The sequence below is a fragment of the Tauraco erythrolophus genome, chromosome 18, assembly GCF_009769465.1.
Source record: "Tauraco erythrolophus isolate bTauEry1 chromosome 18, bTauEry1.pri, whole genome shotgun sequence".
Lineage (NCBI taxonomy): Eukaryota > Metazoa > Chordata > Aves > Musophagiformes > Musophagidae > Tauraco > Tauraco erythrolophus.
The window spans coordinates 10,305,930-10,378,018 of NC_141482.1; the positions used below are offsets into that span (position 1 = coordinate 10,305,930).

A 72,089-nucleotide genomic window follows, 5' to 3' on the forward strand; every position below is an offset into this window, starting at 1 on the left:
AGCCACCCTTCCACTTTGTGCTGGGTTTGCGTAACGGGGTTCTGGTGGTTCTACGCGCTGAAGTAGTTCATTAGCAAATACACTTACGAGACAGTGCCTTGGATCCTGCAACACTGCCTTTTTATTTTAAGTGATTTTTTTTTTTTTTTAAAGGAATATATTGCACACATTTCAAGAAACCCCTCTAGGGTAAAATAAAAAATATATATAGATGGCTAAAATAACAAATGAATCATAAAACTTAGAGATGGAAAAGGACTATTAGATCATCCAATTTATCTTGCTGTCTGCCAATACAGGTTTGCTCCCCGCAGACCGCTCCCCAGGGCTTTGTCTAGCCTTTCTGACTTAACTCCAGCACGCAGGGTCCTCTGCCACTTTCCTGGGAAGAATAGTTAATGGTTTAGGCATGTTTTATAGGTACAGGGCCAAATCCTGGCCTGGAGGGAGTCTCACCTGCAAGGCGCACAGGCGTTGACCCCGAATAGTTTCGTGACTCCACGGAGCAGCAGTACCTGTGCCCCTTGAGCGTGTTTTCACCTCGTGCCCTCGCACGCGACGGAGGGCCCACGCCAACCCTAAGGCTGCGGGGCCAGGTGCCCGGGCTGCAGGGAGCTGTGTCTGTCTGTCCCAGCTGTCCCGGCTGTCCCGGAGCCCTGGGTCCTGCTGGCTGGGCAGGATGAGGCGCCTGCCCGTGCTGCAGCCTTCCCGTAGTGATGGAGACAGCCAAAGCAGCTGTAGGCAGCTCTCAGCAGGCTTAAGAGACTGCTCTAATTTATTCCAAGGGTTTGAACTTGCATCTTTTTTTTTTTTTTTTTTAATTATTGGTGATACACTCCAACAGAAGAACAAACAAACAAACAAAATCAACCCTTCAGCTTCTCAGATGGATGTTTTGGCTACAGGGCAACTTTGAAAGCTGGTTCAATTGTTTTTGCTTTCATTTTTTGCTGCTCCTTAAAACTGTCTTGATTTAATAAAAGTTAAATGTTTTCATAGGAAAATCAGGCTGGGTGGTTTGTGATTCTTTTATGTACAACACGAATATTACATTATTCAACAATTCAGGAATAAATTTATTTCTGTCTACCTTTGGTGAATGTTTTACAATTTAAATAGCTGGTCTGACAGTGAAGTCTGGGTACTAAGGAGAGATCGACCAGCTCCAGAAGGGCACCAGGGTCATGGTACAAAGGCGTTCAGGTGGGACATCACCAGGTCTGTGGAAGGCAGGAGAGGAGACCCTGGGACCGAGGGCTGGGCTTTGCCATGAGATTATCTGACTCACCTTCCTGAGACACCACAAAACGTGAAGGACTCGCAGTTTGCTCCAAAATTTAACAGCACAATAGCGCCACCTGAGCTGGCCACTGGTCACAGACAGCCCCCTTCATCACCCCGATCCCCTCCATGGGCAAGGGGGTGCCCGGCCTGGGTCCCTCTCCGCGTGGGGCCATCGCTCACGCCCGGGCACGGCCTGAGCGTTCCCAGGCATGTGAGCACAGTGGATGCCCCGTTCCCAAGCGAGCCCGGGGCATGGCTGCTGAGCACACCACACCGCACAGCGGCTCGAGAGCTTCGTGTACTCAGGGCCATTTAATAGGAAGATTTATGGTCAGGAAAACAAAAGTTTAGAGGAACAAAAGGCAACCCTCCATATCCTCAGCATCTGTTCCTGGCTCACACTGATTCCTCAGTTCCAGCTCAGAGGCAATTCTGGAGCAAACTGAGCTTTTAACTGGGCTCCAGACCTCAGGCTGTCCTCATGGAAAGAGAGGTACCAAATATTACAAGAAAGAAACAACCAAAACCAGAATATAAAAGTTCAGGCTGTATTAAGTTGCTCCCCACTACTGGGAACATCTTTCTTTGTTCATGAGAAGGCATCAAGGCCTTGAGGATGATGATGGAGACCCTCCCAGGATGCAGCACACACAGATACCACAGCAGCTGGCGCTTACCCAAGCCAGGGCAATGAGCTGGGAGGTGTCTCCTCCTCCATCCACCAGTTCACAGGGGAGCAAGAGCGCACCGGCGTTGGCAGTCGCGCACAGGGCTGGGCTTTCATCCCTGCGAGTGGAAACAACCAGCCACACCAAATAACGGCCAGATTCAGGCTACGTGCACATGAGAATTGAGCTGGGCCCTCCTCAGATGACATCTCCTCATCTGCCCTGTTTTTGATGGTCAGCGTCACTTGGCACCAGTCAATACAGGATATGGGGAAGGGTAAAGGTGGCACAAAATGGGGTGAGATGTCTGGGTGGGTACCCAGCTCCCCGCTGCCCTGGGAGTGTGTGGTACCTTAAACATCAGCAGCATGGCCTAAAGGAGCTCTTACCTGAGCTGTGCTTTGGAGAAACACAGTTCAAATATTGCCTTTATTTCGTCTCAGCATATCAGATCACTGCAGTTTTGCGGAACAAGGTCAGGACCACTTTATTTTGCAAAATTTAGGACTTTCACAGAGTTTTCTGCAGCCCAAACAGTGATCTGGGCTGAGCCCTTTGTTGCCTCCTCTCGTTGTCCTGAAAAGGTCCCTAAAATACTAAGCACATCGCATGTCTAAAGGGCCCTAGTGAGGGAGGAGGAGGCTTCTTACAGAGCCAATCAGATAAATCTCAACATTAACAAGAGTATTTGGGAAACCAAGACTGGCTACACACTGAAAACATTTAGCAACGGTACTGTCCCTTAAAAGGTATTTACAAAATTTTTAATACAGAAAAGACATGCATTTGCTGGTGAAGTGGTGCTTTATGGCTGTAACGTATTTAGGGACTTTGTACGTATGTGGCGATGAACGCTGCCTTTGAAACATCACTGGTTCTTCCTACAGTGACCAGACAGAACAGGGCACCAATGCTGAGGCTCGGCATTTCAGGTGCTTCCACAAAGGAAACATTAAATTACATAAAAGGTATACTTCCCAGAGAATTATACCTTAAACATGAAGTTTCTTTTTTCAGAAATGGATGCCAGCTTCACATTAATTTCAACTTTAATTTATAATGATGCAAGTATGGCTACAGTTCCTCAGTTACCAGAGCTGGCTCTTCACCAAAAAAATCCTTTTTGCTGGTAGACTATCACTGATGTTTATTTTTAAAGCATTCAAAACCAAATTCACTGAATCTGGCTTTTCGAGTGCACAGATCAGTGGCGTGATGCAATTCAGGTGTGATTAAGGTGTCCCAAAATCAGGCTTTATATTTCCAGTGCCAAAAATCACTGATAGATAATAAAACCAAGAAGCCAGAACCAAAAACCAAATCCAAAACATTTATGGTACTAGGACATTCAAGTATTCCCATTAGTCAGCAAGAACCGCACAGCATCACAAGTGTTTGTGGATTTTGTTTGCTTGTTTTTCTGAAGTAACTGATGAAACATCAATAGCTCTGGATAAACTCATCCCAGAACACACTCTGCTTAAATTAACAAAATGAGGAGCCCCTGCGCCTCAGAAAACAGCAATAATGCTAAGTTAGAGAATGGGGGAAATCACATTTTTTATATGAAAAGTCCATCTGCAAGCAATTGTGCTAATGCTTTAAAGATGATCAGCTCAGGCTTTTGGAGTCAAACAGGAAAACAACCAAAAGTCTTACTGAGAAAGAAATTTTTCAACCCGAAAACAGATTCTGTCAAAATGTCAAAGGCCCACATTTAGTTCTGCTAAAAGAGACTTTTACAAGACCCAATTTGAATAGAAATGTTGAGTTCAATTACCTTTTAACCTCAAGCAACAGTCGCAGAGGGAGGGAGACAAGAAATACAAACCCAAACACAACGCCGAAGGTAAATCAAAAAGAAACAGAAATGAAGTGACAAATCTCATCCTCATCCGACTGCGCGGAATGCACAGAGTGAACGCACAACGCCAACATTGAGAAGTGCAGTGGGAAGGTGCTTCAGTTAAGGTGTTACGTGCACTAAAGTTTACCAAAAAAATTGAGTCTGGAAAATATGTTGCCTGGGCAATGAAGAGAACTGAAGGGCAGGGTCATTTCACCTCGTTTAACTGAGATCAGAATCCTGTAAGCAAAGGTATGACCCACCTTGTCTGCTGGCTGAAAAGCTGAGGAGTTTCTGGAGGTTTCGGTGAGAGGCAGTTGGAAGAACACAGGAGGAAAAAATGCAAGTTTGGTGAAAATGTATTACTGAATTAATTCTAACTTCACTCAGTTGTTCTGACTTTCTCTTTCCCGAGCTATTTATGCTTAACTTTGACATTAAAAGTTTCATTCGGTTTGCTTAGAATTACTTTATTTAGCAATGTTTAATTAGATTTTTGAGAACATATATATATATATATGTATAAGACATTCAGAAGTACCCTAAACTGAAATAACATTTCATGACAAAATGTGAACTTTTTGGGTTTTTAATTGAAAAGGGGGATGTTTTTGGTTCTGAGTGAAAAGTATTTCCTGATTTTCCAGAATTATCAGAAAACCAAGAAGTCTGTTATTTCCTTGGCTGACACAGGTAACGCCGGCTCCTCCTGTTCACTCCTTCCCACTTGTTCCAACAAACTGCACCAAAAATGGAGGGATGAAATCACGGAAAGGTTCTTTGCAAGCAATTATTCAACAAGACGAAAAATCAGTAATTAGGTCAGGACTTTCACAGAGGATTAATGAAAACTTTTTATATGTGCAAAATGAGTTTTAAATGCCAAAGTATTCCATAATTATTTATTAGACCAGATTCGCTCATGCAAATAGTTTTGTACCTAAGATTTACTCAGAGAAACGTCTGTCTCGTAGCAATGTGTACCAGACTATAAAATGCATCATTTAATTAATGATAAAATCTTGAGCAGTCAAAAATAATAGTAGCCAGCAGCTAAACTGCACACTAAGTCTGCTCAGCAGCATCTCAGTAAATATTGATAGGGTGAGAAGAGAAAATCAGAGATAACATTTCTGTATCTACAGATTTCCTTTGGTTCGTCTCACTTGTCAGTGAAGTTTTCTGGTTATACTGTGATTTCTGCTACACAAATTATTTAAATAGGTCAACATCTTTCTGCATGTATGGCCTATTCTGGGGCAGCGCTGTGTTTGTTTTACTTTCATCTACTTCTATGCAATCGCTAATTAATTTAGGAATCTAAAGTAAACTCGGCCTTGAGATACATCGCACCTTCCGCACAGCGAGCTGCTGGCTGACGGCTCCTCTCTGCCTCTGGCTTCTTGGCGGTGGCTCCTCTTTGCTGACACTGCCATCTAATGCCCAAACACGCTCCAAGCTCTCACTAGGAAGAGGAAACACGATGCTGTGATGGCCTTTTCCACATCACCTTTTGATCCCAACGCTGCTGAGAGCCACCCCTTTGTCCACCCTAGAGCTTCCACCATGAGTAAGAGTGAGTGGAGCAATGACTCTTTTCAAGAGCGCTCTACCCACAGACTGGGGATAACAACCTTCCCCGTCTTATAGAACATGAGAAGTTTGGGAAGTGTTAAACAGGAGTTAGGAGCTCCTGGAGGCTGTGGAGCCCAGCTTGGCCCAGAAGCCGACAGCGATGGTATTTTGCTTGTAGGGAGCTAGGGATAACCTCAGCGGAAACAAAGGGAGGAAACTTCTCACGGGGAGTGTTATCACAAAAATCCAGAGCTCCCCAGTCCCAAGCTTCGTCATCCTGCAGAAAGGTCCAGCTTTGTCCAGAGCTAAGTATGTTACTTTGCTTTCATACAAACACATACAGAAGGAACATAAAGCTGCTGTATCTGCCACAGGCAGAGCAGGCTCAGCTCAACTACAGCCAACAATAAAGTTAAGAGCAGATGATCTGGGAAGATACCACAGCTTCACATGTACCTCTTTACAGAAAGAGATGGCAGGTCTGTGGTCAGAACAGAGGCCAACATGGCACTCAGAACTCTCTAACAAGACAGAATCTCCTGGTTTTTGCAGGCTGCTGAACCCAGCAGCGTTGCTGTCTCTGGAATCGTACTCCGACGGCTCCTAACAGCTACTGAGTTCTGCAATATTCCATAAACGACCTGGTACTGGACTCAGTATCTATCAATAATTAACTCCAAACTAAATAAAACTGCCTATCATACAACAAACCCCTGTTACAGATAACAATACATGTCAAAATGGGCACTCTTGTAATTAGCATGTAGTTACTCAATCTGCATAATTACACGTGGTAATCATGCTCTAGCATGTCTGGAAAGGCCGGATCTCATTTTTCCCAGTAATCCTAAGTCATATGAATATCTTCTGTAGGAACTACTACTTTAGATGTTATGAATTAATATTAAGATGGAATTGAATTAAATGTACTGATTTTAATGTCATGAATCCACTCATAACTATTTTTTCCCCTGAGAACCATCTGCAATTTAGAGACTTGCTAATCCTAATTAAATGCACTTTTCTTAAGTGTGTGCAAATGAACAGAGAAATCTGCTCAGTAAGGCACTTGCATATTTTCCTCTTTCACAAAGGGGAAGAAGAAACTGTTTTGTAATGTAATATTAGATCTCCCTCAGAAGACAAAATGACTGTTGCTTGTTCACAATTTCAAGACATACAGTAGTCTGACTACGCCTCTTAACTGTAACTCACTCAAAGCCCAGCAAGATCCCCCAAACCAGTGTTTATAATGCTGATCTGACGTTACACTCACTGCAGACAAACACTGTATTTCAGTTGTGCCTTCCAGCGTTTCAGATAGTGCTTGAAGTCCTCTGATAGCCTGCTTGGAGGCAACGAAGAGAGCCTGGCACTATACTAACTAACTGGGTTACTATGCAAACCAGTTATCACCAGGCTTCGTTGGCATCAGGGGAGTAGAAACCACAGCAGACCACTGAGTCGAGAGAACAACACACCAACCCCTCAACTAGAGCAGCTTTACAACACCAACAGAGAAAAGACAGACGAGCTTGATTCACTGGCTCCACTTCATTTTAGCCTTCCCCCAAAGAGAGTCTCAGTCTTTCAATTAACTCAACTTAGGCCGGGAATAACAAAAGAATGCCAGGGAAAAATGTTTTAGCAGTATTAACATAGCTCACAGCCGAGAAATGAATTATTTGATAACACTGACATGGCAACACTGAAAAAAACTCCTCCAAAATCCCATACTGCTTGAAGACGCGAGAGACTTGAAGCAAAAAAGGCTTCTCAACCTTCAGCTGAATAGTCTCATACTAGTTCCATACCTTTAACCCCTTCCTCTCAGTCACTTAGAAAGATTTGCTCTTTAATCTGACAACTGGCATCACTCACAAATTGGTATGGCAATGTAGGCATCTAAATGGTATATCTAATGTCATTGGAACACACACCTATTGTCTCCAAGTCAGTACATCTTATCTATTGCTGAAAAGGACCCTTCGAACTTCCAGGAGCACTAAAGGAAAACCATGACTTATAGTAAAGATGATTTACAAAGCTCGTACTTATTTCTTGCATCCTGTCTATCGCATTGTCATTCAGTGCTGCACAGAAACTTCCTGACAGTCAAGTTACCCTAAGCCCAGCAGAACATCTTCAGCAGCAACACTCCGAGACCCCTCGTTTGTGCGCCACAGGTACTGCAAGGACTTGCTGTTTCCAGAGCAAGTGACAGCTCCACAAATCACATCATTTTGTTCCTAAGCTCCCACTTCAAAAGCAGTGCTGGTAGGGAGGATAAAAGCTTCACTTAAGAAATGAGTTCAACCTACTTCTACAAACCTTATCATGACAACAAGTGTCAGCCTAGCACAGGAATCAAAAGCTTAACCTGTGATGTCAACGAGGCTGTGGTCACTCATATAAGTGCCCTTAAATGCAGGTGATTTATGTTGGGGATCTCATCTGGTGGGCTCCCTTTCTCTCAAGGATGAGTTGCCTTTGACAAGTCTAACTCTTCCAAGTTCATAGTCTAGTTTTGAGGTATGGCCAGCGGTGTTGGTGAGGTCTGACACCTCGGTCAAGGTCCAAGAACAAATCAGACCTAGAAATTTTTCAGAACCTGTTTAACCCCATACAAATTCTGAGCCTCACCAAAAAGAAAACCCAAAACAAAACACCAAAAAAACAACCCCATGCTCTCCTCAATTTCTTATTACCAGAAAGAATGCATACAGTAACTCAACTTCCTTCCTTGAAGGAAAATAACTGGGGGGAGGGGGGGGGGAAGATTTCTTCATTATTTTAAGAGTTTTCCTCTTATGTCTCACAGATGGATTTTCTGGGAAGTGACTCAGTATTTTCATATAAGTGAGTGAACAGGGCGTGAATTTGGTTTTGGTTATTGCCAGGTTCTCCTTCTCCTCCTCCCCCTGCAGTGCAAGTAAGACAAAAGTTCAAGTGAATACAAAATTTCAGGCAACTCATTTCAGGCTCTAAAAGCAAGACACAGAAACCAGTTTTGCAAAACACCATGTCTATATTTACATCCATATGTAATAATATACTCAACTAAAGTGAAATACATCATAAATTAAATGAGTAATGTGTGCCTACTGCTTGACGACTTCTGGTTTCAACAATTAAAATAAAACAAAATGGAATGAAATAAATACATAAACAACAAAAAAAAAAATCAACAATTTGTACCTCTATATATGCACTGTTATTCCCAAAGAAACATACAAAACCAGTAGTATCCCAATAGTTAATACTGATGGGCAAAGTGTATTCTGAAGTACAGGGCTATGCTGCCGTGAAATAGAGTCTTCATGTCCATTTTTCCATTCCAACCCCAAGATACCTACCAAAAAAAGCCTTGAGGGAAACTGTACCAGCATAAAGGAGATTAAAAACAAGTCTTAGGTCTATTTGCTGAAATATCTTAAAAACCAGCCCTGTACATTTTAATCACAGAACCCCGTAAGGTACACAGATGACAGTTACAGCATGCATTCTATAAGACTCATTGAAAGATCACACAAAAAAATAGATTAACCATTTTCCAAGTGAATTCATCTTCAAAAAATAGGCTATAAAAGTGCAAAACTAGGAAAACAAAAAATCTAGATTATGTACATATGGCTCAGCTTATGAACAGGAAAAAAGGTAAATAGTGTACAATTTCCTGATACACAGCACTTCATTACATCGCCAGTTTACAGAGACGTTAAAAATAGGTCCCATATACAGGAACTAAGACATACAACTGGAACATCTCAAGTTGCATAAGGAAAAAACAAGAGTTTCTAGGTTTCGCTATTTTACATTTGCCGTATGAGGGAAGAGAGCAAAACGAACAGTGCAAAATTTTTCATTTTTTGTTTTACTAAAATATATGGAAGTCAAAGCCAGGTACAGAAGAAATTAACTGTTAACTACAGGCTTTATGAGAAACTACTCGGAATGCAAGTCCCAATAAGCAACAGTTCTGCTTTACTGGCTGGTAACTGGCCATCTTCCCTTTACAAAAATTAAACTGCATGTGCATTAGAAAAAACTCTTGTTGTCTTCACAAAAAAATAAAAGGAGACAGTCTCCTACTAACAGGTTATTTCTCACTTATTTTAAACACCCAGTAGATGCTAAAACTTGACATCAAGAAGCTTTCAAGCACAGTCAAGCAGGCTACACCATAGCCACATCCCTTTTGAAGTCTGTAGATCCCATTTCATATTGCAAGTCTGTTTGTTCGTGACTTTACAGTTTGGACAAAGGTGCAAAGTAGTTTTCCTCTAAATGAAACTCTGTATTGAGTTTAGTACAAAACTAAACGTTTGAAACATTTAGATTAGTATCGTTTCTCATGCAAGTCCCAGGTATTCTCTGCCGTAAAAGTTTGTATGTTGGTAGAGATGTTTAAGAGGCTTCTCTGAAGAACAGCAACCAATGTCAAGAGAAGAATCCAACCGTATTTCAGGAATGCCATACTGAAATCCAAATGTCAAGTATTGCCTCATCTTTGCACTTAAAAATGTGTTGGAAACAACCTCAGGAAACAGATCCCTCCAACACATTATGGTCCTAACATATACAAGGCAAATCAGCATAATGTCAGCACCGTTGCTTTGATATTCACAACATGTATAAACTGGACAGTTTCAGACAGTTTATTTGGAAGTTGTTTTAAAAAAACTAACATAGTTCAACAGAAAAAACAGATGAGAAACTTTCACTTTTATGAATAAGGAGCATGAAGCCAACAGGATTTCAACTTCGGTATTTACAGTTTACCTGAGGTGCAATGTTTATATATTTTTTCAAAGAGAAACTCTTCAGCAGCGCTCCAGTATGTAAAAATATAATTCCTATGTAATATTTGGTCAATTAATTCTAATGAAAAATACTCAAAAGTCAATGTCAAGATATACATTCTCCACACACCTTCATAACTCAATTGTTCAGACTACTTCTTATGGCTATTTGGTACAAAACGTCAACAGAACCAGTATTATAAAACTGTAGTGTTTCTATACACAGTACAATCACAGCTTAGTTCAGTAGCTTTCACTATTTTTCTCAAGGGATGAACTGCAGGTATAACTCCATGGAACATGCACTTGTGTCTTTAGACCTAGGGAAAAAAAAAGAAAAAAGAAAAGGTTTTGTAGTATACAACTATAAAATAGTACAACACTTTTTTTTGTTGTGAGGAGTATCTTTAAAATATATAAAGTGAATTTCTTCCACGCACTTGCATAAGTGTATGTAGAAACTGATATTGCCATATAAGGTCCGTGTCTTCTATTTGCCAAATAAAAGCTGGCAATCAAGTCTACTTTTGAAGATACTCAAGCCCCAAGTAAAAATACAGACAGGAAATTGAGTTAGCTTGAAAAAACAGAACTAGACAAAAATATGCTCAGTAGGGGGACAATAAAAGCAGTAAGATTAGAAGAATATCAAGAAATAAAGCAAAGTATTTTAAAAGCTGTCTGTCAACTAGATGTGAGATAGCTCTGCTCCCCTAGATACGTGAAATCTTTCCATAAAATACTGCATGCTGGTCCAGGTACTATAGCATTCAAGACTGTCTCCTTACATTTGAATAAGGAAGATTATCTGTAGCTCTGGGTTTGAAAAAAGCATGCAGACGTATTTATTTATCGTCTTACGGAGTAGTTATCTCCTTAGCAGCTAAGAATGTTGCAAACACAATGGGACTGTTAAGTTCTGAGATACAGCTACAGAACTGAAGAGATGAAGCACAGGAATTCAGAACACCAGGCTAATTCTTTTCACTTGACCTGTTTTTCCCCGAGAGGCTACACCCATCCCTCAGTCAAACAATGGAAAAACTATTTGGAACAACCCCTCCAGTACACAAAGATAAACTGTCAAGGAGGTATCAAGAAGCCCTTACTTCCCTATGAAATAATCCACCAAAGAGAATCTTGTTGTTGGAGGCAAACCTCGCAACCTTCAGAAGTTGTAAAATGAGTAATGTCTACGTTTTCAGGAAGGACTAACCAACATAACCTCTCACAGGATTCAAGAGCTGTCATAACAGGCACTTCCTCTCATTTCTAGTTCTCCACACTGTTTCCCCACTACCATGTACTGACTTAAGGGGAAAGCCCTTTTGTTGAATACTTCCCACTAGTATTTTAATTAATTAATATATTTACCTATTGTTAGCCCTTCCATTTCTTTTAAAAAGGAGCATCTCTGTACTTTTTATGCAAGCCACTAACACTATTCAAAATACCTAATGCTGCTACACCAACATCTGGTTCACTTTGCAAGAGAGGAGGAGTTTGTACAGTCGCTCTGGTTCAGACTTTCATAACCTCTCAAACATGCAATGCAGCAACCTTTGATATTACAAGTACATAATGAAACATTTAAGTAACAATTAGTCCAAAAGGTTTGTTTACCGTTTCTTGAAGTAAATGATCAGTTCTTCTTCTCACTTGGCCGAAAGTGTGCACTAGCGATGAAGCTTTCATAACTTCGCTTTTGTAGCACACTGCTAGATAAGTGTTGGTATGACACTGATTTCTTTCCTGACAAAAAAAAAAAATTAGAGGAGTTAGAATTATTTCCTCCTAATCTAATTGGTCAGACATTCAATGTGAGCAGGTCTATGTTAGTACCCAGAACCCCACAGATGCTACCACAAATCATGTCACAAGCAAGGCCCGAGACAAGACATCCCAGGTCCTATTAAAAGATTATATGAAATTCCATGTTCAGAATAAACACAAGAGCAATGACAAATATTAATTTAAAAACCTTGTTCTAAGCTGTGTACACATGACGTTCCTCTCTCCAGATTTTGCTAATTTTCTTTGGAAGAGAGAAATATCTTTGCTTAACTCATGATACAGCAGGCTTGGTTTTAAGAAGGTTTAACTGCTGCAGTACATTCTCTAGCATGATGCCTATGTATTCAGTTTCTGTGTTTTAAAATTGAATTTTTGAATATATTTGAGAGGAAAAACAGGTATACTACCTTACTGCCATCAGAGATTATATGGTAATTGTGACACTTTAAAGAGTGTTAATATACATTTACTTGAATACCTTTGTTATGTAATTTTCAGTCTAGTATACAGGTAATTTCATGTTTATCTGAGACCATTAATTCAGATTTATAGATGTGAAATCAATGCCTGTTCCATATTAAGTCTTATTAGCTTAAGCAAGCAGTCAAAAACACTTCATAAAATTAAGGAAAAAAGTCAAGAATCATTACTCCCACAGGATACAAACAGCCCAACTGCCATCCGTATTCCATGAAAGCTTTAAATGCAGCATTGAAAAAACCTAGCAAGCTTTAATTAAATTAAAATGGCAAAGCCAAATTAATATTTCAACAGAATCTACGAAGCCATTGGAGTGTGTCATGAGCAATTGTCTTTAATTTGCAGCCTCTGCCAGATCAATCAGCCAACAGGTTATCCTTGATAGCACGTTGCCATTGCGAAGGCAACTAATTTGAAAATAACACAAACTGAGTGGTTTCAGAATGTTTCTGTCTCTTCAGGGCAACACAGAATGGCAGAGCTTACAAGCAGTAAGGGAAGGCATCATGCTTTAATCAAGTTTGCCAAGTGGAACATATTCTCCTGACAACTTGATCCAGCATTTAACATGCTACTAACATGTTCATAGGACCTAAATAACGTTGCCACAAGGCACACGGGCCCTTAAAAAAGGTTTTAACATCATGTTTTATAATATCACCAGAGTTCAATAAAAAGACTAAAAACCTGCAGGTCTACACCTGCAGTATTTTGCATATCTTGCAAAATACATTTCTGAGGGGTTGCAACTCAGACAAACAGTTGTACTTCAGCTTTTTAACAAAAAAAAAAGTTTACAGAAACTTTCATCTTCACTGTCTCTACCCACATTAAAACTCTAATACTGAGAAGTTGGCCTGTCTGCTACCTTCCACCTTCTCAAACAACCATCAAGGTTCGGGCTGGGTATGTCTGAGCAGAATAGCTGGAAAACTAGGAAATTAGCCTTAAAAGCCTCCGTTTTATTGCCCAGGGCTGTTACTGAAGTTGCTAAGAAAACCCACAGAGAGGGGTCTTGTTTCAAAGTCTTTAATGTAGGTAACAGCCACCAGAAGTTGCTTTTCTTGCCCCAAGACAGCACTGTGTAACCAACAATGGAATATTTATTTCCATGACAACAATACCATCAAATTAGTTGCAGCCATAGTTTTGAGAGCTCTAAATAACAAGAAACAGTAGAAAGTTCTTGTCTACAGGCTACTGTCTCCAGGCTCCTACCACAGAGGAAGAAAAGCCTACCACAGATTTTTCTGGCAGACAGGTGGAGCTTTCAAAAGAAGAACCAGGTGGATTCCAATGAAGTCATTGTTTAAAAATAGTATTGCATCAACTGCTACTTCAACAGGCTAACCTCACTAAGACTCCTGGCAAAATAAGAGAAATTCCCTAACCCCACTGTACAGTAATGCTGGAAAGGAGCAAGACACTGCCCACCATCTAGTCACTGGGGTACAGACTCATTTACTCTTGTGTAGCTGGTTGAAGCTGCAAGGCTTTTTTTCACTTACCCCTTCCTGTTTTCATGAAAATAAATAAGGTTTTATACAACATTGAGAGCACTCTCTCAAAATCCTGAATGTTCTACCTGTTCAACGGATAGCAATGTCATGAAGCACAAGTCCGCAGCTGGTGCAAATTAACATAGTTTAGGCCTTAAGGACAGCCATGTCCTCAACCAAACATTGAGATCACATATTAAGCTCTTAGCTGCTACCAACCATTAGTTGAAAACAAAAACAACAAAAAAAACACACACAAAAAAGTTTTGCAAAGTGCAGTAAATTCCAGAACTGCATGAATTACTTCTGTTCTCAGAAAAAACCCTGCGTGTGTATTTCATTCTCTCAGATCACAAGGAATCAAAAGATGGCAGCATTTGTCCTTCTGCCCGTCCCTCTGCATTCTGTGCATAACCTAGTGCCTATTTTGCATTCCTCATAGCAATTCATGGTCCAGTTCATGGTACACAGACAACCTTCTTCATGCAACTAGGAATTAACTCCATTTCACAACCACTTCAGCTGTGATGCTCGCTTTTCCTTTATCCACTCTCTACTCAGACTCAAATCAGAACTTCAACACTTTGCCTTCATTCTTCCAAAATCCACTAGGCAAGCCTGAATACTTATGAAGCCCACAGCCTTCAAACAAGCAAAGAAAAACTAGAACAGAGTTAGTGAAGACATTTTATGCCACATAACTAAATGCAGATTTAGTATTTTGCAGTTCGCTCTGACCCAAGGTAACACACCCTTGCTTGGGATGAACCCAGACTACTTCTGAACAATCTTTCTTCCTTCAGAGAATAGAATCATTCACAGAGTTTAAGAACTGAGCAGAGACTTTAAGACTACACAGCACACACACTATTCATTTTTATAATAGGATCATGATTTCAAAATTCGAAGTCCTATATTTGTAGCTAAGTCCATACTGACCTCAGCTCAAAGTCATAAATACCATCTTATACAAATAGACAACTGATTAAATATCACCTAGCACCTTTTAATCTTGGCCTCCTGCTAAGTTTTGAAAATGTTGACTAGGAATAAAACACAAAAGCATGTGTTTTATGAAAGTACCAAAGTCTTCACAAATATATCACAAAACATTTATCTCTGCTAGGCCCAGAATTTTCCACAAAGCATTACTACTTAGTGCAATGAGACACCATAATTAGAACAGCAGAAATATGTTGTCTGATTTAACAAAGTATTCCGTTCCCACTAAAAACTAAACATTATAAAAACTCATTGAAGAACAGAGGTAGAAGATGTAAATCATGGTTTTATGATTTGTAACACATCCTTTTCTGCAACTGAAGGGAACAACTGCACATGACAGCTTTTTTTTTTGTAAGAGGTTTTACTAATATTCCAAATGGTTCAAGACTTCTTGGATATTAAGCAGAAAGGCTCATTCCATATCCTGGATTAGTTAGCATGTCTGGAATGCTCTGATGAGCAAACAATACATGTTCGCTATCAGAGACCCATGGCGGGGGCAGGGGGGGGAGGAGGGAATTTGAGGAACTTTAAATCCCTCTTTAAAATTCAGACCTTCCACGCCTAGTTCCCCAAGCCAGGAGTTTGCTGAACTTGGATTTTAAATTTAAAAATCAAAGCATTGACTGGACTTGGTGAAATGTTAAGTACAGCTTAGTTTTCTGTGTTTCAAGGTGGGTACACACTTATTTGTATTTAATTCACCTTCCTTTGTAAGGGTGTAAGACATTTAACTTGGAAGGAGATACAGTACCTTCTACTGTAGAGCTGGTTACTTGGCCATTGCTAGATCCACAAGAACTGTAAAGTGATCCAGAGCTATATGGCTCGTAAGGCTTGAGAACAGTCAATACATTGGGAGGATCAACATCATCTGAAGTCAGAAGCCCTTGTTTGTTTGGCAAAACAGAGGATGCAGGTTTGGTGCGAGAACATTCCTGAGGTAGCAGATTTGCATATCTGTTTGCAACACGAAATCTGCTCATTTCGTATCTTCTGTAATTAGCCATTGGAGAGTCCATATGTTCAACAGCTAACAGATTAGGTTTCATTCGTTTAGAAGACGTTTCACCATAGTCTAGATTTACGTTGCTCACAGGTTTAGTACAATGATAGTCTCTTCCTCGATGAGCAGACCAGGCAGGTTCATTTAGGTGAGAGTCGAAAGCCCCATCCATATTACTGATCACTAGACCAGACTGAGGCACTGGGACATTTAGAGCTTTTACTTTAGATTCAGATCTTTTTACTTTGTCCAGTACTGGAGAGATACTCGGAATGGAGTGCATTTCTTGCTGAGGTTGTCTATAGTTATTTGCCTGAGCTCCAATATTATTTTGCTGTTTATGAAACTTGAGGTTACTCGGGGCTGTGCTGCTTGAGTCAGTCACTGAAAAGAGAGGGACTTTGTTCTGTGGAGGGTGACATTGTTTACCTTTCCCCGTTTGCAACAGTTTTTGCTGTGTAGATGGGGAAGGCTTAATTTTAATAGAATTAAAAGACACAGGAGGCACATCTTTACCAAGCAGAGCTGGAGGGCATGCAGTGCGTCTGCCCTTAGCTAGAACCTTGCTTCTACAGCCATTTTTGTTAACAGTCTCAGGATTGTATTTGTGCATCAGCCTCTGGTGCATCATTAGAACCTCTGGGTGAAGTGTTCTGTAAGTACAAAACGGACAGGTGCTGGGTGCTGGTACGTCTCCAGTTGAAACCACTGAAAGTTTTTGTGAAGTCCGAATAGATAAGTCCAAGGGCTGTTCTTGACAGCCCACCGCAGGTTTGCATTTGTAGTTTTCAGTGCACTCTCGCACATCATTCACCTTTTTTCCATCCTTTAAAGCACAAACGTACTGGACGTCATCTCCCTCTGATGCCGCAGAAGACTTTCTCTCTCTTTTATAAGGAACATTGGGCTGAGCTTCCTTCGTTTCCTTCTCAGCTTTTCGTTTTTCCGGGTAAGGAGTGGACACATTCTTGTGTATTTTATTTGAACTGTTACAAACAGAACCTTTGTTCAATTCCCTAGAATTATTTTTCGTTTTTAAAAGGACTGTGCTGCCTATTGCATTGTTCATGGGCAAAACTTGCTTTTGCTGCTTGGTAGGTGGGCAGCACTCAGCATCTTTGGCACAATCAAAAAGTCTCTTCAAATTTTTGGTTTCTTGAGCACCATCAGCAGCCAGCAAGAGCCCCGTCTCCTGACTCTGTAATGAAGCTTTGCTGTCACTTTTCACATCTGCTGCACTATCAGCTTGCTTATCCTTGTGATGCCTCTCTAAATGATACCTCAGTGAAGTTTTCTGTGCTGCTGCATACTCACAGAATTCACATTTGTACGGTTTTTCACCTGAAACACAGTTTTATCAGTAAATAAGTTTGATACGATTTGAAGTCTTGAATACCATTAAAGATAAGGGAATAACGTAGACTGCGAAACAGTAAAATAGATTTTTCTTCCCCCTTCCACATACTCGTAATTCTCAAACTCATCTAAATCATTTAAACAACTATATCTTACTGCTTTTACTAACTACAGTGACATCTTCTGGCTACGATGAAGATATTTTCCACACAGAGGCTATGTATGGAGATGGCAGCTGACAATATGTTTGGCTGAGATAAGCAAGAAGTATAGCTGTGGGTCAACTCCAACAATTTGTAGCCCTTGATCATGCCACAAGTATGCTACTCAACAACACAAATGTTACAGTTCAACTATAAATAGAGCTGTTTCAAAAGAAACAGGGACATACATTAATGGAAGTATAAAGAGTTTGCCTGGCTATGGAAAACAAAAAGTTGAACTGAAAAATAGACACAGCTTTTTCCCAGGTAGCAGCAAATGGTACACAACCAACCTAGCAGATGGGAAATAGACTATTTAAAAAACAAACAAACAAACGACCCACCCCAAAACAAAACAACAACAAAAAAAAACACACAAAAAAACAAAACCCCATCAACTTTTTGCTAGACCACTAAAAGCAGAATTAAAGTTTTTAAATATATTGTGTTCTTAACAGTACTTATGTAATTAGCCCTATTCGAAAGGATCTACACTTATATAAATAATTAACTCCTAAGAAATTTCAATTGGAAATTTTTTTTTTGCATTAGAGAAAACTTTTTTCCTAATATCAATAATTTTGAAGGCAACTTGTTTTTCCTAAGCAAAACCAAATGTTCCATCCAACTAGATTCAGCAGACTTCCTTCCCCTCCCACAAAGGTGAAGCCCATTTACCTGTATGAGTTCTGAGATGAATATTGAGGTAATAATTTGAGCGAAAATACTTTCCACAATAGCTGCATTCTCTGGAGGCTCCAAGGGTTTTAACTTTTGCTCTTTCCAAACCATCTTCATTTTTATCTTTGGGAGAAAATATAGCTATATTATGAAGAGCAAACGCAAATTTGGAGTCTCATTTAAAACTATAAGTAACTATCTTAACTGACTTTTCTAAGGAAAAGCACAGAATGATGAACTGTTGTCAACTCCTCCGGTCTAAGAGCATCTTTTGTTCTGTACTGCTGCATACTTAGCCATCAAAGAGCAAAGGAGTTAAAAAGGTTTCTATCCATGTCAAGTAACACCTGCGGTTAGTGACTGTAACGAAGAAGCCCCAGAGAACAAACAAGACACAAAACTAGGTCTCAAAGTAGTAAAAAAAAAATCTTTACCAAACTACAAGAACTTGATGGAGAATGGCCCATCTGAAAAATTCATACAGGTTATAAACTGTACTCTTTTATTCAAGGGAGTGCCTGAATTACTAAGTGTGAGTATGATGATTCAGACTGTAAACCTGCTTTGCGCACCGTGGCAAAACACATGAGGGTGCTTTGGGGAAGGAAGGCAGGGAGGAAGATGGATTTTCTTAATAATTGTAATAACTATATTATTATTTCTGAGCTCATCAACCGAGTGTCATGCCTGTATAACAACATCCTTAGGTTTAACGAGCAACCTTCTTTCACTAGAAGCATTAACGCTTAAGCTTTGACAAATATCAGAGCAGGAAAGTGACAGGGGTTGCTATTCTGCGAAACACGTATTCAAGCAACAAAGTCAGAGACTGAAAACTGGTTCCACTCAAGTGTAAGCAGCAGTAGTTACCACTGGAGGGCGGCAAGTACAGCATAATTGCTAACAAGAGAGGGGAGAAGGCTTACACACAATACACTGTTCAAATCAACGCGATTTCTTTGGCAACTTGAATTGAACAAACATCAAGATAACTTCTGCAAAATATCCAAGTCAAATCTGACTAGAAAGCTACAGTGGGAAGAGAAGGAAGGAGATGTTGTGCTTGATGAAGATGCTCGATACATAATAGGGAGCTTAAAACGGTTCCCTAAAGTTCCTACATGTTGGAAAGCTTTTACACTGGAAACGCCAAGTATGGCTAAACGGCGGCTCAGACAAGCCATAGCTGTTTGAAACAAACAGATAATGTCTCAATAAGCATGACTCAGCATCACAAAGAAAGCTGTTGGCGTTTAGGATAAGACACTGAGAAACAAAACAAGCAAGTTAACATTAGGTAATAATTCCATTCCTTTGTTACTGGAGGCAAAATAAAGGGCTGCACATTACCAGAAATGGAAAAGTCAGTCATGTGTGCCAGGACATTCTGTACGTTGTGTCTTTTCTGGAGATTATGCAAGTGTCTGTTCTTTAAATGCAGACTCAAAACATGTCACACACACGAGTGCTACATTAGCTAGAAGACTTTTTGCTATTGCTTTTTTTCCTCCAGACATGCCATCTTTTTCAATTAAGGCATCATTCAGTATCACTTGTTTTTCTAAGACACCCCAAGATGCAGAATTAATCCTGTGTAACATACAGATTGAGCCCATCTACTCTGTCAAAGAGAACTGTTAGCAACCCTTCAAGGAGGAGAAGTTAAATATATAACTCTCTCCCATACATGATGTCCACATATTAATTAATAGCCTGCATGCATGTCCTTATGCAACTAATTTAAAGTTTCTGGTTCTGACATTTAGGCTTTCAAGTTACGTGCCATTCAAAAGAAACATACAACCTGTAGTTCGATAGCAAAAGTTTGGAATTATTCTTTACTTCTCTGGATCTTAAAAACTCCTGGTATTGAACACTGGACACTTTCTGCCCTTTCTTATAAGATGCAAAAAAAAAGGTGAAACTGCAATGATTTCTTCAGAAATACTCTTTGTAAAAACATGTGCTAGACAAGAAGGGATATGCAACACTCAAATGCATCCAGTAACACCAAGAATCTTGCTATTGAAGGAGGGACGTGGTAGAGAGGAAGCGGTAAGGAACCAGCGACTTTTCCCTTGACTGCTAGTTACTAAAAGCAATTCAATGATTTCAGTAGCCCTAATTATAACTGCAAGAAGGTCCAACACAACTTCAAAGACCTCAAAACGGTGGTGTCAGAGCCTTTCTTTCCCTCTCACTTTTCGTTTTCCCCCCTTCTCCCACCATAACGTTTCATATCTCCAGCCCAGTTTTGAAAATAACTGAGAAAGCCAAGGTGCATTCTTTGGCTCTAACGAGTTCCTACAGTACACTACAGTAACAGCTATTTCAAACAATGTGCTCAAAATGCTACTCACCTAAATTAAGTGTTTCCGGAAGCCCATCTTCTGATCCATCTTCAGAGCCTCCTTCTATCCGTTCTCCTGCTCCATTTTCATCCAGACTCGCAACTATATCACCACAGCACATCCTCGAAGCAGCTGAAGTCTCTCCATCAGTCCGTCTGTCTCTTTTGTGTACTCTGGAATGAAGGACTAGCTGGTGGTAAGTTCTGAAGGCTTTACCACACTCTGAACAGTGCGTTGGTTTCTCTTTGTTCTGGGACAATTTAGAATCCATCTCCATAGAAGGCACTTCACCATCGGGATGTTTCAATTTGTTTTGGGATAAGTTACCATTCCTCGTGTAACTGCTGGTTTTATTTACTTTTGACTTCCCTGTAGTTTCAGCCTGGCTGCCTTTATTTGCATTCCAGATTTCACCGAATTCTTCTCTTTCAGAACACGAATCATCATTGTCTGTAGTTATTTCTTGCCCTGGTTCTTTAACTTGGCCACCGCCAACTGCAACTTTACCTTTGGTAGCCAGCTGCCACGCTTGATACGTGTTGAAAGGATCTAGTTCAGCTATCCATTTCGCAGGTTTTTGTGACTTGTCATTTTCTGGAGCCGAGCTGGGTCTTAAGTTCAAGAGTCGAAGAAACGCCTCTTTCTGAGATGCTTCTTCTGCATTAGGTTCACCAGTCACTTGGGGGCTTTCATTATGGGGTACTGATTCTTTGGTGTGCACTTTACTGTGCTCAATTAGAGTCTCTTTATTGTGAAATAGGAAACCACAAACCATACAAATTTTGTAAGGTGACGTTACATTTTCAGTTACATGCTCCTGCACCACCTCATTTATTGTTACAGGGCTTTCAGAAGATTGCTGGTGCTTGTTTTTAGAACCAGGCTTTCCAGTATGTGTTCTCATGTGATTTTTGAGGAACCACGGCTCTTTAAATCTTCTTCCACACACATTACACCAATAGGTGAAGGAATCTTTATGTTTTTTCATGTGTCCCTCAACATCAAAAGCCTCACCAAATGTTTGTCCACAAACTTCACAACTAAGTTCTTCACTGTCCTTTTCATTGTTTCCTGAAGGCAAATTTGTTCTTACTTGACATTTATCTAGAGGACTAAGATACTCTGCTTCAACACGCAGGACAGCTGGTTCACAAAGAGTGGGCCTATGCTGAGTTAAAACATGCTTACCAAGTTCTTCAGGATGTTTAAAAGTCTCGTCACAAAACATGCAGTCCAGAGGTATGCATCCCTCAGCTTGCATGAGAAACTTTTCTTGCAAGCTTTTGTAAGAAATTGTGTTTGTTCCTTTTATTGTCATCGAGGCATCATTATTCTCCATCTGTGCACCAACGGTACTGGCTATTCCATCCGGTCCATCCATGTATGCCAAGAGAGGCTGAGTTGGCATGTTTCCTACGTTCTCTTGCCTGTTGCGTGTTTTAATGTAAGGTTTCAGTTCTTTGGGGATGGCTCACTCATCACAATAAGGACACTTGTAAAGTTCTCCAACATGTGCTTACAAGTCTGCTAAGCTAAAAGACCTCTGCCAGGAAAAAGATTTTTTCCACAAGCAAAATATTATTTCTTTTTCATTCATATCTGTTCACACATCACTGAAAGTGTATCCATTGGTTATCTCAGTGACAGAATGAGGTTTCTTCAAACTATTTCTTCTGATTTTTCAAGTCTGTAGAAACAGTCGGTTGCACTTAGGGTTTTTGTACAAACATTTCAAATAGTTGCATTGGGCAAAATACACTCAAGGACAAGTTCAGTGCCACAAAGAACTCCAGCACCTGGAAAAGAGAAAAAATAGTCAGACTTTTCAAAAAAAAAAAAAGATGGTATTGTCTCCCAATTAATGAAAACATTATAGGGCTAGAGAACTATTGAATGCTCTTGAACACAGAAGGCATACTTTCAATAAACAGTCAATGAGGGACAGCTAGAAGACACTCTGGTCACTTTTCTACCAACCGCAGCTGAAACAGTATGGTCTTGAACATCCCTGTATTTCATTAGCTGGGCTTCTGTATTAAGATAGTTATATAAAAGCAATACTTTGCCTACTGTCTGTTCTAAACCTACTCTTATCCCGTTACATAAAGCTGCTGAAACCATATTTCAATATATAAATTACTGAATTCATAACAAGTAAATGCAGCGAGTCAAAGTAACCTTTCCTGAACCTGTGAAACCAGTGTTTAGAGGCATAGTAAAACTTGTGTTTGTCCTCTAAAGGCTATTGAGCAAAAGATTTTTTTTTTTCCTCAAGACTAGACAACTTGGAATTAGCTTTCAGAGTTCTGGTAAACAGTAAGTGTCAGCACAAATCTTTGTATTAAGTACTCAAAGCTTTTACTATCATCCACAGACTTACAATCTCTCCGACAATTTTAGGCTGGTGCAATCAGATCGTCTCAAAGTTTTAAATAAACTAATGATACTGTTTCTTGAATAGAAGTCTAGTATTTAAATCATCCAAGGGGCCAACTATTACACTTAAAGAGAAAATGTTTCTAATTTCAAGTTGCATGCAACAAAAAAATGTGTTTTATTGATTATACTCAAAAGAGAGGGTTTAAGATTCCACAAGATTAAAAAGGATTACAATATAGTGAATCATAACTCCAATTTAAATCTCTACATCTAGAAGAGATATAATGTCTGCTAGCAGCAATTAATGGCCACCACTCTTCAGACTGTCAAATTATGGCACTGTGGAGTTCAGGACTCTGCTTGATCAAATTTTTGGATAAAGGAAAGGCCTACCAAACTAATACAAGACCATACAAATTGAAGAGGAATAATTCTGAGATGAGGCACATTCCCAAACACATAAATATCTAATTAAAAGAACACATTCAAACGTTTGCAAATTATTTCATAAAAGACACTCGGTCAGGGATTCACATTACTTGAATTAATACGCCTCAAAACACAATATGCTCTACTGCTCTTACAGCAGAAGATGGCATGGGCAAAGTAGAGTTAAAATTCATTTCAACTTCCACTTCTGTCTCGCTTTTGTTTGAAAAAATGGAAACGCTTTATTTCATTTTGGCCAAAGAAAGAGTTACAATTCAAACACAACTCGGTAATAGTTCCAGCTACAGAGATTTCCCTGACAAGTAGTTGCAGCAGGTAAGGATGAGGCTGTCTATGCGGCTGAGGTTACTTTATTCTGCCTTCTCTCGTCAACAGTGCTAGTCACACAGACAAAAGTGGTCTTAAGCCATTAAATCTTAAATCGTTTCAGTAGAAATCAGCCACCAGAACTTGAACCGTTTATACAGTTCAGTGGCCCAAACACATTTGCAGATAATGCCCCTGCAAGGCCACCAGCTGGCAGAACCAGTATGTCCAACAGCCATAGGAGGTCAATGAGACAGGACCTTAAACCAACTGAAGTGAAAATGCAACTATATCTATAGACCTGAGGTTTGCTATGATGCCTTCAACTATACTGGCTACCTTTACCTACCACAGAACAGTCAAGCCCAGGCAAGATAACCACCTAGGAAAGGAAACATGACAACACATTGCTAGAAGTAACAGATCCAACATCTCAAACACTTTATTCACTCACTGCACCACAGCCTTGCCCTGAGAACACTCTTTGGTTTTAATTTGAAAAGATAGCAGCTCCTTTTCCACCATCATGCAGACAACAAGATCCTGGAGCCTAATAAAGATGGATAAATAAAACCACCAGAATGCCAATACAGAATAAAATTTTTGTTGCCAGTTGCTCGTCTTCCATTTTTTTCCTGTACCTCCAGAGCCTCATCGTCCAGCCCTCTAATCTAAATTTGATCATTTAGATCTAGACAATGATCAAATCTGACACCAAAAAGCTTCTACCTTTTTTTAAACCCAAGTTATTTCAGCACTGGGCCAAAGACTCATCATATGCTAAGTTAAACATGAATGGAAGGATCTTGGGAGGTAGGGTGGAGAGCGTAAAAGGTGACAAGCCACTGGCTGACAGGTTGATAGCAAGAAAGCGTGGATTTTGTGCAGTCAAAACCACTCTTTTCTAACTACATCCTTTATCCCCATTTTCAGTTTTATCACTGCCGTGATTAACACTTCCTCTCTGCATAATGATTCAAAAATCTTTTGTAACAGGCAGGTTCAGTCTATGGTGCGACACCTCTCAGCTGCTTCTGTTGCTGCCTTTGCTTTTGTCTTTCCACCTTCCCCTCTCAGTTTTGACTTTCTGGCTCTCACTCACCCCCTAACAGGCAGGTGAAGAAGCTATAACAAAAGTTTGAAGCTGAAGCATTCAAAAAGCTTTCCCTTTTGTAAAACATAAGGAAAAACATATCAAAGGGTGCTGGTTAGCATGTTTTACTTCATGTTTCAACTTGCCATTTTGTTCTATTTCTACTGTAGTTTTAAGAGGTATTTTTTACACAACAGGATAACATGCTGTGGCAAAGCTCATGTACATAAATGGTGACTATCTGCCTGAATATAATTTATTTGCAAACCAAAAACGAACAGCAACTTTGAAAGACTCCTGAATACCAATAATTAATATCTATGCAAGATAAAAAATTGAACAAACTTATGAGTTTAATGCATTTATGTTCAGAGGCACAGGTAAGCAGTCTGCAGTAACAGGTATAAGAAGCATCCTACAAAAAGGCCAGAGGCATTTCTGGGGTATGAAGTCAGAGCCAAATGCCAGAGTGCCTGAAGTCCCACGTCCTGAATTGCTGAGATTCATCATCAATTATTTCCTTGCTAGTGTCTACAAATACAGAAAAAGCCGATTATGCTTTATTACGCTCCCCACTTTGTGGCATTACAACACACACACAACAGAGCAACAAGAATTAAGTCACTGTAGGGAGAAAACAGATGAAACCCAGAAACCCACAGTCACCCACCTTCCACAGCATTCTGGGATGAGACAAGGGTAGAAGAGACACCCTCGTAACAGGGACTACCACACACAGTTCTACTCAAACCTAGCCTAGGATAATACAAATATTTTGTAAACACCATACGCTTCCAGATTTATTAGAATTTAAAGGACAGGCATAGATCAAATCTAGGAAAGGCCCTAGGTTGGTCACTGAGGCGTGAAAAATCTACCTCAGTCAGTAACATTTTTTCTGGTAAACCCTTTGAAAATAGGCCTGTTTTAATCTCATCTCATTTAAATGTATCAAAGCAGACACTGCTCAGCTGTCTAAAAACTGTCCTCACAACCGCACATATAAATGCAGAGCATATAACTTTAACATAGGGATCACGAGAGGAGTTTGGATCCAAATTTTATTGGGTATCAATAGGCTTGAACTAGCCCTTTGGAGACTTCTTCCATGGCTCTTCAAAGCACTTTACACACTTTCACCAAGCCATATTAGCTGCTGAATGCTTTTCGAGCTTTCACTGTTTTTAATAGGAGGCTCTGAACACTTTTGAAGAATTGGCCACAGCTTATCCTCTAGGCAGCATTGCAAAGCAGAGCAAGATATTCCTGTTTTAGGAATCTGAAATGCCTATTTGCAGTTCAGACAGCTATTGTTCTTGGATACTCCATCACATACAGGAGATAGGAAATCGCAGGTACAGTTTCCGAAGAAAACTGCAGATACAACTAGCCGGAATTATGTTTAAACTGGGAAGAAAAAGATAATACTACAAGAGTCAGGTGGTGAGCTACAAAGCCCTGGTCTTATTTTTGCATCTGGTGATCACGCACACTTCACTCTGATTAGATATCCAGCGTTTACAAGTAGGCAGGATTTTATGCTCTCACTGTTTAGACAAGCTAACACATGCTAAAACTACAAACCAAATATCTACACTAGGATTTTATCCATTATTAAAAAAAACTTTCTTCCTAGTGAAGATAATATTATGCCTTGGATTTGAGGACAAAAAACGCTGATTAATTACATTCCTGTTATTCAAAACCCTGTAGGCCGCAGCAAAACTATCAAGAGTTGCCTTAATTCTGTAACTACTGCTTCCTTGGGAAAGTGGACAACCTGCAGTTTTGATGAGCACTGTAAGTATTTGTGGCTGAAGGTCTGTATATTAGCTCAACAAAAAAATACAGTACCTGGGGTTTCTTCTGTTGTCTTTCACTTTCAGAAGACAAAAGAACAGACACTGCACACCAGTATCAGTGACTTTGAGTAAAGGAACAGAACAAAACAGGAAATCCTTCCCTCCAACAGCTGAAAAGAGATAAATTTGCTACAGATTAACTCAAGGTTGAAAATAATTACTATCTCTTTTCGTAATAAAGTGAGTCAAGAAATCTTGACTTCTGACTTCCCTATCGTTTGAAAATGTCAATGTGCATCCTACACCAGAGCCCAGGGCCCACACGTCCCAGTGGTTGCTGTAACTGCCTCAGGGTGAATGAGGAGGTCAGGAGGAACCTGCCTTGCTCAGCACACCTTGGCATTTCCTAGAGTGGTCTGTCCAGAAGCGGCAAACTCTTCTCAACTGCAAGATGCCATCTATTGTACTTTATCCTTCCAACAGCCCAGAGCCTGAGCATTTAGCAAACTTTAGTTCACAACTGAGTCTTATTTGGCTATATGGCCTTTAGTCAAATATTTCAACAGGTTTGCAGCAATACCCATTATATTTACAAACACCACAAAATATATACAAATAAAGACTGAACTGGACAGATGAGAACATCTTGTTTTCATTGCACTTGCCACACAATCTAAGAACCACACCAAAAAGCTGCTGCATATAAATGGATTATTAAAACAGAGAAAATTTTAATTAAGTGTCTGTAGAGAAGCTTGATTTATTTTTACTAAATTACACAACCAAAGACGACATATTACAGTCTCAAAGATTTCTTTGGGAAATGACCTATCAGTAGTAATTTTATTGCATTTCTACTTCCTGCATTTCAAAATTTCCATGAACGTGTAATAAAAATTCTAGACACACCTTCCAGAGAATAGCAAAGTCTAACCATTGAATTTCCCATTTTAAACACTACAGAGCATGGGGAATAAAGGTTGCATAGCTAGTATCAGGAACAACAACTATAGCTTGCTAATTCTGTGCTAGCAAAACTATTGTTAAACTGTAAAAAGCAAGCTGGAACAATTACAGAAGTTAACCTAGTTGCTGCAACACTTTCTTAAAAACAGAAGTGAGAAAACTAGAAGAGTTTAGACTAATTACATGATACTTAGTTACCTTTCTGTATCCTAGAAGATACCTACTCAGACATAACTACCTCAACAAACTGTTAGCAGATCCTTAAACTCAAGGCCAGTAGCAAAGCTATCACTGTTTAACAGATACCCAGAGTTTCTTTCACTGTCCTAGTGAGGCTACACAAATTTTTAAGTCCTACATAATCCAATACCAGCAAAGAATGAGAAACCTGCACTCAAAAACCCACCAGAGCACCAGCTGCCACATATTAACTATCTTAATTAGTAATTACTGTGTCTATTTGACTTGAGAAACTTTCATATAACTCTCAATTCCACTTAAAAAAACAAAAAAACACAACAGTTTTCCTTGTGTTTCAAGAAGTTTCAGAATATTAAGAGTAATTTTACAACAATTTTACGTGAAACATTCTTTTCTCTTGGTATGTTTGTACCTCAAAGCAGGTTGCTGCTCTTCGGCATTGCTCATGAAATAGATTTTATACTGCTGATTGCTTATTTGAAACCACAAGTTAAACAAACACCTTTCTTTACTTTGATCTAAAAGTTTTGCTTTTTCAGAATAGTTGTTCCAGTTCTATCTAATGAACATAAATAAAATCAACCAGTTATCATCACGTTTTCCTCATTGAGACCACAAATAAAAACTACCTTATGGATATTATCTATTTTGTCTGGGCACATCTATATTCAGGTATAAAACTGATCATAGGCAGAGTAGCTCATGCATAAATAAATGCAACTTAAAATTCTCAAATAAAAGCAGAGACTTAACTTAGCTTATTTAGAGCATCTTTTTTTTTTTTCCCCCATACGTATGTATCATTGCATAAAGTTAAGCCAGTTGCACCACACCTAGCACACACACAGGATATTAAGCAGAAATAGCATCCTCAAGTGGTTCCTAGCAATATTCTAGAGCTGCAGACTCTCCAGATAGTACCTGTAGTGTCCAAGGTTGTGTGTGTGTAGTGTTTGCAGAGCCCACCAGTGACAATGGCTCCATTGTACGAGCAATACTGGTGTGCTGTGGCCTTCATAGGCTCCTATGTTGAGTCAGAAAGCGGAGCACAGTGTCATTGTGAGGTTCTAATTCACCAGTTGCTCCAAAACATTAGTCAAATTTCCAAACATCCACAGCATGAAATTTCAAGTTTGTCTCTACAGGTATTAGGGTTTTTATGGCAACCAAATAACTTCCTTTCTCCATTTAAGAAGAAGCACACACGTATCACACCTCACACAATAAGGTGTTTTCCTGTATTAGACAGAAACGTCTTTGCTACTCCAGTTTGAGGGAAGGACAGGCCCTAAATCTAGAGAAGACAACACTATTTGCTGCACAGACTGTGACCTTATTTCTTCTGAAAGAGTACAACTGCCCCCATCTGCCTATGACTTAAGTTAAAACACTGGAAAGCTATAAAAGTCAGCACAGATGAAACATTGTTTTGCAGAATAGCAGAAGAGTCAGCTTTTCTTCATGAAGCCAATAACTTACTCTTCAATACTGTGCGTTCTACTGCTTTCTGGGGAAGGGAGGAGCTACTCCCTTCTATCTTTTAACAGTAAATAATTTTAACACAACTTTCCAGTGTATTTCTTCACTAATGGAGGAGCATGTGAGTACACCTAACATTGTTTCTCATCCACATGTTTTTATACCAAGTGTTCAAGTACAAAAATATTTTTAAATAAAGTTTGTTAACAGTTCAGTCTGATAAAGAACTAACATGAGTACTTTTAAAGGAAATGGAGATTCAGGGGGAGGAAGGGGAGGAAGAGAGTTGTTTGTTTCAGTTGCAGGAAAGATCAAAACGAAAATGTTCAGGTTGAAAAGAGAACATAAAAGATGACCCCAAATTGGAATTTCCACTCCCTAAGTCTGTAAACTTAAGTCCCCTTGTTAGTCTTCATCCTTCAGGCTTGCAATTTTCAAAGTTATCCTAAAGTTAAACTCTTAGAGGGGTTTTCATGGCTTATCTTTTTATCCTAAGAGAGGCTACTCTGTTTTCCTCAGTCACAGTCCCTTCTAACAACACTCCAGAGCTTCCCAATGCAATGATACTACGACAATCCATAAAAACAGAAGTGAAGAAACAGAGACATATACAGAGAATGCAATGTTATTATCCAGGCATTTCTCCACAAACACAAAGATTTTGTATTGAAAGCTCTTTTGTAGTGAGATAAGACAGACACACATGCAAGTCATTTCTCCCTGAAGTCTAGCAAACAGGATTTTAATCACCAGTGGAAAATAACTAGTAGTTAATAATGAACAATATTAGGAAAACTCCCTCCCCCCATTTCAGACATCTATACTAATAGAAACAAAGGATATCCTTTCTCTAAAAAACCTTTTCCTGTGGAGTCCCTTTTTCTTTAAGGCTATATGTCTAACAGTGTTTTGGCAGAGGATGGATGAGCTGAATGTGTCTCCTCAGTGAACTGAATGCCTCTTCTATCAAAAGATGTAATTATTCCTTTTAAAGCAGAGAACATATAAGCTTGCATCATTTTGCACATGTTTTTCCTCCACTGAGCAAGAGCAAATATAAAAGAGACTAGTTCTTGGCATTAAAGGAGGAAGTGCTACAAATAAGTATTGACTTTTAAAGTTCAGAAGCACTGCTCTAACAGTCAGATTTTTTCCCCTTTTTTCTCTCTGATTAGGAGAGAATTTCTCAGGAGCCACAAGACCAAAGTGTACTTTAGACAATATGAAGTGTCCAATACCTGTGGTAGAAAGGCTGAAAGACACAAGAGCAAATCCTATTTTCAATAAGTCTGGCACACATTTCACCCCTGCTATAAGATGATGCAACTTCATTAAATCAAGAAGTTACAAGCACTTAAACTGGCAATGACCCCTTACCTTACAAAACAGTTTATTGTTCTCCCCACAGAAGGTAAAGACTCCTGGTGGAGTGAGTGATACATTTTTATTGTTGAGTCAATCTCACCTTACATAGACTGCCTTATATGTTTAGTCTTGGTTTTCATTTGAAAGAAGATTTTTCAGAGGTCTTAAAAGCAAATTTGACATTTTTACTTCTTGGCAGAAGGATGTTAGGTCTCTCCAGCAGCCACAACTACAAAGAAGTGGTAAATTCAGAGTTTACCAAATTAGACTTAATTCCTTATTACTCAAGAGCCAGGAGTTCCTCTGCAGCAAGTTGCATCCCTTTGGGCACCATAGGTGAAATAACAGGAAAAGAGATTCTTTTACTATTCCTGAATTTGAGAGTAGACACTTCCAAAGAGTTCACTTTGTTAATAAGGTCATTAATCTTCTCTAGTGCTCTCACCTGATTTCAACTCTGAATCTAACTCTTAACCAACATAGCTCACGCTCCTGTACCTTGGAACAACAAGCAGTAACTTCTTATCCCTCCCCTCTGCAGAGCAGAGACTTTGAAGCTGTCACTTTCAAACATATCCACAATTATGTATTTGCAAAAATCAGTCTTGAAAGATGGAGAAAGGTACACAGTTCGAGGGAAAGACATTTACTTCTACTTAAGTCATCCCCTGGACTAGCATCTGAAGATACTAAAATAGAAAAATGCTAGAAAGAGACACTTCAAATAGGTGCCTCCTTTCTTGCATGCAGGTGAGCGATCTTCCAGAGACCAACAGAGGCTGATGGAGGCTAAACCTTTCAATTGCCTAGCTTTACCTTATATCATACCAGAGGACTGAAGGGATGTATGTGATGATATAGTGCAACATACTGAGCTTCACAGTGCCACGCTGTCCTAGAAAGGAAAGTCAGCATCTGCAAGAAACTGGCCTTTCAAACAGGCAGCGGTTTCATACACAAATTTTCCTTGCATAAGGAAAAAAAAAGATTAGAAACAAACACTAAAGATAAACAGAAATTGTGGCTTCTCTGAACCACCTGTACATCCGTTTTCCTTACAACACACTTTGGATTACATCTAATTTGCTTCTTCCTACCTGTGTACCAAAAGAAAGGGAGGCTGACATAACCCCAAGGATTCCACTCAATCAGTTCTCCACTATCTTGGTACAGCGTAAGCACAATACAAGGGCTTTTAATTTCCCTTATGTAGTTTATGTCAGAGGTAAACTGCACTCACTTTATTACACTGAAAAATGCAAGCGTACCCATTGCACACAAACAAACTCAGACTTTGATACTTTTAGTTACATAAAATCTTCAGCACATAGAAAATCACTATCCAGTCAATTATTCACTTACACTTGGATGGGTTTCTGCACGAATCTTTAAGTCACGCTGATCTACATAGATTTTCCTGCATATTCTAACCACATTTCCTCTTGTATTTTCTTTTGAAATTCTCAAGACAGTCTGATAACCAATTCCATCTTCTGCAATGAACTCGAAGTCATATTTCCAAACAAGTATGTCACCTATATTTTTGATTTGTAACTCATTTTTTCCCCAGCACGAACATTGGTTTACTTTGAAATTTAAAGTCTGTTCTTATCATACCACTTAACTTGCTGCTCCCCTTAAAAAAAAAAATAAAATTAAGGAGGAAGAATCAAAAGAACTAGATTTATGATAAGCTATAAACTATGCTCTGACCAGAGTCACGTGATTATAACAGTAGAAGTTTTAATTTTTTTTTTCCCCACTGACATACACCCAGGTTTGGCATAAACAAGCTTTCCTCAGCAACAAAACAAGATTATTTTGGAATTTCACTGAAAACTGTTGGTTTATAAAAGCAAATAGTTTTTGAGAGTAGCTTTCTGTTTGGAGGTGCACAAAAACCTAAGTAAGTTTAGGTTGGGAAAGTGTTTTTGGGGTTTTTTTTAATCCTAAAATGCAACACATTGAGAATCTTACACAGCTTGGTCATATCCTTTTCCTTACTTTTGTATTCAGCTGCAAATCTCTTGAGGTATGAGTCACATCTCTCTAAAAGCATGCATACAGTAGTCAGCAGAATCCCCTGATCGTAGTTATGCACCAGAAAGAAAAACTTTTTTGTTACTAAAGTCACCTTAAAAAAATGGGGTCAAGGGTCATCAGAAATCACCCAAAACCCATTAAAAGCAAACAGCAGTCTGAAATGAATGTAGTTATGAGATGTGGAAAGAGTATCTGATTGGAACGCTAGTGTTCTAAATCAAGAGTCTCAAAAATAAGAGGGCTGAGCTGGCAAATGGCAGCCCTGCCGCAACCGAAATGCACTGTCTCGCTATATTTAAAGACAATACCTCAACCGTTAAGTATCAGAACATTTTAAGTGAGATAAATAAGCATAAGACAGAGGCAAATATCCTTGGTTATTTAATCATCCTGAAAGCAGTGTGGAAGTGTGAGGGTGAGTTCAAAGGTCAAACTCTTCTTTCAGCTTCTCGCAAAGAAAAGAAAGCTCAGCCCGCTCTACCTTGGGGAAGGGGGGGCTGTTCTTTCCATATGCCAGAGGTAGTTACAGCATTTCACAACACGGGAAAGAGGGTGCGCGTTTACATATACAGTGTATGGAACCTTTTACTAGGACAATGAATTCCGAATCAAGGTCCAGGTTGGAAAGAGCTGGGACAACAAAAAGTCCCAAAGAACAAAGGGAAGTTAAAATTCACTTAACGTTTCCCCAGAGCGTCTTAATTAGAAACTCTCAGATTTTTCTAACTAAAAGTTTATTGTAATCGCTATTTTGAAAGTCTAAGTGAAACACACAGCTCCCTTTTAAAATTATTTCCCCTTGATTACAGTAAGAGCTTTGTTCACATAAAATATGATATTAGTCTATCAATATAGTTCTAAATGAAAATAACAGTAGCAAGGAGAAAAAGATACATTCTGAAGATTAGAAGTGCTCAAAAAGGAATTTTTTGAGTGTGATCTAATAAAAAGGAAAACCAAAATGAAGTAACCTTTTGTGTAAGACAGTCTGATAAAAGGTGCTAAAGTTTATTATCTTCTTCCTTCTAGCCCCTACTCTAAACCTTGCTGTCCCCACCCCTACTAAAACAAAGCAAAACCAAAAACCATTATTCACTTAAAATGAAGAGGGGGAAAAAAAAAATCCTCTAATCCAAAGCCTGGAAGCCATTCTCTAAAGACTACTTAATATGAAACTTTGTTTACAAGATACAAATATAGCCTTCTTACCACATTCAAAACCAGAAAACATCCACTTATTTAAAGAAATGTTTTTTCTATTCTGATCAACAAGGACATAGGTATTCATTTTAAGTTTAAATTCGGCCCCAATAGTGTCATATGAATGTTTTAAATTCATATGTGATATGCACTGTTTAAGAATGTTTAAACAAAGGAAGTAGGCAAAGCCTCAAAATACACAGCAAAACTTAATGGCTTCAATTTTAAAATATATAGTGATTGCAGAATGACAAAATTATTCTCTTATGCTTACAACCAGTCTTCAGAAAGAATAAAGTGCAGTCAGTGTAGTCATTTGTCCCACTGGAAATTCTGTATAAAACATCTACCTAAAATAAACAAGGCTTCGCAGCAAGAATCGTCAGTTGCCATTAAGGACACACCTTAAAGTTCTTACCACACAGTAACTAAACAAGTACAAACTAGTGGTGACTGTTTGCTACTTTTGTCTGAAAAGTTAATGAGATCAATTCACTCCTCAGTATCAGATCTTCAGATAATTTTCTTTAAAAATGCAAGAGACAAACAACCCCAAAACACGAAGATCCAAGATTCGAGTGCCTGATGTTTTATCAGAACGCCTAAGGTTCTTGTAAACACCAACATAAATATTAACATTTAAACCTGACACCACGTAATACTAAAAGGTAAAATGCTTAACTGCTCAGAATACTGGTGCTCTGGTACTGGAAGGCAGCTGTTGTTCCCCTGCCTTTTCTTTTGTTGTGCTTAATCTCATGTCAAGTCATTCAACCAACTCCAAAGCGATGAAGACATAATTGAACAATCTTAACTAAAAACTGATCTACTGTTCTTAAATAGCTATATATACTGTTTAACGATTCAAAAAGGCTAACGTATGAAAAAGAATCTATAGAATTTAAATCAGCAACTCTGGTGCATGCAGAAGAGTTGCTTGGCTGTAGGCCAAGTCAATCAATAATCACTAATAACCATGTTTCTAAAGTTATTTGTTTTTCATATTCATCATCCTGAAAACTTACAAGACAAAACCTGAAAACTCATACTGCTTCAAGAACGAGCTGTGGGATATAAAATCCCAATATTTTGCACAGAATTACTATTATTGCTCATTAAAAAAATATGTTACAGAAAGAATAGTGATCACAAAGCCACGTTCCTGGTACAGATCTTAAAATATTGACTCAGTTACAGAACTAGTAAAGGGGAAGAAAAAAAAACCCTCCTCCACCCCTCCCTCTCCGCCCCCCCTCCCCCCCCCCCCCCCCCCCCGCCAAAGAATGCAGTTTATCCTACTTATTTGAAACTGTCCTTTTATATTATCCAAGGAAACGCTTAAACCTTAGTGTGGACATCACAAATTAAAGTATTAGTTGTATTCCCAGACCTACAGTTAATAAGAGCTCCTAAGAGCAATAAAACATGGCGTTAAAGCATTTGCAAGCCATTGTCACAGCACTGTGCTCTGATACCTTTGCGGACACAAAACCAGCCCCCACCAACCAACAAGCATGTAAGCACTGGTCAGCAAGTCAATGCCTGCTATTCAACTTGTAGTTAGGCGTTTTATTTCTGTGTCTTCCAGATCATATCACTCCTGCGTTTCAGGGCCTAATAAAATGTGAAGAATGATATGCTCCCTCTCTCTCCTTGCATCTGAAACTGCGTTATTTCCCTCTCTTCTTTTTCACACATTCTTACAAAAAACTTCCCTTTTCACATACTTCTATAAGAAAACATTTCACTGCATCTACTTCAGTTCCTATTTCTATTTTCGATTTTCACTAGATCCTTCTGCTACTGCGTCTCCCTCAAACCCACTGGTAGGAACTGATGTAGTTTTAAAGCTCTCAAGGTCACTTCAGAAATGAAGGAAAAAAAAAAAAAGTTGTTGCCTTAAAAAACCTTTAAACACACAAAACCCCTAAACTAAACCCTTTTCAAATTCAAACGCCTTTCATGAGCAGATCAATAACCCAACATAAAGATTTTTGTTCACCACCACTTCAAAACTATTACACTTCAATTCAAATACTTACTGGGAGTCACACAGCACATTTTATGGGATGGCTCATTAGAGTACATGCAGACCTTACTTTGGCTGCAGGTTTTCTGTGTGGGAAACAAACAAACAAAAAAAACCCCACAACCAGAAACAGAAAGTCCAGTGGGTATCACGGAACAGGAATGAAATCCAATTCTAGATATTCTAGAATTTTACTGTCCTCGCTTGGCAACGTCTTTTGTTGCTTAAGAAGTCAGTTGAGGCTTATTTATTTATTTTCTAAACTTCCTATTCCTCTTAAAAAAAAAAAAAAAAAAAAGAGAGAGAAACATGATGCCAAAGAAATTACCAGGAAGGGTTTAGTCTTTAGAAGACAAAGGTAAACGAAACAAAAACTGGCAAAACGGATCAATAAACTTTTCATTAACGGCCCCCCCCCCCTCGCCCCATGAGCCACTTACTACAAATCCTTCTTCCAGGAACATCTTTGACTCACAAAGAAATGTCTCTTCCCGCTCTGCTCCCCCGCCCGGCAGAAACGCACCCCCAAACCCCGGGCTCAACGCCCCGAGTGTTCAAAAGCAAACACCCAGGTATACAATGGAAGTTTGAGACACCTACTTGCGCGGGGGGGAGCAGGGGAGGGGGAGGCGATCCCGGGCAGGAGAAGGAAATCAGGGACAGCGAGAAGTTTACGGGTGGGAGGGAGCGAGGGAAGGGTTTCTCTCTCTCCGCGCCCGCCGCTGCCTCTCGCTCCCCTGCCCGCCCGCGGGCGCTGCGGGCCGGCCGGCCCCCGGGGAGGGGGCGGCGGGAGGGGCTCGTTACCTGCTGCTGCCGCTCCGCTCCGCCGCGGGAGGGGGCGAGGCTGGGCCGGCCCGAGGTGGGCCGGCTGCCACACCTGGCCCCCTCCCTTCCTCCCGCCCCCCCGGGAGCCGCGTCCCCCCACACACCTGCCCTTCCTCCTCCTCCTCCTCCTCCCCCCCCGCCCCAGGGGCGGTCAGTGCGCCTCGCCAGCCTCCCAGGCGCCGGGACAGCACGAGGATGGGCGGCCCTGCTCTGCGGGGGGTGTGCCTCCTCGGGGCCCCCTCCTCAGAGGGAGGGGGGGTGCACGCCCCCCCCCCAAACGCCCTCGAAATGTCCCAGAAAGGCAGCTGACATTACCCCCCGCGGTCAGTCACACAACCAGCCCCTCACGGCAGGGACCGCCCCGAGGGGAAGGGGCTGCACCTCCCTCAGGTGCTCCCTGTGCCGGGGAGAAGGAGGGAAAAGGGGGGCCAGAGCCCCCTGGAAGTTGACCCCCAGCCCTCCCTCACCTGTGCCTGAGCCGCCTCCCCGGCCGGCATCCTGAGGTGGGGGTAGAGGGAGGAGGGGAGCGGGGGCAGCCGCCCGCGGTGCCGCCGGAGCCCGGACTCGGCGGCGGCAGCGGCGGCGCTCGGGGCACTGTTTGTAAACCGCTCCCGCCGCAGCTGTTGCTAGGGCAGCCCCCAGCGTTCGGCCACGCCCCGCCCACGCAGGCCACGCCCACCGACCGGCGCAGGCCCCGCCCCCTCGGCGGGGCGGGCGGCCCGCGAGGCGCTGGGCCGGCCCGGCCGGGCCCTGGCGTTAAATAACGTGGCCCGGAGCCGGGCGGGGGGCGCGGAGCGGGGGCTCGGCGCGGCTCACGGCTCTGCTGTCTGGCCCGGTAGCGCCTGGGGGCGGCTGGGCCGGGGCCTGCCGGGCGGTGACGTGAGCGCCGCGGCGATTGTTCCCTTTGTGCCGCAGCGGTGCGAGGGGGAAGCGCGGGAGTCCCGGGCGCTTGTAGCGGCCCCGCCGCGGCGGCGGGTCGGGGCCCGGCGGCCTTTGTGCTTTGTGATTCAGGGAGATGGGCGATGGTTATCTCCCTGAATAACAAAACGCGGCGGAGGACGGTTCCATAAAGCCCTGTATCACCCCGGCATAAAGCGCGCGCCCGGCAGGGGCCGTTACGGGCCGGATCGGTCTGGGCTGCTCCTACAGCCTCGTCTTTGCAAATGTAAATAAAACCAATGCACCTCGTGAGTGTTGTCCTGCCGTTTCCTTTGGTGGATCGCGGAGCGGTGAAGCGGCCCGAACCGTCTCTCTCTGCCCGCGGCCTCCGGCTGCAGCCGAGCGGGTCCCTTCGGGAAACGCGCCCTGCACGCGCAGCTGCTGCCGCATCGGGGGACGCTGCCCCGGAACGCGGCGACCCGCTGTGGACGGGACCCAAAAAAGTGCCAGGATCCGTGTGCTTTGCATTTCCTTTCACAGTCACACGCGCTCAGCTGTTCTGTGTGGCGAAGCGTGGCTTCTCCAGAGGTACGGACGCTGAAGCGGAATTAAATGCAGCAGGCAAAGACTTAAAAATATTTTTTAAGTATTCCGCTTGGAACCGAGGAGCTCTTTAGGAGTTAAATGCAATCTGTAATATTGCTAGCAAAGTGCTTAATCTCTGCTAGACTCTGAGGTTAACACCTTCTTCGAGGAAATGGGATAAGAAAGAGGAGAGTTTCCATGTGGTCTCTCTTGGTTTTTTCCCCCCGAAGACACATTGAGAGCTGTTAAAGTCAGTTTAGTTTACACCAATAGGTTTAGATCACACTCGGGCTTATTTGCTTCAATATAAAAATCATCCTGCCTAAGTGGTGGACATTTGTAGAATAACAGCAAGTAAAATTATGGGGGGAGGGTTATGTGTTTTACAGTTTTCTCAAAATGTTCTCCCAGTCTAAAACCTACTCAGGTTGAAATTTATGTCACTTATATGGCAAATAAAGATTAATCAGAAACACTACAGAACGTGGTAGGATACTTACTCACCAGGTAATTCTGGAAAATGAAATATCTTTACTGGCAAATTTGAATCTTGCTTCACACTAACTTGAAACAGAATCCCTTTCATGAAAAGAAGGTCACAACTGATGAGGCCAAACTTTTAAAATCAGTATGTTTAAGACTGGCCCTTCAACTAGTCATATAGGTAGATGGTGCACCCTTACTAGTTTCCTGAGAATTAAAAAACCTCAGCATGAATCAACTGTGTGAACCAAGACCACGGGGTTTTGCCTTGGTCGGCTTCTTTACAGGCTTTCAGACATTAGGTCTTGGTCCTCCCGCTGCTCCGCTGCCCTCAATGGTCCGAGAGTTTTGAATTGATACAGGAGGAAACTGATGTAGGGCGTGCTGCACAATGAGCAATTCCAGTTGGTTTTTTAAGTGCGATTTTTTTCAGTATGATGTATCCGAGTGAGCTGTTTATACATGCATGCAAAATATTCCGCTGTATTGCAAGAGCTTCGCGTTTCCTCGTAACTTGCTGCTCACTGATTTGTACTATGTGACCAAACCTGATCCCACAAACACTCCCAAGTTTAAGCCAGTTCACTTCAGTGGGACTCGCTATGTCAGTTTATCGATTATCTACAAATGGCAGCATGGCAAGAAGAACAACGTAGAATTTCACTGGAAATGGGTGTGGGAGTTACGGGTTTTGCTGCACGGTATGTCCCGAGTCACATGACTCTCTTAAAAATCCTGACAGTTAAAATATTAGTCTTCTTATTGTCTTCTGATTTTAGCATTTTTGAAGTCATTATATTGAAGACTTAAACTCCAGGGCCCACAAACTTTTAAAAATATTAAACTTGTGCTTTTGCTCTTAACTGTCTCCTAAAAGACTCGAAGAGTCAGGCTTTGCAATATTTTTTGTTCTCATGACATACCCAAACCCATTATTTTTCCCCTCCTTTTCATTTTTTACCCCTTTTTAAAGATTGTGCTTTTTCAGGTGAAATATACTGACCTTCCTGATCACGCGGGGTGTTTCACTGGAGCCAGGACTCTGGGTGACTGTAAACGTGATTTAACAGAGAACATAGAAGCCGTATGGTTTTTATCCTCTGAGATATGGTACCTCTGTGGAAAACATAAGAAAATAAAAAGACTCTTTCAGGAAAAAAAAAAAAAAAAGAGAGGCTCAGAATATCTTAAAACTTTCTTTTTTCTGTTTTTCTCAAAATGCATCATATAATATCACATTACAGGACTGAAATGAAAACATCCGATTTATTTTTACAGATTAGCCACAATGACCTCTGTGATTTATGCTCGTGGCACTGGAAATGTTTGATACGATGTAAGGGCCAACTTGTAAAATAAATCTTAGATTTTCTTCTCCCTCTGTTTTGCCTTGTGTTGAAGACATTTGCTGCCTTTCTGGAGAAGCTTCAGCGATCAATGTATTACGCGTGAAGTAAAACTTCTACAACAAATGCAGAGGAAAGACTGACAGACCTGTGTTTACTGTTCTGCACTATATGTTACTACACAGTCTTGCAATATTAAACCTAGACCCAAACTAGACTTTGGAACCAGGCAGCATGCCCAAAATTGTGATAATCTCGTCCATAACAACAGGAAAAAAATAAAATAACATTGCTGAAAGCTGAAAAGTTTAGCTTCAGTCCCCAAACTCCTAATGTACTTAAATTTATAAGTTCTTTTAAATTGCATTATATACGGTTACATTATGTAAAAATCCATACTAAAAGTCTTGCCAACTGGTTCAAGTCCTGCTCTTCTGCATAGCGCACATGAGAAAACCCTCGCTGTCAGAGAGAATGAAAACAGAGCTGATCAGCAACAGGAAGCCTTTACCTAAATTTGAAGTCTTTTGAGGGCTAGCATGGGTGTTTGTCTTAAACAACTGACCTGAGTAGCGAAATACCCAGCCTATACCTGGCAGCAGGAGATCAGCCAAGTTTCATTCTTATACACAGGGACTGTCTCATTTTAGATTCATATTTAGGCAGCTATTAAATCTGGCCTGTCGTGTGGTTAAGGCACAAATGGGATTTAGGGGTTCTGGGCTCAGTCCCAGCTCTGCCACAGACTTCCTGCGTGATCTTGGGCAAGTCTTCTCACAGGGCTCACAAACTTTGGCAGTTTTTTTTTTTTTTTAAGCCCCTGCTCTAGCAGTCAAGTCATTACATGAAATTCCCTGTCTGCTGGCATGAATAGATAAATAAAGTAAATACGCAGTGTTTTAGCTTTTAAGGAGATAAGCCTGAAACCATGATCAGAGTGTAACCTAATGGCTCAAAGTTAGAGAACAAATTTTACAAGTCCTTTTTAAAATTATTTTGGGCATCTGGGCTGTAAGCTGAAATAGAAAATTCTACAGTCTTAATTTCCACAGAACAATTTCTATTTGTAAAATCAGGATTGCTTTGCTTCCTTGCTTACAAAGTTCTTCATAAATTGTTTGTGCGATGTTTAGATGAAACTGAGACTAGAAAATAGAATCTCTTATGAGAAGGCTTTATCAGTGTTTTGCGGCTTGTTTTTTGAATTTCCCCTCTGCACAAATTACTTCTTTCAGCATTATTTCAGCAACAAGTAAAAGAAAATCCCATCGTGTCAGATGATTCTCCTGTTTTTGCCTCTGCAGACGCACACGGAGTTGTGTGTTTACAGGAAACGCCTGCTGCAGAGGCACTCTGGTAGTTAGACACGGTCTCAGATTTGACTACCGTGCTCACATGATTAAATTTACTAAATGAAGACACAGATGAGACAGTGATGAGAAAGCTGCAAGCAATCAGGTTCTTGCAACATCAGATAATCCATGAAGCGACTTTGTGCAGTAACCATGCAGAAGGCTCCCCGCGCCCTCCCCCCCAAGAATGTGCCTGGCTGCTGCATTAGTAACTATCTCCTCAACCCATATTCAGTTACCAGGCTCCCTCACATCAACAGCAGCTTTTTTTTTTTTAACCCCCCCAACCCCCCCGCATTCTAGACCAAAGTGCTGCATTCTTTAAAAATGCATTCGTAGGTATTTTTATACTCAGCTAAAATTTGAAGGTTTAGTTACTTTCTAAGCAGCACGTTTAGCATAGAAGAGTTTATTTTTATAATGACAAAGAAATTGCAGGGTTTTCCTTTCACTGTTTTATACATCCTGTCTGTATAAACTCATAGATTTCAAATCCTGCGAGGCACGTTGACAGTACAGCTATTAAAGATTTTCTATTTGACCTTGATTTTGTTTTGTTTTGTTTTCACTGTGTATGAACTTTAACAGACTTGAAGCATGACATGTCCCTTCTTTTTACTTACCACAGTACCCATAGCATAGGAAAAGATATGTAAACAGAAGCTTGTTCAATAGCATGTAGATTTCTCAAAGAAAATATATCCCTTTCTCGAAGCTCATTTTGCTCAACCTACGTTTTTGTTCCTGTACTTTGTTCTGCAAACGGATCCTTTTCGAAATGACGGCACACCGTGATACGCATGTTCTCTTTTCTTATAACTCGTGAGGTGAAAGATCTCTGGGATCTTACTGTTGTTTATTCAAACACACAATAGTTGTTTGATAGGGTCTACCGCAATAGCAATAACAGCAGTATTGTTGCTACTGTGGTGATAGAAAAAGAATAAAGATTTGCATGGAGAAGTAATATCTTTTATTAGATGCAGTTGGGAGAGAGAGAAGAGCTTTCAGGCACACAAGCCCTTCAGGACTGAAAACAGAAACTTCAAGCATGCATACGTTTGTGCTGTGTCGTGAATGAAGACAAATACATCGGTGAAATATAAATGATGTAAAAAAGGCTGCTTGAGAAGATAAACAAACTGAAGATAATGAAGTCATACCCTCTGCCCAGAATGGCTCAGTTATCAGCACCAGAGGCCCTAAACTTTTGTTGTAACTCTCCAAACTGTCCTTCCCAGTATCACGTGGCCTTTACTCTGAATATCAAGAGTCGGATCTAGAGACTGGCTGTTAATCCTCTCTCTTCCTCGATTCCAGTCTTCTCACTCTCAGTTTATAAACGACTTCTTTCCGCTGCTTGGATATGGCAAAATACAGGCATGTTCGCTCGTGCTAATTACCACCTGACACCATTCTTCAATTAAAAAAAAAAATCCCTGTAATATTAAAAGCCTAACCCTGAGCTGACTGCTCACACATAGAGGGGTAGGTGTACACTGAACTGGTTCTAAAATTGAGGCCACAATGTATTGTTTTGATATGATGCCATGCTTAAAGCCTGTATTTGTTAATAAAAACTTTCCTAACCCAGTTAGTGAGCTTTGTTCACAATTGTTACAAAATAAGTTGATCTGCACCAAAATCTAAGATCCTACAGAGCTCACAAGTCTGCAAAACAAGAGTTTTACAGCCGCGTTTCAATTCTGACACTTACGTAGGTGTAATTCAAATGTCACCTTTTTCTCCACTTCTCCTTTTGGGGGTCATTTTCCATTTTGCCTTCCATTAAAGAAGTTTGCCTCCTCTTTGTTTGTTTTGATCTTAAACAGATTGAATGGAAATTTCAGGCACACCAATAATATTTACAACAGGGTGTATCATCAGAGTCATGGTAGTAGCCATTCAGAGTTTTATAAGATGTTCCCAGACTGAAGAAGGAATCTCTAGATTAATTCCTTTACTTTCTGTGGCATATTCCAAGTGCGTTCAAAGATCAAAACTGCCTTAAAGGGTGGCAGTTACTGCTGCTTGTAATCGTGATGTGGAGGTAGATGCCAAAGAGCTGAACCAGGCACAAGGAAACAAAATTATCTGCCTTAAGATAGCAGAGAGACAGAAGACATCTATGCCTAAATATTCATTTTATAAAGGTTTTTATGTAAGATGACCCCAGACTTTGTCAGGTGTAATCCCTAGGAACAACATGTTGAGTCCAGTTAATTTTTTGAGACATACTTTTGCAAAAGTATTTATCTTAGAGTATGTTCTCACACTCAGCTATAGTGCTACTACAGCACTTAAATACCTGAATTATAGGGTGGAGAGAACAGGATACAAAAAGCAATTTTGTGATTCTTTCCAAAACTTTCACCGTGTTAAAAATAATAATCGTCTCTCATAAACTGAAAGTGCTGGTACATTAATAATGGATGATGGGATTCTTGCACATGTGTTTATTAATTTATAAACACCACAGCCTCAGAATGGAAGGCGCTCTATAAATAGAAAGCTAATATTGATCAATCCTGAAGTGGCATTACCATTCTTGGAGGGTTGGAACATTTTTTTCTTCTCCCTAATCTGACAACAGAAAGAATTCCCTGAGCTTGGCTCTTTGTTATCATTATTTGTTTCTTCCTACGATTGCTATTGTACCTTCACCAACACTTCCTCCTTGTATCAGACACACAAGGAAAAAAAATCTGAGGCTTCTTAATGTTGTGAATGCCTAGAGCTGGTATGACAAAAATGTGCATTTGAAAGGTTATAAAAAAAGACAAACAATTGTTTAAAATGAGGTATTAGCATGACAGTTGACAAAGGCATGGTATGTTGCCAGATCTCACTGGTTTCTAATGCTAGTTAATGAGAACAAGTATTCCTTGATCTGAGAGAGAGAGAGTTGCCTGGCGTGTTCTTACAGTGAATGTGTTTCCCCATTTGGAGAATTATCATTCCAACACCATAAGAAGACACTGGTTTACTTCAAAACACATCAGCTTTTTTCCCCCCTTTCACAACTGACTAGTAACCTGATCTCTGTCCTTACATTTGTTATGTTTATTTGATTTACATTTTTCTTTTTCCTTCTTCTTGCAAAAATAACGTTCTTGCAACAGTGCGAGAGGACGCAGTCGCTGCTCTGATAAACAGGTGATGAACATTTGCCGTCTGTGTCCTGGCTTAGAGGGGGAGGGGGAACAGAAAAACCCACACTTCCCAGATCTAAGAAGCTTTCAAGTAACTTTCAAAACCAACCCCAAAGCGCAGCCTCTTTGCACAGCTCCCACCGTGCTGACTTGCGCCAAAATCTCCCAAACCATCCCACAAGGGAAGCTTTGTCGATAACGCTGCCAATACTCTGGCTCAGACACAGACAACTCTCGAGAGCCAGCCAGTATCAGAAAACCTGCCAAATTAAAACACGTGTCAGAAAATGCTGAGTTCCCCCTTACCGAGCGTGCTGTTCCTACCAGGCTTCAGCTGGGGCTGGGGCTGGGGCTGGGGCTGGGGCTGGGGCTGGGGCTGGGGCTGGGGCTGGGGCTGGGGCTGGGGCTGGGGCTGCTCGGAGCAGGGCTTCAGCTGGTGCATATCAATATCACACTATTGCCTTTAATGGAGCTACAGTAATTTCCAGCAGCTGTGGGTTCACCGCAGCGCTTTAGCATGCCTACGAGGAGTTTTAGTTTTAAAACCTGCTCTTCCGTGAGGCCTAATCCTGCGGTGATGGGCAGGCTGTCTTATGGACACGGCAGCCCCCTGAAATCTGCCCGTCAACAAGCAGGATTTCCACTCACGTGTGGAAATTCAAAATTTGACATTACTGTTTTGCTACAATGGAAGTATTGTATATGGGATGGAGTAATACCTTCCCTGCGGTCTGTTTGTGTCAGGATATTATTCAAAGTAAATCATCACATTTTACTTCATTTTTGCCATTGTTACAGTATTTCCTGTATGACTTTTTTTTTTTTCCCCTCAAAAGAAAGTAGCTATTACTTCATATGGAAGTTTTTGAGAGGACTTTTTGAGAAGAAATTGACATAACTGGAAATTTTTCTACAGTTAAAAAGCCTGCTTTCAAACAAGACACTGTGGAGCCTCACAGTAACACATGCAACTGAGGACATTTTAAACTTAAACTGCTGGTGTTAGACAAAGAGGAAGATGACTTGTTGTGTGGAAGCAAATGCAAAACCTGAACCATCAGAAGTGAAATAACAAGTAGAATTGAAATGAAAACTCCTTTCAGTTTATTCATCTGAGATGGTGTTACCGCAGATTAAAAAGGAGAAAATTTTATATGGGCCTTTTTTTTAATATGAGAGGGTTCTTCCAAAGTTAGAGGATACTATAATTTTATAATAACTATTTCTGTTAACACAGTTTGGGAGAAAACAGCTTGTTTCTGTGATTAAGCAAGCAGGACATTTGGTATAGACTAGATATAATAACTGGCAAGTACATGTACATGCATACTTACAGGAAAAAAGCAGCGTGTTTGTCTGAGGCATGCTGCAGGAGCTGGCTGTTAGTACTGTAGAGAAACAGACCTCTCTCCCAGGTCTCCTAAGAAAAGCCTTTGGTGCTGACAAAATCCCTGCCCAACAGATGCAGCCATAGCTTTATCAAGGACTTCTGGTGACACTATAAACCATGATGAGAGTGAAAAAATGCTTCCTGCTGCAGACTTCCTGCTGCTGCAGGAGCAGCCCAGAGCAGTTTGTTTCAGACGTTGTATCTTTATCAGGCTGCGTGGTGAATTAAAGTCTTTAACGCAGCGCACAGGAGTTGAGCAAAACGCATAAACGGGTGATGCTGTGTCCTCTGGTGTTGTATATGTAGATTTAGAAAAATACCTGCAATAGTAAATGTGATCATTTTATTCAGCGTAATAAAAGCTCCATAGTCCATTCTGCTGGGTTAGACATCAAAATGGTTTTAGACATTCGTCGTCAAAGGTGGATTTTCAAGAGAAATTAGGGACTCGGTGAAGTATTGCAAATGTGCGTGGAGTTGGATGTCTGCTTTAGGCTTGTAATTATTTTAATTCAGGTATGTAAACCAGATAATTATACATGGAAACAGCTAATTGGGCAAATTTTCATTTCCTTTTACCTGTACAGACACAGGAGAAATCGGAAGAACCCACTGTGAATACGTGCCCTCTGCGTTTTCTAACCTGCACCAACACCAAAAAGATCTAAGGTTCTGTACCCTGCTATGGATCCCCATACAGAACTGGTTTTGAAGTGAGGAGAGTGTATAGTTCTCAGCCCCTCCGGCCATGTCAGCCTGCTGACCACCCCTGCTTCTCCTTTCCTGCTGCCCCCTGGGAGCACGGATTTGCTGTGCTCTTCCTCCATCCCAGGACTCTCTTCTGACTTTTTTTGTGGACTCAGTTTTTGTGCTGCCCCTTGCTCTGATACTTTTTAGACCTGTGCACAAAGGCAGAGAGAAGAAAGGAAACACAGAATGTGTCTTTCTGGGTTTCTCAAGAGGATTTTTTTTTTTTTTTTAGAAGTTGCAGTGAATATAGATAGACAAGGGAAAGACCAAGTGTGCATATGTACCATGAGACACAGGAATATCTCAATAGGCATTTTACTATACTCTCAGTTTCCCTACCCCTAGCAACGCGCTGACAAATCAAGATCTGCCATCCTATATACAGTACTCCAGCTGTCAGCCTTAAGCAGAGCGTCTCCTTGCCAGAGTACAGCCTCGCCTTTGTTTCAGCTTCGAAACTAAAATCACAATTTGTAAAATAAAGGGAAAAGGATTCTTTTCTAAGGCAGGAAAGTCACTAATCATTTTAAAGGTTCATAACTCTGTTAACTGCTTTGAACAAGAAGCCACACACTAAATGATAATGGGTTTGTAGTAACAGAATGCCTTGTATTTAATACAATAATAACCAGTTACACAAAGTCAACAGACTCACTATACTCACCTAATACTTAATTTTATAAATACTTTCATTGATTTAAATTATTCTCAGTAAGAAATATTCGTCATCTGAACAGCCTTTGTTTCTACTTGATCATTTTTCAAGGCAGGAAGGAGAGTTTTTGAAGATAGCTATGACTATATAGAATTGTTGAGGCTGGCTCAGAGAGGGTCATGCAGTATCTCTACGTCCTAGACTTTCATGTCTTGCGTCTTAGAAACAGCAATAGGTCAAAGGTAACGTGAGTTTTGTGGGGCTTTTAACAAATGCATTGTATAGGAGTGAGTGACTTACAGAGGCACAATCTGCATGGGTAGCACAAGTCGTACTTAAAACTGCCCACGATTTAATTAAAAGTCATAGATGGCTGGAAGAACAAGAGAACCACTGCTGTGTACTGGTACAAGTACTTCACAAGTAGTGGTAGGCACCAGCATACCCATTTTATAGATGGAGAAACTGAGGCTTGGAGAGGCACGGTATTTTCCTCAAGATACTACAAGTATGAGACACAGCCACTGAGCCAAGTGTATAAAAACTTTAAAGAATACTGTACAATAGCCGTATGACATCTTCTAACGAACCAAAACCATGGATCTGTCAGTTACTAGCCAAAGGAGAAACAGAATGGGAAGATGCAGTACAGTGTGATTAGCTAGGGCTACTCTGTGCGGAGATACTTGCAAGCACATCCTTTTTTGTCACCAACATGATGAAGAAAAGAATTTTTTGTCCTTTTCTTCTTTATGCAAGAAAAATTCAAGGGCTGGATTTGCCCTTCGTGTGGGATTTCTGGCTAAAAGGGCAGTGCAGTTGGAATTTCTGTGCATAGCATCAGATGAATTTTCATACATCTCAAATTTCTGGGATCTGTGTAGCGGATGTGTAGCTCTTGTACTGCTTTCCTCGGAAACTTTGGATTTATTGAGCACGTGATGTATGATTGATTCACATGTGCAACAAGTTTGGTGCATCCCAGATACATCAGGTTTATTCTTCATGCCATGACACAGCACTCGTGCACATATTTGTGTCGAGGAAATCCCAGACAGAAATGTATCAGTCCCAGATTAGGTCTTCATAGCCAAGGAAGGGCTGAGTGGATTAGGGAGCCGCTGCCTGTGAGGAATATATTGACTCATGGCTTTGGAGACAATACCTGTCATCCCCAATGCAAAATCCCACGGGGCAATATGGGAAATTTCCATTAATGAGTCAGCTTCATTTCCCTCCATTCATTGCTGTAGATTTCTTAGGATTGAATCTGTCCGAATCCCCTTTCATCCCACAATATTCAGGAAGTACCAGCCAGGCTCTGTTTTCCTTGAGAAAGGCTGCACAGTGTCACTGGGAGCACAGTTTGGGCTGTTGCAGTCAAATTCAGAGAACCTTAATCCAAGGGTTTTTTTTTAGAAAGGAGACAAAGGAATCCTAATTAGATGGAATATTAAAGACTCTTATCTGGGAGACTCTCATTGTTTGCAATCCAAAGGTGATCAGGAAAAGTCCATAATTTAAAAAAAAAAAAAAAAAAATCCCCCCCAAAAAACCCTGAAACTGCTCCTTTAGTTTGCAGGAGCCACTCACTTGTAACATAACAGGACAAAATAGTGTGTAATATTTCCAAAGTCTGCTAGAAGAATGGTGTCTTGAACTGAAATATTTGTTAATACAAGAGTAAAGCACATGAAATGAATGCCAAAATATGAATAAACTCAACTATTATTAATGTAATATCATTCAAAGCAATAAAAAAATAGTAAGTGAAATTGTACTGCAAAAGCAGGAAATCACTAGGGAAAATATGTTGCCTCAAGACTTAAGTTGGAATGAATTCCTAGAATCTTGTATGCTAATTTAAAACTGCTTCATTGCAGATTTATTTGGAATATTGTATCTTGTCAATAGACAAAGAGTAAGCGACACTGAAGTGCTGTGTTAAAAGCAGTCGTAGCAATCGAGGTCAGATGTCTCCATAAGCTGAGAAGTATTCAGATGTTCTGTATTTCTTTGGTTCACTTGTACAATTTTCTTCCCCTCTATCTTTTAATTTGTTAAATGATTTGCGAGAAACCAAAGCACCTACATTTAATTAGCTTTATAAATCAAAGGTGACAATTCTTTAGTAACCTGTATTATTTCCCAGCTTGGCAAGCTAGAAAAATGCTGACAAATTTATTTATTGACCTGTTGTGTTTTGCAAGGACAGCCAATGTTATATTGATCCAGCTATCCAAAATGCTGTAGCAGGGGCAATAACATTCAAGTGTCGGTGTCTCCACATCATCACTATTCTGTTCTCTCCCTACCCAGTGATATCCCCCATCTTTTACGAAAATGCAAATGCGCCCATCCCCCAGACCTACCCTCCTCCTGCATTCAGGAAGGATCCTTATTGTTAGAAATTAAACTGAGAAGAGAGCAGAGACCTTTACTTGGCATATAGTTTGCTTCTTTCATCGGAAGTGATCATTAGTAACTACTGTTGCAACTTTAATTATATCCTCAATAACAGCTCCCCCACCCCCAGCACTTTCAGTAAACCTCCCTTTGTATCACCCAGGAATCCGATCCTGCAATCCTTCATGGAAAACCCTCTATTGAAGTCAATGGGGTTGACTTCTGATTTCCTTAGGTCTCACTTCTGTAACTCATATTTTTAAGGCGTAGGCTCTTCTTTCTGATGCTTAAAAATATGAACACGCAGAAGTCTTTGGGAGATCAGGATTTCCATTTTTTGTTCATGATAAAATGAAAAAATAAATGAAGACTTCAGTATTTGACCTATTGGGATACCTCACTTGACAATCACTCATGAGTTAGGGTGACAAGGTCACGTTCCTTATTCTTTATTCATTTAACCATTTTATAATTATAAGTAGCAATGGAAAGCAAGCAATCTTCACAGTTAATAATCTTCCCAGACCCCAGGGTACAGATCTGGGAAATGGAGGAAACAATGGGGAAAAGTTTAAAATTGTTTTCCATAATTTATTACCAGGAGGTAAAGAAAAAAAGTGTATCTTTGGAAATGCATGTTCATTTACATTTCTAGCAAAATCCATCCTGAATGTAGCAGTCAGCTGAAAAGATACAGAAGACACTGACAACAGGCCTGGAATATTATTATTATCCAGTTGATATTCTGTTTTTCCCTTGTGCATTTTTATGCAAATATTGTTACTTTTGCCACTTCCAACGATCCTTAATTCCCACTGAAACCTCTGAGAGCTGAAGGTCTTCATCATCAGGCAATTAGTTTATATGTTAAACCACGAGTGAGGACGGGCGGGTGGGATGTCGTCACTGCCGCGTGCGGCTGGCGTTCCCCGCACGGATTTTTGCCTCGCAATGACAAAGGCCACCAGTCAAGAAGTCACTTTCGCACATGCTCGAATCCTGCCCTCTTCAAGACCACATTTTAGTGCGTGAACAACTTGAAGTATTACCTTTTGTGTGTTGTTAACCACATGCTGAAGTGTGGGCTCAAATAGGGATGCATTCCTGAATCCAAATCAATCTATCAAAATAGCTGCAGGTGAAAATTCTTCATACGTGCTTTCTGTGTACGCAATGAAAGATGCGTGGTCATACAAGTACAGGCCTGTATTGCTAGCAATTTCATAAAAAAAGAAAGTATTTAGTTTTATGTGCTATGCACTTTAAAAGCTGTCCCTGAAAAATCAAGATATTTTCCTGAGTTACATTGATTAGGTATTTAATGCTCAGAAAGAATGCCAGCAATTAAAAAAACAAACAGCATTTCAAAAATATATATAGTTTTTGGATTGTAGACTGATATTTTTTTCTAGAACATTTCCTTATGAAGGCTGTTTCAGACTAATATGTAAATTTTAAAAAGTAAAATGTTTGTGTAATCTTGTAGTTTGAAAATAATCAAAGTGATGCGAGATACATGCTGGGTTCCCAGATGGATAATATTTTGTTTTTCTTTGTGAATGTCTTTTGTCTTAAAGCTGGTGTGAAAATCTAGAAGAGGGCCCCCCATGATTGATCACCACAAGCATCAGAAGGAAATGATTCACCGCAACACTGTAACTGAAACTGCTTCAACACCTGATTGCAAACTTCACACTAGGGGACTAATTAAGTGCTGTACCTGCTCAGAGATTGCTGTAACGCACAGGACATCTCATCTAGTATAATTCCAGCTGTGAATACCCACTGCTCTGACTGATTGTTATTGGTGGATTGGTACTGCATTCAGAAGTGCATGAAGAAGTTAAAAATATATTTTTTCTTTAAATTATAAGAAGACATTAAATTATAATGCCATTAAGACATTATTTTTTAAAAAAAAAAAAAAAAGTGCAGCAAGACCTAAATATGCAGCCAAAGTGAAGTGTACACATATTTTTTGTCTCATGACAGGACTGCTTTCAGCTTCAGGGTTTTCCTACTTTTTCCCTGAACTTCATTTCAGGTATGATATGAACATTTGTAAGACATTTTCAGAATTGGCAACATTAGGAACATAAGGGTCATATTGTCTGAATTCAGATATAAAACAGTACATGAAATATCATCCAGCTACCCATGCATTGTGCTTATAACTAAGCCAATGTCTCAGCAGATTTATCATCAGAAATTCAAGTTTGCAGTCTGCAAACGGAGATAATGTATTCCTAGCAAAGCACTTATACATAGTGATTAGAAATAATGGAAGAAGAGCTGGCTGTGGGTTTTTTTTTAGGGGGAAGAAAAAAAAAAAGACAAATTCTATTAAATAATTTTTTTAGCCTGACAATAGTTATATGGCTGCAAATTAATCTACTAAAATACAGATTTTATAACCGGTGTCCAGCAATGTATTGTTCTTTTTCACTACATGGACAATGTCAGTTGCTTTGACAAATAAAATATTTCTTTTCTTTCCCCTCTTCTTCTGTCTCCCCAACTCAATCTAAATGAAAAAAAAAAATTTTTTTGAATACTGATTCAAGCAAAAAAAAAAAGTCCTACAATTTGGCAAGAGGACAGAATGATTTGGCAATAGCAGAGAATGATTTGTCCTTTGTTCTCATTTTCTAAATGATTCTGATAGTTTGTCTTCATGAGATGAAGAAATTGGTGAGCTCTTCAGGAAAGCAACCTAAAAAGCTGTAAATGCACTGTCACAGTGACATCAATTTGATGCTTCTAAAAATAACTATGCACAAATCTCCATTATATTCACCTATCTCACCATGAGCAAAGTTCGTTAAGCACCTATGATAAGATTGATTCTTGCTCATCAAATGTTATTTTCCCTTTAAAAGCCTGCTAATTCTGCGTCTGCAGAGAGCCCCAGTCGCTTGTATTGATATCGCTCTGAGGGAAGATTTAGGTAAAAAATGGTTTTGATCTGCTTTATAAAGTGATTGTGTGTATAAACCCCATAGTCCCCATGTCTGTGCAGTATCTGCAAAAAAAATAAAGTGCTCGTTTGCCCATGTGCAGCTGTGAGAGGCAGGACTGCAGGGCCTTCCCTGCTGCAGTTTTTCCATGGACTTTTCTTGTCTCCACATTAAAAAGTAAGGAAGAATGGCTGGCAGAAAGAGTACAGGAATGAGTCAATACACAGCTGCAAGATTTAAACATATGATGACCAGTCATCTCGCAGCTTCGCTAAAGATAAATTACATATTGCATTGCAAATTTGCCCTAAACTGCAGCTTCTGAAAGATATTTCGATAGGCATGCATATGCATATTTTTAATGTAAATTAGAGTTTGAGGACTAAACCGAGGTTTGCTGTGTGTTTTGCCTTGTGAATTCGCAGCAACCCTGCGCTCGGTAGCAAACTGCTTATTTCATACTTAGCGAATTCATTTTATGTATGTAGACAGTTGGTAATTTCATCTGTACGTGTTTCCAATATTAATCAGAAATATACTTGCTGTTCACAGTGTTTCATCGAGAAAGATAAAGTTCTTCTTCCTCTAAAAATAAAGCCAAGAGGAAATGTCTCCTAAGATGCTCTCACCACTCAAACACAGCCAGAAGCTCAGCTTTGACCTGAAAACAGCAACTCTGGAGGGAGCGAGACTGAATCACCGAACCTCTCGGGTCACCTCGCTGCTGAGATTCACTCACCAGGCGCAAACGCTGCTGGCCACACCGGTGGCTTTTGGGTGTAGAGACTCGTGCAGCTGGAGCCACTAAATTAATAGGCCAATTTCATCAGTAGATGACAATTTTCAATCAAAATGAATTCAGGTTGGATTCACATGCAATTGTTTTTCACTAGCAGACTCTGCTGCTATTATTGCATAAATGTCATGACTCAGATTTAAAGAAAAAAAAATCAAACAAACATGACATTCAATAACTTAGTAGTTAATAAAACTAAGAAAATAGGGTACTTGGAAAAAAGTTTTATGAAGAAGTCATATAATAAATTCTCAGAATGTTATTTTCCCTTATTATTTGGCTGAAAAAAAACCCACCTGTTTTTAATAGCTGTGCAGCTATTGAAAAAAAAAAAAAAGAAGATATTCACAAAGTTACCAAATGTTAATCTTCCTTACAATAAATTCTAAGTAGTGAAAAAAATGCACGAGTTCATAGAAATATACAAAAAAAACACTCCCTGCTCTGATTTGAACGCTACAGAGATGACAGGGGCAAGGACACAGGTTAAACATGGTGTCAGTATTAAGAATGGGTTTCAGTGCCTGTTTCACTGGGAGCTTTTAATGGATTTAACTGTATTTTGAAGGTCTCAAAATCAGTATATAAAGTCTATGGCTTCTGACACAAGAGTAGTGTGAAAGAGGGTCTTTTTTTGTGTATGGAGCTGAGAACACTGAGTCTCTCACCTGGGAAGCAGAGCGAGCCATGTCAATACCAGTCGGAGGAATGGGTCCGTAAACCAGAACAGCGGCAATAAGCACCGTGGCCCTCCTGGGAAAGGGATGGATGAGTGGTGAGGCAGAGACCAGCATCAGCCTGGGCAAGGTGGAGAGGACCAGGCTGGAGCTGCGCCTGGCCCACACGCAGGCAAGGAGGTGTTGGTAATGCACTAAACCTTTGCAGCTGGGTGAGGGGGAAGGTTTGGCCTGCGGAACAGAAGCAGGCTGATGGAGAGAAAGCGGCGTGTGTTTTTTCATACCGCTGCCTTCCTCAGAAGCTCCAGCAAAGCCACTGGCCACCACCCGGCTTCCTCCCAGCAGCACTGGCCATCTCCTGCCCTCCTGACTCCTTCTGCAGGTTTACAGCAGCAGCTGAAATGCCTCCTGCAAGCACAATGCTCCATCATCAAACAGAAACACCTCTGGACTCTTTCTTCAGCCCATCAGATCATTCCTCTCATCTGCGGTACATCCCCCTGTACCCACCACGCTCAAGGCTCTCCCCCATGGCCGGCTCTCTGGGACACATGATTTTATACCAACTGACAGGCATTGCCAGAAAGAGCCTTTTCCCTGTTTACACAGGCACTTGTCGTGACAAAGCAGGTATCAGGCTAGCTCTTCAACTCCTCGCTTGGTTTTTACACCCAGTCAAACTCGGAGCAGAGATTAAACATGAGCTATCTTAATGGGTTTTTCAAAATTGTACGGTGACTTTTTCATTGAGAGAAGAGCAGCCACTTCTGAAGTCGAATGCTACAGCTTGTAAATAACTTGCAGAACTTCAGTGCAATAGCAGAGGAAATTTTAGGTGACTGCAATGTCATTTGTCACTTGTGGACTAATGGAGAACGGTTGTAATACACTCTTGCTTTTCTGCCTGTGTTTGAATGAGCATCTTTGTTTTGTGTGCATCCTCTTGTCTAAAATTATTGTACACTGTAACAGAGGGTGAGCACAGGAAAATATGAAAGAGAAAATGTGAAAAAAACCCAAACAAACCAAAACACAAAAGGACACTACAGCATATCAAAACCTTATTCCAAATAAACACAGGCAAAATGAAGAAAGATAGAATGAAATTGCAAAAAGGCGATGGAGCAAATAGATGTAAAATTATTTGTGCTGCTTAGCTGATAGGTGTGCCAGGGTCAATCAGTTTTTTTATGATTTATGAATAAGTGAATAAATAATTATTTTATCGGTCCATTTATCATATGAATATTTTATTTGTACTAATGTTTAACTAAGATTACTGGGACTTAAACACTCAGTATTTCCCAAATCAGAAGAAAAGCATTTCCAGAAGGAAGGAATTAGTATTCCCTATTTACTTTTGAGCATCAAATATAATTTAATAATAATTAAATTAATAATTTAATATAATTATCAAATATAATATTATCAAGCATCAAATATCATTTACCCCAAATAAGAAAATAAATCAATGGCATAGTTAGAAATAATTTTCCTGCTGGGGAGGTGTCTATAATTGGCCATATACATACTGTCCATTTATGTTCCCAAATTCTAATTATGCTTGCTTCTTAGTCATAGCATTAATAATACAGATTAATACTCTACACATGTATATGACCTCCACCCAGGAATTTCAGAGCACGTTTTTAAGGATTCATTTATTAAGCATTACAAGTCAGCTTCATATCTGCAGAAACTGAAGATGCAAAGAACTGATGAAATTGAGTCATACGGAAATCCAGTGGCTGAGCTAGCTCCTAATTCTCAGCACAAATTCTGCTGTAAAAAATTTTAAACATTAAATGTACAGACATTTTTTAATATTTTCATTGCAGAACTGTTTGTGCATCTCATTATTTTATAAATAATAATTCAAGGACAACAGAAGTGATGTTTTGTATAGTGTGTTAACTCTAGCAATGTTGCTAAGCCTTACAATATTACAGGGTTTTATTAAGATTCAGTTCTGGGAGGCAGAAGTGTTCTCATGTGTTTCCATGAAAGCTGTAAGTACTTTCTTGAAGTTATTTCTTTTATTTCTTTTAGTCTTTCTGAATGAAAACAAAAGCTTGAAAATATGAACTGAGAATACATAAAGTCTCGAAAATCAAAACCAAATAAAATGGAGCCAATATTTTCAAAACCTAAGGCTTTGGAAAGTCAGTTTTACTACTATATTTTTAATATTGTTGTTTGGCAACACAGTCTTGGTAGTATTATACAAATAACGCAGATAGGCAGTAGCATTTTAAAATCTTCCCACTTGTGTTTTGTCAGTTACAAAGTCAGCAGGTGTAGATTTTAACAGAGGAGGAACTCATCTCCTTGAAACTCATGTTTTCAGAATATTAGGTCGAGTAATCAAAGACAGAGCCCTTTCCTTACAATAGGCAGACATACAATTACAAAAGGCTTTGATTTGAGGTATCGAGGTGTTATATATATTTTTTTCACCTTCCAAATATAATTATCCACTGGAAAACTGAGTGCAACAAAATAGCTTATATAGACGAGTTTGCAGCACATCTGTTCTTTTTTGATCTAAATAAAACAGAGCAAGAATCTTACTTGGTATCTTGACATAACACACTTCATCTTTGTATATGTAGCGAGATCTTTCCTCTTATAAACAAACCTCTTCCTGTCTCCTTCATTTTCTTCTGGTATCATCTATAGATCAGCATATTTGTATTACATACTTTTGAATTTTCTTCCTCTACAACATGCTCTGCTGACTTCAAATTGAAATGCACTAAAATGCTTCTAGGTGACAAATTAGTCGCAACTGAAGCTGGTTTAGATTATCCATAATACATTTTTTATGGACTTACATAGATGAATGTATAGCACAATCTGATTTTTTAGTAAAATCATGTTTGATCAAGTCCTGTGAGTCAATTGTAAAAATTCCAAATGACTGCAGTGGGGTTTGGATTGCATCCATATTATTCAAGGAATGAAAAAAAAATAACTAGCAAGGCTAAATCTAAGAGCTACTGCCCACCTTAAATGCAAGGGTCAACATACAAGAAGGCATACAATTAAGCACAATCCAGAGTTGTTATGAGAAGTGGAGATAAAACCGACCTTGATGGGAATACTTAAGGAGAAATAGAGAAGTCTTTAGCAGTTAGGGCCACCTGACACACCCTTCCAAGGGAAGCTGTGAGGTGACTTCATGTGACCGGGTGCCTGTGGATGCCGGAGGTGGACACGCGGCTCACATCGTGAGCCTTTGCTGCTGCTTGGCTTGCGAGCAGCCTGTCCTGCTGCTGCCTCCACCTCATGCCATGCCGGGCACCAGCCTGGCCCCGTGTTCCTATCTAGGGTGAAGAGAACCTTTTCCTTCATGTTTCAAGCATTGCTATAGCCGTAAGATGAAGCCCTGATTCACAGGGTCCTTCAGACTCTGATATGAGTCTGCCCTGACCAGGGACTTCCGAACCTCACAGAACTGCAGCCAGAGCTTAGCACGACCCATAGCCTTTCCCACAGGCTGGTCTGCTCACAGAGTTGGCAATAGCGGTGCCCGTACTCATCCCAAAAAGAGGAGAAGGAAGGACCACTGCAGTGCTTATGCTGGGCATGAAAGAGGCAAAGGCCTCCTCTTCCCTCAGCTCCCTGCTACTCTGACATAGACTTTCCCTCCTGTTATACTGCAGAACTCCTCTCTTATAGGGAGGTTTCAGTCCACTGTAATTAGATTCCATGGATTTAATCCCCTGGGAATGTAGCAATTACCATATACCTGACAAGTGCTAAATGCTGCATTCCGAGGGGATTATCACCTCCAACTGAACAGAGAGAAAAGGGGAGGGGAAGAGAAATTTCCACTTCCCCCGTGAGGTGGGAAGGATGATGAAAACTGCCTGATTTGGTGCAGCTGCTGGGTCTCTGTAGGACAGAAGAGAGCAGGGCATCCAGGAGAAGGCATTCCTGAGAAGGACCAGACAAAACGTTTATCTCTAATAAAAAGAATATGGGTAATGCTGCACATGTGGGTCACCCTTCTCAGTTCTTGTGGTGCTTTCTCCAGCTGGTGTGTGTTTATAGAGGGCTTTTTACTGATACTTTTGCTGCACAGAGCAAACACGCTGCAGAATAAGTGAGATTAAGACAATTGGTTTAATAGACTTCAGAAATAAGTGAGATTAAATCAAAATCATATGCACAAAATATAGCCTTGGCAAAGAAGAGGCATTTATATAGTGTTTTTGCACCCTGTGATACACAATTTATTAGAGCTTGTTAAAAAGCACAGAGTTGGTGTAAAGCTCCTTCTACTCTTTTGCATTATACCTTATCTCAGTTATTTACAAGATTCACAGTGATGTTGTGAGGGCATCATTCATTGTTGATAAACTGCTAGAGATCATCAGAAAAAAAAGCATCATTTAACAGCATGATGATAGTAGCATTTCTATATACCCACATCCACCCTGGCTGATTCTGAAGCCTTTTGCAGGTTTAACAAACTGGAACGAGGGACAGCTTCTCTGCTGGTCTAACCAAAGTTCCTCCTAGTGACTTTATAGTTATACCAGGCCAGATCCAATTGGAGGTAAAGGTCATCAAAGTAAAATAATTTGATTTTGTTATGAAGTAAACACCCAACTGTTGCAAAAACTGTTGCTGGGACTCTGATGAGCAGAGTGGGGTAGGATCAGCTACATGTCTCACGGCAATGACAACATTCTAACCCCAAGAGTGTGCTGTATGCTGGCGCGATGCCGCTGGGGAGGAAGCCACCCACTGAACTACTTATGCTTCCTGCCACACCTCTGCCCCAGTCCGTAGTACAGAGAAATAGTCTGCCAGGTCGCGGTGCTGTGCCGGTTATAGCAGCAAACCCCTCCCAAGATAGATACAGCTTGTCTGAGCAGTACCACACACTTTTCTTCTCCTAGAAGTGAAAAAGTACCGCTGTGTTAAAATATATAAAATATATATTGTATATGGACATATATTATTGTGGAGAAGTGAGAACAAAGGAAGAAAATGAAAACAAAAGCCTTTTAACGATGGGTGAGAGTCAATCAGGTCAGAGGGTGAGGAGTCGCTGGAGTCATGATACAGACTGAAGAGGAGAACCTTCACTGTCTGTGGAACCATGCTTGCACTGAATCAATTTATGACACTGTAGTTCAATCCTATACTTCTAGTAAGATTTTACCTATTTTATTACATGAAGTGTAATTCATTAACATAGTTGTATTAAACCTGTACCTGTGTTAAAATTTATGCACACTGCTGCAAATGCACACCTCTAACAGGGAGGCACAGCAGTGGCTGACACCAGCACAGGCAACCTCGTTTGCTTGGATTTGCAATGGCATCAGTGAGAATTGAGGAGGGATGTGGTCCTCACCCATCTGCTGCACTAGCAGGACTCTGCAATATAGACAGCAATGTTGGGAAGACTATGACATCCTGCTGTAATATTTTTATACTGCATGAGAGAAAACCCAGCTCTGCATATATGGATGCTTGAATGAAAGAGCATATATGGATGCTGAAATGGTATTTTGAAGATTTCGGGACAATAAGCCAAGATTTTTGTTGGTCTTTCAGGAAGATTAAGGTCACATATATCAATTTAATGCAGGCTAGATCCATAAAGGGTTTGTCGTATGACACCATCTGTGTTCTTCATCACATAAAAATCCATTGTATGACTGAAATAAATCAAGTACAGGGTGTGGTGTTTCTGCATTTCGTAACTCATTAGCAAGTCTTTTAAGATCACTCCTATCTTTCAGTAGCGTGGTAAATGTGTTTAAATAAACAAAAAGAAAATAATTATCAATTGGCTAACAATAATAGGTCACCTGGATTTCTTGAAAATCTCACCTGCTAGGACAAATCCCTTGATAGCAACAGCAGCATGTGTTTCTGGTTCTCATAGCTCTTCTGAAAATTGGATTCAGAGGTGCTAATACAATTTCTATTAACATTCCCAGTGACATCTTCCTGTTCCATATGCTCTGGGACACAACCTGCTAATTCTTCTCTCTCTGTTAGACTCTTACCAAGTCACTCCACTTAGGACTGATACCAGTATCAATAAAATACGCAGCTGCCAAAGGCGATAGATAGGAAGGAATGGGATGCAAAACAGGGAAAATGGTCTGTAGGATTGCACCTGTGTCAGACCAAAAGGAAGGCATGTCGATGACGCTCCACCCCAGGAGGGACTGGGCTGTGAATATGTTGACATTTCTGCTGGCAGTGTCATTCCTACCTGTTTTAGGCACCCAGGAATTCATGGCTCTTCCCTTGTCTCCTCAATCCAGTTCCACCCTTATTTGTGAGAAAAGTGGCCTGGCCTTGGCCGGCCATGGTCTTTTATTCCTGAAGCAAAAAATTTCAGGACAGCCCATGTTGCTGAACAGCTTTGAGGCAATTTTGGTTCTTTCGGACTTTCGCAGTCATCACAGAACAGAAGCTTGAGAGTTATGTACCTACTTACCAAGAGGTTCCCCGTCCCCCCCCATCACCTCCCTGCAGTCAGCAGGGTATGTCAGACCCATCTGCCCTTTTGAAACCTCAGCTGTGTCTCTAACCGCATGTGAAATCTTGTCCCTGTTGAAATCAGACTGAAACCTTCCACTGACTTCAATAAAGTGAGAATTCACTTCTTGGCTAAGAGAAAGAAAGAAAAAAAAAGAAGGTAGGAAGAACCTATTGACAAGTTAATCCTCTCAGTGGCTCTGGGGTGACATTAAAACTGTTGCAACCAAACCCGACCAGCTAATGACACCGAGTTAAAAACCTGCTCTTGTCTTTGCAAGCTGTCACAGGGCTTTGTCTTCACATGGGGGAAGAAACTATATGCTCCGCAAGTGAATGAGACACACACATGTGATCAGGATGATCAGAGCATGCAAAACACATTAGAACAAAACATACACTGAGGTCAAAGCAACATAAAAATGAAAGCGTTTTGTGTTCCTCATTTGCTTGACTCATTGACTGTACGGTTATGTACGTGCCTGAACCAGACTTGGCTTATTTGCCTTACATACTACGACATTGCATGTAATTACCTATACTGTTCCTATCGGCACCTGTTCTGCAGTAACTCTGAATTAATGTATTAGCCAAAGCCTCAAAGGGATGAACAAGAAGGCTGAAAACTAGTTGCTTCTAATTGTCGTGAAAACAAATGTCAAAAGAACATGTGTTTCTACTTAGCTAACTCTGCTTACTAGGTTTGAAGCTGTTTTGTGTTAGTTTCTACCATTTAAATTAAATGTTTTGTCTCTAACATACTTGATGTGGCTTTAAGAAGCTGTGCTTCCCCCCCATCCCCCTTATGAATCTTAATGTTTGGCTGGATTTGTTTGTAACATCAGACAAAAGACTGGCAGGCTGCGCAGGAGTGACATAGATTTTATATTGAAACAAAGCAAAGCCAAAAAAAAAAAAATCCATTAGTGGTCATTAAAACCCAAACTTTTCAATGAAAGAAATACTGTAATGGAATAGTAATACTTTGGGGTTTAGGAGTTCTTTTAATTCCTCAAAGAGCTATTTTGCACTGCCCCTCCTCCACTTCATCTCTGTGAATCTGCTGTGTTGCAGAATGAGTCAGCTCTGGAATATCCAAACTCCACAGCTGTGCATTAGCATTTGGGAAGAGTATCACTGGGAGTTCATATTTTACATGTGGAAGCAGTGATGCTCTTTTTCAAGCTGCAGAGAAAGAATAGTTCAAAACATAACACGTATAGATACAGCACTCGCCCTTCAGCAGCACTAAAGCGACTTTCTAACGGGAGTTTTCTACAGATTTCCTTGGGGCAACAACACGGCCCATCATGGAGATAGAACAAGCATAGCAGGGGCTGTTAAAAGATTTTCTGTACAGCAAAATTTAGTGTTTGATGTCTTAAAAAGTGGATGTATGCTTTTTTTTTTTCTGCTTTTTTTTCCCCTATTACTCGTTCCTTGAGGCCATCTCGTTACAAAAGGAACACTGCATCTTTGTTTCCTGAGGAGTGGAAGAGCAACTTCAGTTCTTTCTATAACAAATGTATTATTAGAAAAGAAAAATAAATCCTGCCAATCACAGCACTTCACGGGAGCTTGGCAATGGAGTTACAAGGATACGTTAAATCAGCAGTTCCCAAAGATGAGCCTATGACCCAGCTGGGTTCATGACCTGGAAGTACCAAAGGAAATGGGCACACGAGCCCAGAACTGGAATCATGAGTTGAAAGCTTGGAAACTACCGTTTTGCATAAAAAACACAGTAGTGACAATTACACTTTGTATTTCGAGAAGAATTCAGCCACCAGCACAGACCTGGGAATGGAAGCAAGACTGTGAATAGGGCCAGGTCTCTGGGAAAGGAGTGGGCCACGGGAGCTAGCAGGGGGGCTGGAGACCCATTCCATGGTGATGGTGGGACAGGGCTCCGAGCGGGCTCAGCCACAGCTGGGTCGGGGTCCAGAGCACCCTGGCTGGAGCAACCCCTTTGGGAGCCACAGCCACTGCCAACCCAGGAGCACGCGTCTCCTGGCCCCATGAGCTGCAACAGCTGGGGGCAAGGAAGGCAGGAATGATGTTCCAATGTCCAGCTCACATCTGGGCTACATCTGTCCCTGCTTACAGAGGCACATTTTGGAAATTTAAGATCACAAAAATGCCTCCGTTTATGCAACCTGTGTTTTGTCCACAGAAGCACAAGTCCTCTTTTTTGCGCTGATGGGATGTGCTTTTTTACAGGTTTCAAGGTAGATTGTCATGTTGGCATAAAATTATGCTGCACTTACTGGGTGGACATTGATTTACACCAGTGGAGAATATGGCAAATTCATTTTTCAAGTATAGATCATTAAGATCTCCAAATATCTTAAAATAGTTGGCACCCAGTTTGCGTTTGGAAGTGAAGAACCTGCTTCCCGCTCAGCTGTGAGCTGCCGGAGCGCTCACGGCAAACACACATTTTCATTTCAGTTTGCTCAATAGATGTATTTGTGCAAAAGCCCCTCCAAGTAACCTGCAGGATGGTAGGAAAGATCACATTTTGCACATAAGGAGACAGAACAACTTCAGTACAAGCTACAATTGTTATGTGGGGGAATAATTAAGTCTTAAAGACTGCCCTGTGGCCGCCTGCCTTTAAGGACTGACCCTGTCCTGGCACAGGAGTTCTGCTGCATCGGAGATTTTAGTTTAGCAGGAGTTTCATACCTTTAATTTGAACCATGTTAAGCATTCATTAGTATAGTGCAAAATGGAATACAAAACACTTCATTTGCTGGATAACCACACTGTAAACATGTTTTGCCTGGATTGTGATGGATGATAAGATCTATTCACAACGTTATTTACAACAGGATGCCCAGTGAGTAATCCTTGCAGTAACATCTGCAGCATCATGCACACAGCCAAGGTAAGTCAATTTTTAAGGTAATATATTTGACACATGTCATTTTAAAGAATGGCAAGTGAAAAGGGAAGACTTGATATCTGAGAACGCAGAAAAGCCACCTTCTATTAAATTACACAGGTGAGGACAGCAATTTTCTGTACACCTCAGATGGCATGAGTAATACTGCAAATGTCAGTTGGATTTATTGAGATCTGCAGAGAATACATTTGTCTTACAAAAGGAAGAGGATTTAACTTATACATCTAATTTGTCATGAGGGTCTGGAAGCCATTTTAAAAGTGAAATCAGTATCTCTGTAGTCTTTTTCCAGTCTCTTCTTTTTATACTTCTCCCTCCTTGAATCTGGCACTTATCCCAAAAATGCACACGATGTTCAAGAGAGAGAAAACACTAACCCTGTATAATTTGAATAAATGAGCTCTACATATATTGCCACTTTTAGTTCGAATTATGCAAAAATCCAAGATAAATGAAGCTGAGCATAAAAGCCCCTTAGTGTGCAATTATAAATAGTAAAATGGTGTATTTTTCCAAAACAAGAACCTTTTTTTTTTTAATTTGCATACTCTGACGACTTTTGACCTGCAATAAAAATGTAACACAAGTTTGTAAGTGACTGAGTCAGAACAGGACCTTCTGTTTGCATCATTCCTCCTGCCTTCTGGAGTTTCAGTCTTTAGCAATTTGCTTAGATTTATAGTCATCTACTGAGCAGCTACAGTGTGTAAGCAAAATCTCTTGTCTTTAAACATGTAAACTGTTAGATTAAAATTCCTGGGCTTCAGGATATACAGAAATTCCATGGGTCAAATTATAGATAATAAGTATGGGTCAGACCCTGAGATCCTTTTGGCTCAAATGTGTTTTTCAAGCACAGCTGCAATAAACAAGCAGGGTGCCTCCTGCAGCACTCAGCTTCCAGATGCGTGCCCAGTGCAGTATCTGTTTCAGGACGAAGCTCTCTTGCAGCTCTGATGAGCAGCATGAGGAAAGAGAAAACAATAACGGGATAAAATCAGAACTAATATTTTTACTCAGCGTCTCTTCAAGCTAATTCTTATTCCCTTCTATTTCTGTTTCTATTTTCATTTCTAAGCTATATGGATTATCATTAGAGAAATGAGATCCAGATATTTCAGCAATTCAGGGCAGTTGATTGGGATACAGACTTTTCCAGTTATTAATCTGCACAGACAAAAATACTAAAACCTGTATGTTTCCAAAGCATCATAGAACTTTTCATAACTTTCATAAGAATTAAGTTAGAAAATACTTTGAAGATGAAACCTCAGTTCTTTTTGCTGAGCTATTTTTGTTAAAAAACACTGGAATTGTCAATCCAGCATTTACAGCAGAGTCCCTTCACTTGACTTTACTGCACACTCTAAGCCTGAAGATGAGCGAGGAGGACTGAGGCTGGACTGGCACATCCAGCCACTGCTCCCAACCATGTGCCTGGCCACAGCCATACAAAAATCTCAGCACCTGTTCATTCCTGAGCCACTCTGGTGTTCAGAAGGATGTTTTAAGGAAGACCACATTTTGTAATGAAAATAGTGTGGTAGATCCAGCAATCGGAGCAGGCAGGAGATGATAAGGTCTGACTGGACCTGGAGGCAATGGTGTTTTATCTCTTCATGTCAAGGAGAAGCAGCAGCAGTGTTGGGAGCAGAGCTATTGCAGAACTGGCTCCCATCTCACTGTTCTGTAATCATCCAGCTAATTTCAACACATCTACCCAACTCCTGACACATTTACCCACATTAATGCCGAAATATGCAGGCTACAGGTAGCACAAAGATTAAACAGCCAGTTCTCCTCAGATTTCTCCAATCTCCCTTGTTTCAGTAAGCCCTTAATCATGCAAATAGCTCTGGCTATTGACCTCAGTGGGACCTTTTCGATATTAAAAGTCCCCACGGGCCCAAAGGTAGCAATACTGGACTTGTTTCCAGTTCATATTCGAAAAAGAAAAAAAAAATATGTATCTCATTCATCCAGACTCTGGGAACCACAGAAATGAAAGGGGGAAGGGGAAATGGCGCTCAGCGTATTTTCACTCCAGCCACCAAGTCAATCCTAACAAGACCGTTCTGCTCGCCCAGGCTGAGTTTAGCTTCTGGGCCATAGAACTGTCCCAATGGACCTGCCCCAAGGACTCTGCCTCTGAGCAGCCCCGTGGCCATCAGCAAGTCACTGCTCCTGGGGCCAAAAATCCCTGTCGTGCAGCCACAACCTGGACAAGCACCCACGTCTACTCCTCTGATGTGTCCATCCCCTCTGAAAACAAGGGACAAAGTGTGGCACAAAGCGAGGGGAGTCCGCTGTGCTCCACAGCCAGGTGTGTGTCAGCTTTCTTCAGCCCATGCAGATAGAACACAGGAAAACACGAGTGAAGCTGAAGCCAGCACTCGGTGCATTCACGACTGCAAGATCAGATTCCTTGATAAGGCACGCTTAATGTGGAGCAACCCTTGAAGTTATTGGACTAATCATATTTCTGGTTCATTTCCACAATTACAGACGAGGTCAAGTGGATCCTTAATTTTAATGAGTTGACTAAAATCTGGCAGCGTGTTGTTATGAGGCAGATAATTTGTAAAAACAGTGTGTGTTTTAGATCACATCTTCATTCCACGTTGAATGGTAATAAACGAGTACCTTTCTGTGGAAACGCTGCCTCTTTTAAAGTGTCTGTTAATCTAACTGCTATTATTATACATTCTGGTTGTTGTCTGGTCTGCCTGGACACTGGTTTCATTCTCTGTATTCTAATTTTAACTGATTATAACTGAGTGGGAAAGTGCAAGACCTCTAGTTGAAATTCAAAAGAAAATAAATGGATTTTTTATGGCCTGAAGAATCTGTTCATTACTAAATCATTTCTCTTTGCAGAAGGAGTGCCTATATTCAATATGCCTTCCTATTTCCCTAATTTTATTTTCCATAAGTACACTCTGTGCTTGCAAATAAATTTCCATTGAAGTTCCACCGATAGGTTTTGCTTTTGAAAGTCTGAACAAGAGCATAATTAACAACGTTAAACACATATCGAAGCTTGTGTATAAAGCTTGGACATTGCTGTGTCTTCCCTAAAAATGAAACTTGGATGAAAATGTAAAACAACAGTGTGTACTCCAGGGATTATCGAAGGGATGTTGCACCAAGGGGAAACGGTGCAGAGATACACATGACCTTTAAACAGGCTCGCTCGTGCTTTTTGGCTTACTTCAAAGATTTCTTAAGGGGCCGAGAGAGAGTCATTAAGAAGGAGAGAAGGGAGGAGAGGCATTAAGATTGTTTAAATTGCCTTTTCTTAATTCCAAATTGTCTTTCTCTAGTGAATCCTAACTTTATTACTTATATTGCATTTCAGACAGTGCAATTAAATTCTTACCTTGAACAAAGAATGAACTTTGGACAGTGTTTTGAAGGGTTTACAAATAAAGTAAACAGCTCTATTGCATAAAACATATGTATCTGAGGCAGAACTTCCTTCTTCCCAAATTAGACACATTCATGTAATTTAAGTTGTAAACTTCTTCAGCTGCTATTTGAAAATGTTTCTTTTCTCTTTGTAATACATAGAAAGTTAAAATTGACAAACAAATCCCACATAATTGTTAAACTTTTGTGATTCTGTTAAAGTTACATCGAATGCTGTCTTTACCAGTTTATGTATTAAATATTGGCTTTCAGTTTCAACTTGAACTGCTGTCTTTGTTCAGGCTGGATTAAATCCAGATAAGTTATCTAGTTTAGTTATTACTGTGTTGTTCGAGTGGTGCTTAACTGTGTGTTTTACATTCAAGTGCAGAAATGTGCGAGGGGGAAAGGTTTGCTAATTTTACATCTTCATTTAAAAAAATCAGAACATTTTTACGTACCCAGGTTAAAAATTAACAAATCAGAGTGTTGGACTTTTAACTCACTAGTCAGGGACAATGTAAGATTGGAATATATTTTAACTACAAGATTGAAAACATATGTGAAAACATGCTAGCCACTTCCAGACGTAATATTTAAAGATGCCACATTTATTATAGTTGACTTATGTCCTACTGCAAACACTGGTGAGATATCTGTCACCTTCACATTCCCTGGTATTGCACATGGCTTAAAGAACTAACACAGTCTGCAAGGTAGGATTTGCAAACATTTGCAAAGAACATTTGCTTTTTACATTCAGTGTTGTGCCCCATTTCATTTGCTATTTGTGAGCACTAGCACAAAAGAGTTTTTATTAGCAGAGATACTAGGGGATGGGGAGAGAGGGTGGTTGTGTCTATAACTGACTGCTGCCAAGTAAATTTAGTATTTACTATTTATCATACTTTCACACTCTAATTATCCAAACAGGCCCAAAAAGAGAGATGTGTCATATGACCTAGGTCCTAGGGACCAATTGTACATACCAAATAATGAATAGTGAAGGGAAAATCTTGGGAACAATTAGTTGGTTGAATTTGGTTTGAATAAATAGTTGGTTAATGTCTAGATGGTGATTTGGATTCTGCATCTGCATATGACCAAAGGAAAGAAGCAAGAACAGCCTCTTCTCTGATGCTCCCTCTGGGAGCTGAGGCAGAGGACTAAACAACCTCCTGCCTTATGTTTTAATGTGCTTTATCTGTATTAGTCTAAACAATTGGCAATGCCACTCCCAAGTGTTCAGAAGGCAGGACATCCTTTACCCTCACACCCCCAGCTGGCTTAGGAATCACAGGGTTCTTAGAAAGTACAACTACTAATTTGTTTCTAAGCTGTTTGGCTGCATACAAATCTCAATTTTAACTTCCCTCTGAAACAGCAAATGCAGATAACCTTTTTTAGTTAAGGGTGTAAAATTTTACAGTTAATCATGGGACTGATAGATGGAGCTTGGAAAAAAAAAAAAAAAATCCAGCAATTCATCAAGCATTGCAAAAGTGACAGGTGGAGGAAGAGCATCTCCCAGCAGCTTTCCCCAGCCTCCGCCAGGACGGAGCTGGATGCCTGCTGACGCCTGCCTGTGCCGCTGCCGGTCAGCACGATTATTATCTGCATTGTACAAGATAAGCAAACTGAGTCACTGCGTTAAGATCAGAATACAGGAGTTTTGGTTTACTGCTATATCTGCAGTCTCCTAGACTACGCTAGACTACTACTTTCTATAATTACATATACCAATAATATTAGACTTTGGCACAAATCAAAACTACTTCTGGACTTACTGCTTGGGTCTGAATGCAAATCTTACAGTTTGTCCTTATTCCTGTGCCAAGTTGAAAGAAACCCCTGTGCCGGATGACATCTGAGGCCGGACGAAGGTCCAAGTGGTAAAGTTATTGTGCTGTGATGCCAAACTTCTCCAAAATGGGCTGAGTTCCCTTCCCAGAGATTTCTCATAGCTAACTTCTGTAAAAGTCTAGCTTTTGATGTCATAGTGACAGGTACTATATAAAAACCTGAGAAAGTCAGAAGAGGGCACAGGATTTTAGGGCACTGCTAAACCTCACAATTCAAATAGTTTATGCATCTGGCAGAAATAATTGTATGGTGTGCAGAGGGCAAGCCGGAACGTTGGGCAGCATTAACGCTATTTTTAGGCATACTAAGGCCCCATCGTTTGCCACCAAAATTAGTGGGAGACTCGTCCCGAGTGCCCCACTGCGCTCAGAGATCAAAAGCAGCTCTGGGTTTGCTTCAGAAAGGTCCACCCTTTCTCCCTCCCCCCAAGTCGTAATTAGGTCTCTCTCTTTCTCTCTCCTCCACTTGCGGTTGTTCCTAAATTTGCTGACCTCATGTAATTCCTAATTTGACAAGCTGGCTTTTTTTTTTTTTTTCTATTTTTGTCATAACAAGTTCAAAACAGAACAGCCTGTCTTTAGAAGCCTCCATTCATAGGAATGTTGGGACATTTCATGCAACACAACACCGCCACAGAGGATACCCAGCTTTGTCTCCATGAAAATAAATGCTTGCAAAGGCAGCAAAACAACAGGAGGGGAAGCTGCTTTCTTTTCGTTCCAAACAATTTTGCCAAGAGCACACATGCACAAAAAAAAAGCACCTTGGGGAAACAAAAGATGAACTTGTTAATAAGAGATAAGTTATTGGCCTTGTATTTCAGAGGAAAACAAAGATTCTTGGACGCTTTTTATTTATATAGCTCAAATATTTCCTCCTAAAATATGTGCTCTTTGAGAGTCCAACATTCAATGGCAGGAATTACTAGAATGCTGATGTGTTGTTTTGGATTTTTTAAGTGAAAAGTGGTGTTTGTTTTGGAATTTGTTTTGAAGTGATTTTTTTTTTTTTAACAACCAGAACTAGCTGACGTCCTGATTTTTCATGCTTTTGCTTTATTTGGCTTTACTAATATCCTTGTTTTCCTACCAACATTCATCATTTTCCTAAGTTAGTTTCTTGGTGACTGGTATTACTCTCCATGTAGCTCAGAGTTCAATAGCATTTTTACTACTGCCCTATTACAGAAACCAAATTAGTCAGAAAAACTCTGCGAACCTCTTTTTTTTTTTTTAATCTCTACTGTATCAAAATTAATCAAAATCCTTGAACCAGCCACAAAGCTTTATGGCAGGAGACCCAGCCCTGCTTGGGCAAGGGCTACCAGTGAAAAGTTCTGTTTTTCTTGCTAAAACGTACAGGGAAAAAAAAATGCAAGTCATACTCAGACAAAGACCTAGTTGACCAGAAGAAACTGCATCCATCTTGCTGTCCTCTGTCAGCACGGTTACGTCATTGATGAGTCAGTAACTACAGTAGCTATATTAGCAAAAGTCAGCAGTTGTAGCAGCAAAAACTTAAATAGTAACAATTCAGTCTTGAGTACAAAGGAGAATCACAGTGCAGGACGGATGCAGAGCACCTTTACTCCAGTGCAGTTCCTTGCTACAGCTTATAGCAGCATGGGCAAATCAAACTGATACACTTCTGCTGGTATGAGAGCTGCATGTGAGGCAGACCTGATCCCATCAAAGCCAATATATATGCTAATTAAAGAAAATACTTCATTGGGTCTTCAGGATATAGGTAGATTCTGGGAAATAATGTTTGAACCTAGCAGCGTTTATGCAGCCAGTACTTCTATTGTCAGCTTCTTAGCTTCTGTGTCTAGTGTCCCTGCTAGGCTTTCAGGAGGGAACCAGCTACCATTACGTCAAGAAATGCAACATTTTGGATTGCTTTCCACGCCTGAGAGAGTGGATCACAGGACTTACTGTATTTATTGGAGATGTACTGCTAAAGATCATGGATAGCGTGATAGGAACCCAAGGCAAATCTGAAACCACAACATTTCCCTTTAACAAATAGTGCCTGAAGTTTCTGTGGGAATTTTATTGAAACTAAATAGGATGATTCATGTGAAGAAAAATGTAGTTTTCTCTCATTCAGTGTCTCTTTCCATACAGAATAGATCTAGCTTAACACAGGCAAGCAAGAGCATTTGGACCTTGTAATTGCTTATGTTCTGGCTCTGTGTTTTTTTTTCCCTTATCCACTTGTACAGAAGATAAGAACAATAAACAGAAAACGGACCACAGGAGAGGAATGCTGATTTCATCTTGCCACTTAAGTAATACCAATCTGCTCTGATTTAATGATCAGTGAATAAATGACAACTGGTTGCATCTTTGCAGCACTACAAACTGAAATAAATTTTGTATTGTGTTTGGACTTTGAAATCGTGCCCAGTTTCTGTTCAAATTCTTCTAGTAAAATGAACAGATTTTTCTATTATTTCCAATCTGCTTAGATTTATTTGTGAAAACGTTTTTCAATTTCAAAATGTAAGCACGCTATATTTTACAGTTTTGTGAGTCTGCAAATTGCAAATAGTGCAAACCATTGGTGTCATAAGGCCACAAAAGAAAAGACTAAATCCTCTGAAATAAAAGTTCAGAATACTATAGTATTCTGATGCTGTAACAGTAAGCTTCTCCTAGTTTTTATTCTGACGTTCCAGAACGTGCTAAAACTCATAAATCAAAGGCTATAATAGCTTTGAAACTCAGTGACACTGTGGTATGTCTTTGTTTGTTTGTTTCAATTTTTCCTGCTCCTGAAGAAAAAACATTTCATTAATGTTTTTAACAAATAGGTGAATACCTTAGTGGCTGATCTGTTGTTTTTCAGTCACAGAATTTGAGCTACTTGTATCAGCACAGTTTATTCTCACGAGCCAGAATCACAGTTTTGGCCTCTTGGAACACACCTAAAACCTGAGTCTAATTTATAACAAGCCGATAGCTTAATTGGGAGCTTTATGGCCTTCTGAATGCAACGTAAATTGCATCTACTTGACCAGAAGGATTTTTTTAATTGCTTCTCCTGAATCAGCAAGGATGTGCTCAATTCCATCCAAATTTTCCAACAATCCCCACTGGATCTGCATTTAACACAGACCCAAATATGCTCCAGTTTCTCCCATGGATGGGCTGCACCTAATTCGGTTTCTATCACACAGGCCATCCACCCTTTCCATGGTCATTCTGGAAAACAGAAGCAGATGAAAGCTACAGGCAGACTGAACTTGGGTAGCTTTAGGTAATGTGGACATCCTTGAA

At 40.3% G+C, this 72,089-nt stretch overlaps 1 protein-coding gene across 1 annotated transcript; it reads right to left on the minus strand.

Annotated features, from left to right (window-relative positions):
- Positions 1-8,399: 8,399 nt before the first annotated feature.
- On the minus strand, positions 8,400-37,234 carry ZNF217 (zinc finger protein 217). The gene is made up of 6 exons (XM_086622962.1): positions 37,156-37,234; positions 20,560-22,346; positions 18,197-18,322; positions 15,708-17,300; positions 11,799-11,927; positions 8,400-10,495 (listed from the first exon to the last, which is right to left on the minus strand). Exons 2-5 carry the CDS (start codon positions 21,956-21,958, stop codon positions 11,818-11,820), a joined length of 3,228 nt encoding a protein of 1,075 aa, XP_086479088.1. The 5' UTR covers positions 21,959-22,346; positions 37,156-37,234; the 3' UTR covers positions 8,400-10,495; positions 11,799-11,817.
- Between the last annotated feature and the right edge of the window lie 34,855 nt (positions 37,235-72,089).

Bases quoted from the DNA above. Each gene is read 5' to 3' on its own strand.
- ZNF217 (XM_086622962.1), bottom strand. From the start codon at position 21,958: ATGCCAACTCAGCCTCTCTTGGCATACATGGATGGACCGGATGGAATA. The intron at 17,301-18,196 runs GTAAATGGGCTT...ACTGTGTTTCAG, and splicing joins TCATCTCAGAACTCATACAG to GTGAAAAACCGTACAAATGT. The intron at 11,928-15,707 runs GTACTGTATCTC...TTTTTTTGTCAG, and splicing joins AACCAGCTCTACAGTAGAAG to GAAAGAAATCAGTGTCATAC.